The sequence below is a fragment of the Rana temporaria genome, chromosome 6, assembly GCF_905171775.1.
Source record: "Rana temporaria chromosome 6, aRanTem1.1, whole genome shotgun sequence".
In the NCBI taxonomy this organism is placed as follows: domain Eukaryota; kingdom Metazoa; phylum Chordata; class Amphibia; order Anura; family Ranidae; genus Rana; species Rana temporaria.
The window spans coordinates 15,411,577-15,483,665 of record NC_053494.1 but is presented as its reverse complement, the minus strand read 5'-3'; positions in this window follow the sequence as shown (position 1 = coordinate 15,483,665).

Below are 72,089 nucleotides of genomic sequence, written 5' to 3'. Positions count from 1 at the left end.
CAAAGAGGTAAGACCATGACATAGGTATAGTGGGAAATAGTAGATTCATTGTATTGAGGAAGGCTAAAGATGTCTAAGCACGGTGTTCAAGAAAATGCAGTAAAGTATTCCCAGTGTAGAAATGTGTAAAGTGTCTTACTGTCAAAGAATGGATAGAGGTCAAGTGTTTTGCCCTCTCACCAATGACCAGACTGCTTCGATGTCTTCCAGACAGGAACTCGTGTAGCGACACTCGTGCAGCGGATCCTCAACAGAACTCTCAATGTGAAGTTTGACACACACCGCCAGGCAGGCGACCGGAGTGGTGCTGGGAGGATGTCCTACAGCAAACGGCAGAGCTAGGCCTTTGAGGTTATGGGTTGGAAGGTGGTACTCTGCGTGGTAGGCCGTGACGTCTCTCTCCCTGTTACACAGAGAGGTTTGTCTTGTGTCAGGCCTAGGAGGAAGAGAGCCCCGCATAGGCTTTTGTGTCTTTTATAGCTACTCCCAGCAATCTCCCAATGGCAAAAAATAAAATGGATCCTGTTACTTTAAAGCATGTTACACAACACAATGCTTGTGCTGTGTAATTTTGCCTTTTCTTTCACCTGAAATACCTGGCTGATCCTGCCTGGTTCTGCCCTCCCCCTTGTTAACTGACTACAGTGTATCATGGCTGCTGAGCCCTGACACTGTGGTCAGTTTACATGCCTCCGTCATCCGCAGCCCTGCTTTGTCCTCTCTCCCTTCCCTCCCTCCCTGCCAGTCAGCTCTTGCCAGTGCCTGCCCTTCCTCCTGCTGATGAAATAACTGTAAAAATTACACACATTCCCCTTTGTTAGAAAGCGTCCCATGCTGCATGTTCTTTGTACAAAATATGCCCAATACTACCTGATTTTGGAGCACAGCTTGGCGCTCATGCAACTTCTCACTGCTCCCCTCCTCCCCGGCTGGCGTCTTGGCTCTCTCCCCCTCTCCTCCCCTTCTCCCAACTAACATCAGCGGGGCGTTTCTCTGCCCCTCCCGCTCTACCTGTCATATCGGAAGAGGGAACAGCGAGGAGTCACATGAGCACCGAGCTGTGCTCTGAATTCAGGTAGAAATAGGCATCTTTTTTACAAAGAACATGTTTTGTTTACAGATTAACAACCACTTTGAAAACAAATATACCATTTGTTAGTGCTACAGTATCTCACAAAAGTGAGTACACTCCTCACATTTTTGTAAATATTTTATTCTATCTTTTCACGTGACAACACTGAAGAAATGACACTTTGCTACAATGTAAAGTAGTGAGTGTACAGCTTGTATAACAGTGTAAATTTGATGTCCCCTCAAAATAACACACAGCCATTAATGTCTAAACCGCTGGCAACAAAAGTGAGTACACCCCTAAGTGAAAATGTTCAAATTGGGCCCACAGTGTCAACATTTTGTGTGGCCGCCATTATTTTCCAGCACTGCCTTAACCGTCTTGGGCATGGAGTTCACCAGAGCTTCACAGGTTGGCACTGGAGTCCTCTTCCACTCCTCCATGACGACATCACAGAGCTGGTGGATGTTAGAGACCTTGTGCTCCTCCACCCTCCGTTTGAGGATGTCCCACAGATGCTCAGTAGAGTTTAGGTCTGGAGACATGCTTGGCCAGTCCATCACCTTTACCCTCAGCTTATTTAGCAAGGCAGTGGTCATCTTGGAGGTGTGTTTGGGGCCGTTATCATGTTGAAATACTGCCCTTGCGGCCCAGTCAGCTGATGTGCATAAAAATCTAAAGTAAACCCATTGCGCCTTAAATGTGTTAAGACAATATAATGTGAAAACTTGCAATGGGGTGAATACATTAATAGGCTCTCTATTCTTATTGTCAGTAAATGTAAAAGGTAGACATGGCCTGATACTTTCTGCTTCCTGTTTAATTAGGATCTTATGGTGGAATTCAGTGATAGAATAAATGTAAAGGTTAAAAATATAGTAATTCAGTATTGAAAACATATAATGTTGTAGTGAGACCCACAGGACACAATGAATTAGCTGTGTGGTTTAGTCTGTTAATCTGTCCCTTAGGTGGATTTTTTTAGTGTGCTAATTTCACAAGCATCAAATCAGCACATTATAAATATTCCAATAATTCGAACACATCAGGAGGCTTTCAGTGTAACACACTGCATGCCCAACCTGTTTTAAGTGTCCTTACTATGCAAAATACTGGACAAAAATGCTAACGACATCCCATGCTATAGAGACCACAGCTGCTTCCTTCCTAATCTGATCATGACCCAAAACACACCTCCAGGACGACCACTGCCTTGCTAAAGAAGCTGAGGGTAAAGGTGATGGACTGGCCAAGCATGTCTCAGACCTAAACCCTATTGAACCTCTGTGGGTCATCCTCAAATGGAAGGTGGAGGAGCGCAAGGTCTCCAACATCCACCAGCTCTGTGATGTCATCATGGAGGAGGGGAAGAGGACTCCAGTGGCAACCTGTGAAGCTCTGGTGAACTCCATGCCCAAGAGGGTTAAGACAGTGCTGGAAAATAATGGTGACCACACAAAATCTTGACACTTTGGGCCCAATTTGCAAATTTCCACTTAGGGGGGTACTCACTTTTGTTTCTAGTGGTTTAGACATTAATGGCTGTGTGTTGAGTTATTTTGAGGGGACAGCAAATTTACACTGTTATACAAGCTGTACACTCTCTACACAACATTGTAGCAAAGTGTCATTTCTTCAGTGTTGTCACATGAAAAGATAGAATAAAATATTTACAAAAATCTGAGGGGTGTACTTACTTTTGCGAGATTATATATATATATATATATATATATATATATATATATATATATATATATATATATATACAGTACAGACCAAAAGTTTGGATACACCTTCTCATTCAAAGAGTTTTCTTTATTTTCATGACTATGAAAATTGTAGATTCACACTGAAGGCATCAAAACTATGAATGAACACATGTGGAATTATACATAACAAAAAAGTGTGAAACAACTGAAAATATATTTCATATTCTAGGTTCTTCAAAGTAGCCACCTTTTGCTTTGATTACTGCTTGGCACACTCTTGGCATTCTCTTGATGAGCTTCAAGAGGTAGTCACCTGGCGCAGCACCCCATCACTCTCCTTCTTGGTCAAATATCCCTTACACAGCCTGGAGGTGTGTTTGGGGTTATTGTCCTGTTGAAAAATAAATGATGGTCCAACTAAACGCAAACCGGATGGAATAGCATGCCGCTGCAAGATGCTGTGGTATCCATGCTGGTTCAGTATGCCTTTAATTTTGAATAAATCCCCAACAGTGTCACCAGCAAAGCACCCCCACACCATCACACCTCCTCCTCCATGCTTCACGGTGGGAACCAGGCATGTAGAGTCCATCCGTTCACCTTTTCTGCGTCGCACAAAGACACGGGGGTTGGAACCAAAGATCTCAAGTTTGGACTCATCAGACCAAAGCAGAGATTTCCACTGGTCTAATGTCCATTCCTTGTGTTCTTTAGCCCAAACAAGTCTCTTCTGCTTGTTGCCTTTCTTTAGCAGTGGTTTCCTAGCAGATATTCTACCATGAAGGCCTGATTCACACAGTCTCCTCTTAACAGTTCTAGAGATGTGTCTGCTGCAAAAGGTGGCTACTTTGAAGAACCTAGAATATGAAATATATTTTCACTTGTTTCACACTTTTTTGTTATGTATAATTCCACATGTGTTAATTCATAGTTTTGATGCCTTCAGTGTGAATCTACAATTTTTATAGTCATGAAAATAAAGAAAACTCTTTGAATGAGAAGGTGTGTCCAAACTTTTGGTCTGTACTATATATAAATATATATATATATATATATATATATATATATATATATATATATATATATATATATATATATATATATATATATGTATATAGAGAGAGAGATATCTCTATCTATCTATCTATCTATCTATCTATAGATAGATAGATAGATATCTCTCTCTCTCTATATATATATGTAGAGAGAGAGAGAGCGAGGGAGAGAGAGAGAGAGAGAGAGAGCGAGGGAGAGAGAGAGAGAGAGAGAGAGAGAGAGAGAGAGAGAGAGAGATCTATATAGATATATATCTCTAAATATATATATAGATAGTATGGCTGATATCGCATCGCATTCGGACCAAACTCGCACAGGAGCCTTTTTTTGGTCCTCACCAGAATCGGATTGCATAGGTGCGAACACCCATGCGATACGATTCATGTCCGAACTGTCAGTTCGCAGTGCGATATGCAAGCTGAAATGGGGGTGTCATTAACATTGTATTGACACTCCCGGCACTTTGCATATGGCAGTGTGAACTGCTGGGCGAGTCAGGTGCCATGTGGGAACTCGCAGTGGATTTGCAGAGTTCCCACATCGCACTAAATACTGTCATTCATTCTTTGATAAAAAAAATATATTTTATCAACACTATTCATATATATATATGGTAAATTTACTATGGCTTTCATAATACTTTGTAATATTTTGTATATCTACAATTTTAATATAAAAAATTTGGAAAAAAATCCATAATCTGATACTTGCTTTAATAATAATTCTACAACTATTTTTATCATAAGGTGTTTATTTACAGTGGTAAGTAAACTTTTGTTTTTATATGTGCATTTAAATGTTCCACACCATGTTAGCATGAAAACTGAATATTTATTCATCTAAATTTGCAGTGTTTTAAAAATATTAATTAAAAAAATGGCATCAACTTTGATCATATTTCATTGATTCTTACAAAGGAGGAGCGGTTTTGATGAAGAATTGTACAGTATTTAAAGGGTTTCAGCTCATGCTAAAATAAAGTAAATCTTCAACAATTTTTTATTTAAAATACCAAAAATTATAAACTTTGTCATAATAATTTTATATAATTAAAATGTGCCACAGCATGTCAGCGTGATAAGAGAACACCGAATTACCTGAACCTGCAGTCCTCTACCAAATAAATTGTGGCATTTTTGATCATAATCATATTTTACTTTTTCTTACAACAGAAGAGAAGTTTGGATGGACAACTATACAGCATCTAAAGTGTTTCAGATTGTGCCATTTTTCTTTAAATCAGAGAGTAAACTCTACATTTTTGGTATTTTTCTTACAATATATTTCACATGCCTGTTAATAAATATAATTATCATCACAGTGATATATAATGATGACCATTTACACACCCCCATGTATCTGTTCCTCTGTAATTTGTCCATTGTAGATATTTGTTTTACAACAGTCACCATTCCCAAACTTCTACACATGTTACTAACTGACAATAATACAATATCATTTACTCAATGCTTTACTCAGTTCTGCTTTTACTTTTTATTTAGCACCAGTGAAGATATTACTTTATTCCTCATGGCCTATGACCGATATGTTGCTATCTGTAAGCCATTACACTATAACCTAATTTTGGGGAGAAAAAACTGTTTGATGCTCATTGTAGGCACCTGGGTCTCCGCTTGTATTAATTCTTTATTGACAACAAAGGCAGCGTCAGCTATGTCGTTTTGCAGTTCAAAAATAATTCATCAACTTTTCTGTGATGTGAAAGCTCTGATCAAGATTTCATGTGCCGGGACTGAAATGTTCTTCATGTTGCTTTACCTGGAGATTTTGTTGTTTGGCTTTGTTCCACTTTTGTGCACTGTGATGTCTTATGTAAAAATAATTTCCATCATCTTAAATATTAATTCTAGAGATGGAAGGAGAAAACTCTTCTCCACCTGCTCATCCCACCTCATCGTAATCCTCCTCTACTATGCAAACGCAACATCAGTGGTACTAATTCCACAATCTCAGTACTCAGAGGTTCTGGAGCAAATCTGCACTGTGCTATACACAGCAGTGACACCCATGTTAAACCCTCTGATTTACACCATACGTAATAAAGAAGTCATGATAGCCCTGATGAGATTGGGGAAAGGCAAATGAACTCTGAAGCCTTAAAAATATTTAAAATATAGTATTAAAAAAAAATAATAATAGGAAAATAAATAAATTATTATTCGTAGTATTACTATAGAGCTTTTACCTTTTATTATTAAATAGTTACATCTAGTTAGTCTGGGTGAAAATAGACACAAGTCCATCTAGTTCAACCAATAAAAGAACAAAAACTAAATAAAAAAACAATATGTATGTATATATATGATACTGTATGTATATATGAATAGTCCTATATACACAGTACAATCCTATACCTATAGGTGATCCAGAGGAAGGCAAAAAAAAATATATATATTAGAGCACCAACCTATTTTTCATTGTTTTACATTTTTGAGAAAATTGCTAAAAATGTTATCTTTATTTTATCTTTGTTTATTTAATGTTATGATTTGTGTTTTACAAATAAACATTGAATACATTTAATACACAACAAAGGATTTCCAGAGCACCATGGGTTATGCAACACAGCTAAACCCAACCCGGACCCAGATAAAAGGGAAGTCACTGTTTGATCACGGATTGGACATACCAATGGGCTTCTGTCAGCACTGAAAAGTAATGTTAAAATGTTACTAAACCCAGGACTCTGCATTCACTATATCAGGTCTCCCACAGTACACAGAACATGGAAATAGTTTTAGTAAATATATACTGCTAAATACCCTTTTTCATCAGCATATAGAGCAGTCGTGTGACTTCTATCAGCGTCTGGTTAAAGCTTGTAGGAGGAGTTTTCATTCTCCTCTGACTGTCCTATGAGGCTGTAGGACCCCTGACCATCTCTCTGGACTGTGCTGATTGGCCCTGTGCTGCTGATCACATGCACTCTCCCACGAAAAAAAAAAAACTATCCAGCAATACACACCAAACTGAGCATGTGCAGCTTGCCCCCAAGGCTCTGTACTATCAGAGGATGGTTTTGGGACTTTGGAGGAAGGGGAGGATCAGAAAAGACAAGATCAAGCAGCCTTTTTACACAATGCAGAGTATTAACTCCTTAGGTTCCACAGTGAATATAACAAGCATGCTTTACTGCATATACAGACTGATTTTACTATTGTGGGGTAGTAACACTTTGATGACCTAAAAAGACAACTAGATCTCCACCTGCTGGCTGGATAGAAGATTACATACAACTAAAATTCCCTATTTCAAATGTAACTGTAACACTCCTTACATTTTTGGAAATATTTTATTCTATCTTTTCAGTGTACGGCTTGTATAAAGTGTCCTCTCAAAATAACTCAACAAACGGCCATTAATTTCTAAACCACTGGCAACAAAAGTGAGTACACCCCTAAGTAAAAATATGTCCAAAATGAGCCCAAAGTGTCAATATTTTGTGTGGCAACCATTATTTTCCAGCACTGCCTTAACCCTCTTGGGCATGGAGTTCACCAGAGCTTCACAGGTTGACACTGTAGTCCTCTTCCACTCCTCCATGACGACATCACTGAGCTGGTGGATGTTAGAGACCTTGCGCTCCTCCACCTTCCTTTTGAGGATGTCCCACAGATAATCAATAGGGTTTAGGTCTGGAGACAAGCTTGGCCAGTCCATCACCTTTACCCTCAGCTTCTTTAGCAAGGCAGTGTGTGGTGTTTGGGGTCGTTATCATGTTGGAATACTGCCCTGCTGCCCAGTCTCTGAAGGGAGGTGATCATGCTCTGCTTCAGTATGTCACAGTACATGTTGGCATTCATGGTTCCCTCAATGATCTGTAGCTCCCCAGTGCCATGAGTACTCATGCAGCCCCAGACCATGACACTCCCACCACCATGCTGGACTGTAGACAAGACACACTTGTCTTTGTCCTCCTCACCTGGTTGCCGCCACACACGCCTGACACCATCTGAACCAAATACGTTTATCTTGGTCTCATCAGACCACAGGACATGGTTCCAGTAATCCATGTCCTTAGTCTGCTTGGCTTCAGCAAACTGTTTGTGGGCAATGCTGGCAGCACTCATACGTCTATTTCCCAAAGACAACCTCTGGATATGACGCTGAGCACGTGACCTCAACTTCTTTGGCCGACCATGGTGAGGCCTGTTCTGAGCGGAACCTGTCCTGTTATACCGCTGTATGATCTTGGCCACCGTGCTGCAGCTCAGTTTCAGGGTCTTGGCAATCTTCTTATAGCCTAGGCCATCTTTATGTGGAGCAATAATTCTTTTTTTCAGATCCTCAGAGAGTTATTTTCCATGAGGTGCCATGTTGAACTTCCAGTGACCAGTATGAGAGAGTGAGAGCGATAACACCAAATTTAACACACCTGCTCCCCATTCACACCAGAGACTTTGTAACACTAACGAGTCACATGACACTGGGGAGGGAACATGGCTAATTGGGCCCAATTTGGACATTTTTATTTAGGGGGTGTACTCACTTTTGTTGCCAGCGGTTTAGACATTAATGGTTGTGTGTTGAGTTATTTTAAGGGGACAGCAAATTTACACTGTTATACAAGCTGTACACTCACTACACAACATTGTAGCAAAGTGTAATTTCTTCAGTGTTGTCACATGAAAAGATAGAAGAAAATATTTACAAAAATGTGACGTGTGTACTCACTTTTGTGAGATACAGTATATATATATATATATATATATATATATATATATATATATATATACACACACATACAGTTTTGACCTTCTGGGTGCACACACCTAATGCAATAGGCTGCACACATCTATGACTGTTACCAGAATAAAATATTTACAAAAATGTGAGGAGTGTACTCACTTTTGTGAGATACTGTGTGTATATATATTTATATAAGTTATATTCTTAATATCTAATGTAGCGCTCACTCCCGAAGGAGCCGCTGGTTGATTTTGGGATCGGCCTTCTAAGTTACCCTGGCGGTGTCTAGGGGTGTAGTTGTGAGAACAGCGATAGAGAGCGAAGGTCCAGACAGTCAATAAAAGGGTTTTCAATGCTTTATTGTCCAGGCCAAACACGGCCAACATCAACATGAATTGGGAAGGTCAAGGTTGATGAAGGAAAGAGAAGAGAACATTGCGGTATCAGGCCTGGATATCAAATGGAGCAGTCAATACTGCTCTGTATAGTACCAATCTTGTATCTCGTCGCCACTCTGCTTGGAGTGGGTAAAGTGCCCCTGGACAGACCCCTTTTGATGTTCTTTTTTTAAATCAGCTCATTGTAAATCCTGTACAACGAATTCCTTAAAAACTGAAATGTCGGGAGCAGAGTTCCTCGGAGGATACTGGCATCCTGACAAGTTGGCAACTTGGCATCTTCTTCTCTGGCAGCTTGTTGGTACTGTCTCTATCTCTCTATCTTCAGCTATGGCTCCTGGCTACCGGTCTCTGTGTCTTTTTATAAAGATGCAAGACAAGTGAGTGGGACCCAAAAAGCCCACGAAAGTAGACCGGGAATGGCGGCAAAAGCACTTTAAATCCTTCCCACGGGCTCGGGCAGCCAGGTTAACAAGCTCACAGTAGGTAACCTGCCTATAAGTTGGAAGAATGTCCTTTACATTGGTGATCATTTAGAAGTAGAATGCCCCTTACATTGGTGATCAGTGGGAAGAATGTTCCTTACATTGGTGATCAGTGGGAAGAATGTTCCTTACATTGGGGATCAGTGAGGAGAATGCACCTTACATTGGTGATCAGTGAGAAGAATGTCCCTTACATTGGTGATCAGTGGGAAGAATGCTCCTTACATTTGTGATCAGTGGGAAGAATGTTCCTTACATTGGTGATCAGTGGGAAGAATGTCCCTTACATTGGTCATCAGTGAGAAGAATGCCCCTTACATTGGTGGTCAGTGGGAAGAATGCTCCTTACATTGGTGATCAGTGGGAAGAATGTTCCTTACATTGGTGATCAGTGGGAAGAATGTTCCTTATATTGGTGATCAGTGGGAAGAATGCCCCTTACGTTGGTGATCAGTGAGAAGAATGTCCCTTACATTGGTGATCAGTGGGAAGAATGTTCCTTACATTGGTGATCAGTGAGAAGAATGTTCCTTACATTGGTGGTCAGTGGGAAGAATGTCCCTTACATTGGTCATCAGTTAGAAGAATGCCCCTTACATTGGTGGTCAGTGGGAAGAATGCCCCTTACAATGGTGATCATTGAGAAAAATGCACCTTACATTGGTGATCAGTGGGAAGAATGCATCTTACATTGGTGATCAGTGGGAAGAATGCATCTTACATTGGTGATCAGTGGGAAGAATGTCCCTTACATTGGTGGTCAGTGGGAAGAATGTCCCTTACATTGGTGATCAGTGGGAAGAATGCATCTTACATTGGTGATCAGTGGGAAGAACGTTCCTTACATTGGTGATCAGTGAGAAGAATGCCCCTTACATTGGCTCTATACAGTGCAGGCGCCGTATAGAGCCGAAATCACATCTCTGCATTTTCGGCTTTTTTTGGAAACCCTGTAACTCGTGGGCGCCTACGCAATACGAGGGGTGGGGCCTTATCTGCCGGGGCGAACAGACGTCAATCATCTGGGCAACCTCCCAGATGACAATCCCCCTAGGCATAGAAACGCCTACTCCTGCGGGGAGAAGTAGATTGAAAAAATGGATTACAAGGTACATACAGCAGAAAAAGAAAAACTAATTGCGGACAGTACTTGTTATGAATATAAGGGAGTTGGTCAGATATACATGCTAATAGGGTGAACCTCCGCTTTAATCTCCTCTTCTCAAGAGTGAATAAATTCAGTTGCTCCAATCTCTCCCCATAGCTGAGCTCCTCCATGTCTCTTATCAGTTTGGTTGCCCTTCTCTGTACTTTCTCCAGATCCCCGATATCCTTTTTGAGAACTGGTGCCCAAAACTGAACAGCATATTCCAGATGAGGTCTTACTAATGATTTGTACAGGGGCAAAATTATATCTCTGTCCATACCTCTCTTATACAAGAAAGGACTTTGCTCACTTTGGAAACTGCATCTTAGCATTGCATGTTATTATTGAGCTTATGATCAACTAAAACCCCCAGATCCTTCTACACTACGGATCCCCCCAGTTGTACTCCCCCAAGTATGTATGATGCATGACTATTCTTAGCCCCCAAGTGCATAACTTTACATTTATCAACATTAAACCTCATCTGCCACTTATGCCGCATACACATGATCGGAATTTCCGACCGTGTGTAGGCCCCATCCAACTTTTTACTGTCGGAATTTCCGAGAGCAAAAATTTGAGAGCTGGTTCTCAAATTTTTCCGATGGGAAAAGTTCTTGTCGGAAATTTTGATTGTCTGTATGCAATTTCGATGTGCAAAAAAACACACATGCTCGGAATCAATTTGAAGCATGCTCGAAATCCTTGGACTTTATTTTTCTCGGCTTGTCGTAGTGTTGTACGTCACCGCGTTCTTGATGGTTGGATATTTGTGTGACCGGGTGTATGCAACACAAGTTTGAGCCAACATTCCGTCGGAAAGAAATCCACGGTGTTCTTGTCGGAATTTCCGATCGCGTGTGTACGCGACATTAGTCGCCCAATTAGACAGAGCATTGAGGTCGGCTTGTAAATTGGAGACATCCCGTAAAGGTGTTATTCCACTGCATAGCTTGGTGTCATCTGCAAAGACAGAAATGTTACTTTTAATCCCAGACCCGATATCATTTATAAAGTTATTAAAAAGCAAGGGTCCCAACACTGAAAGTTGGGGTTCAAACAAAAAAACTAACTCAAACAACTTCTAAACGGTTTACAACAAATAATAATAATAAAAAAAAATACTGAGAAGAAGAGAAAGAGGAAGTTATTACAAACAATGTACCATTCACTAAGGGTAATCAATGGCCTGGACAGCTCAATCCTGCAGATTACATAAGGAGGAAGCAGCTCCCCCTGTTGCTGGGTTCTCAATGGAGGGTTCAGGCGCACCAGACCAAACGATAAAAGAGTCCATATTGCTTGAATTGTCCATCATATGATCATATAGAACAACCAATACATTTTGGGGGCCAACACTCCCTTTATCAGTGCTCAATGAACTTCATCTAGGCCAGTGTTTCTCAATTCCAGTCCTCAGGCCCCCCCAACAGGTCAGGTTTTCAGGATTTCCCTCAGATGAAAAGGCTGTGGTGATTACTAAGGCAGTGAAACTGATCAAATCACCTGTGCAAAATAATGGAAATCCTGAAAACCTGACCTGTTGGGGGGGCCTGAGGACTAGAATTGAGAAACACTGATCTAGGCCAAGATGGACCATCTAAACCTTAAAAGTTCCAGAACTTTATGCAACTTGGAGTAGAAATGTGAACCATCTCCATAGAGAATAATTGATTTTTTCTCCTCCAGCGTTTTGGAGCTTCGAGCTTCTAGCTACAAAACGCTGAGGTGTGAATGGGGTATTAAAGTGAACTTCTGGGAGCTCTGATGAAGGTGGGGTGTTGTTGGCCTCTGAAGCCTATTGGTTGTTTTATGTAGTCAGATGATAAGCGATTAAAGCAATTTGGACTCCTTTACCATTCGGTCTGGTGCTCCTGTTGTATGTTTTTCCACATTCCATCTAAAACTTAAAAACAAAAAAAGTTTTGCTTGCATTTATCCGGCCCTTGGGGGCCTCGACATTAACAATGGGGCAAAATTCCTCCCACTGACACCAATGATGAGGCACTATTCCTTCCTCTGACACCAAAGATGGATCACTTTTCCTCCCACTGACACCAATTATGGATCAATATTCCTCCCACTGACATCAATGATGGGACACTATTTCTCCCACTGACATCAATGATGGATCAATATTCCTCCCACTGACACCAATGATGGATCAATATTCCTCCCACTGACATCAATGATGGGACACTATTCCTCCCACTGACACCAATGATGGGACACTATTCTTTCCACTGACATCAATGATGGGACACTTTTCCTCCCACTGACACCAATGATGGGACACTATTCTTTCCACTGACATCAATGATGGGACACTATTCCTCCCACTGACATCAATGATGGGACACTATTCCTCCCACTGACACCAAAGATGGATCACCTTTCCTCCCACTGACACCAATGATGGATCATTTTTCCTCCCACTGACACCAATGATGGATCACTATTCCTCCCACTGACATCAATGATGGGGCACTATTTCTCCCACTGACAACAATGATGGATCACTATTCCTCCCACTGACGCCAATGATGGGGCACTATTCCTCCCACTGACGCCAATGATGGGGCACTATTCTTCCCACTAACACCAATGATGGGACATTGCTACACCAGGACATTTTCCCCTCCCACTGGCCACAGTCCGGCCCCTCTAAAGTCTGAAGGATAATAACTGGCCCTTTGTTTAGAAAGTTTGGAGACCCCTGAAACAAATGAAAGGATTACACCATGTATTCATATTACATCTTGGTCTGAGTGAGTCTGTCTGTGCAATCTAGTCAATCAGATTGCAAACTTTGCTATCCAATTGCTTTAAACTTTAATGAATTAAACTTTAATTAGGTTTAATTCGACCTTAGCGCCTGTTTGGTCAATGGGATTTTTTTTCTTCCATTTATTGACCATAGATTTTTATTGTACCTATTTAATATTCACAACAATATGATTACATTGACTTCTTTAGTTGCTGTAATTCTGACTCAAAGCCAGGTAAACGGCTAATTAGCTTCATTCTTTTTTTAGAGAGAGATTGCTTCATTGAAATATTCTCTTGGTGTAAATGGTAATCTCTAATTAATCACTCGGGGAATTTTAACAACTGGATTTGTTTTGCTTTTCTTCTTTCCCAAATGAAATGATCTCACTAAGGACGTTCCTTTGTTAAGAGTACAACATTTTGATGCTTTGCAGGGCTGGGCTCAAGGGAGCGTTTTAATGAAGTAAAATACTGTCCCTGGTGATCGGAAATTGTCATTTGTTTTCAGAAACTTTTTCTCTTACTGATTGAAAATAGAAGGACAATGGTGTATGTATCAGGACAACTGTCAATGCAATAACTTTGTAAAAGAAACTACAAACAATAAATGACCAGATCATAGTAGGAGATAGGAAAAGAAATAGTACATGTAAAAAAGAAAGTAAGAAAAAATAAAATAATATAAATAAATATTATATGTAGCACTACCCCCGAAGGAGCTGCTGGTTTGATTTGGGTGGCACACTACTTCTGTCCTCTCGCTGTCTAGGGTACTGGATGAGAGCTGCAATACAGTCAAAGGCCAGGATTCACGTAGCACTTACGCCGACGTATCTCGAGATACGCCGCGCAAGTGTCAATGTGCGCCGTCGTATCTGTGCTCCGTACCCATAGAACTAGATACGCCTGAAATTAGGCTTCATCCGACCGACGTAAGTTTCCTACGCCGTTGTATCGTGGGTGCATATTTATGCTGGCCGCAAGGGGCGCTTCCATTGAGTTACGATTCGAATATGCAAATGAGGGAGATACGCCGATTCACGAACGTACTTGCGTCCGGCGCATTAAGATACGCGGTTTATGTAAGGCTTACGTCCGGCGTATAGTTATTCCTCATCTATGAGGCGTAGCTCATGCAAAGGTATGGACCAGGGAACAGCCATCGTATTTTACGTTGTTTACGTAGTAGTACGTGAATAGGGATGGGCGTAGGTTACGTTCACGTCGTAGGCAGTGATTCAACGTATTTTAGGGAGTTTTTCGGGATTCTGAGCATGCGCACTGGGCTGCGTCCATGGGACGGCGCATGCACCGTTCGGCCCTTCATTTGCATGGGGTCACGCTTCATTTAAATGGATCACGCCCACTTCCACCTACTTTGAATTAGGCCGGCTTACGCCTACGAATTTACGTTACGCCGGCGCAACGTTGGGAGCAAGTGCTTTGTGAATACTGTGCTCGCTGCTCTGCGCTACGTCAGCGTAGCATATATTCGATACGCTACGCCGGCATAACTATGCGCCGCTCTCTCTGAATCCGAGCCAATGTCTTTTCTGTGCTTTTATTACCCAGCCGGGTAAAAACGATAGAAACAGGAGTAGGTGAAGGGATAGAAGAAATGGAAATGGTGGATTCAGGGTTAATTGGTGCTGAAACAGTCCTGCTTCCAATGATAAACTTCTTCACCACTCTAGCCAGAGTGGATACAGTGCACCCGGATAGGCCTCTCTCACCAGCCTAGCAGCCAGAGTATCACTCGGAAACTTCAGGTTAACGTCTCTGCCACAGACCCTCCTAAAGGTGGAGACATTCTCGGTCCAAAATCCTTCTCAGCAGGATTCAGCACCTGGATCTCCTTCAAACAGCTTCAGTTGCAACAGGTACTGACAGGCGACTATCGTCCAGCCTCTCAGATTTGAAGTGACCTTCGATGAGCAGATAGGCCTCTCCTGCGACACCAGCCTCGTGCTCGGTGTCCCTCAGACAGGTTTTCCATCGACCAGCTTCCTCCACTTTGGACAGACAGCACAGGACCACTTGCAAATTTGTAGACCCAGTCTGCTTACTGAGCCTACGGGATAGATTAATGCTCCAGACCAATATAGTCCCGGAGCCAGGAACACAGCAACACACACACACACCCCGGCCAGGAGGGCCACATATGGGGGTGGTGGGATGACTGCCCAGGTGGAAGGCGCAGGGTGGCGACGACCACAACCAATGGCATCTGGACCTTAAATACCGATCAACCCTCCTGATTGGCTGCTAAGGGGAAGAATCCACACGACCCTGATTCTACTGCCGCCACCTACCGTCTGGGGGTGACTGACATTCCCAGCAGCAGCTTTGGCGCCCAGTACAGCCAGGGCTGGAACAGAGGCCTTAAATTTAGCCAAATAAACATTGTCAGAGTCAATTAACCCTCTGACCCGCTTCTAAATTTACAACAGCACCTGCTATAAAAGTAGTCAGGCGCTACATATATATATATATATATATATATATATATATATATATATATATATTTCCCCATCAATAAGAGCTTGCAATCTAATAGGGTGGAACAAGTGGTACAAAAGGTTGTACCTGTAAATGTGGGGGATCCCCTAAAGGCAACCAGAATAGGAGATTGAGGTAAAAAGTCCTGAAGACGAGCATGGGAGAAGGAGACAAGGACGCTTGCGAGTAGGAGGTCTTGAGAAAAGCGGAGAGGAGAGGAAGGTTTGGGTGATATTTGGAGACAAGATTGGTGATGTATCTTGGGACAAAGTTGTGAATGGCTTTGTATGTTGTAGTTAGTACCCTGAATTTCATTTACTGGGTGATCAGAAGCCAGTGTAGGAATTGGCAGAGAGGGATGGCAGACACTGAGCAGTTGATAAGGTAGATGAGTCTGGCAGCAGCATTCATGATAGACTAAAGGGGGGATAGCCTATGGAGAGGTAGGCCTATGAGGAGGGAGTATCAATAGTCAAGGCGAGAGTTAACAAGGAAGTGAATGAGGGGCTTGGTGGTTTCATTAGTTAAAAAGGGGAGAATTCTGATTAGTCACAGCACAAGCTGATCAGCAGGTGCTGGCTAATGGATGACCGATTGGGCTTGCTGATTAGTGAGGAGGAAGACAGAGAAGAGCTCTGTGAGTGTACAGTAAACAATACAGAGATTTCTGTCCTGTCAGTGGGGATGTAGAGGTTTTTGTTTCCCTGCAAAGGGAATAAAATCCATGACATCATCCTGCCCCCCACAACACCCAAAAGACATGAAACCAGACTGGTTGGTTAGCAAGCACCAACAAAAAAACCTCAAGTGTGTTGCTTTATTGCTAGTGTAGCACGGCCCCCTAGAGGATTGCTTAGAATTACCTGCTCATCTGCACGGCCATGACCTAGTGAACATTCTAACCCACTTGACACTCTGGGTTCAGACATCCTTGTATCACTGTAGAGTAATAATCAGACAACTCTGTGTATTTAGGTTCTATGAATATTTTACTTGAACCAATAATGGGAAACGTTGTCACAAAGAGGAGGTAGCAGATCTGCTGAGTTCTATGCAACAGCGCCAACTCAGCAAAATAATTCCTCCGAAAGGCACAAGACAAATATTAACAATAACAGTACTATATATATACACATACACACACTTTCTTGAGAGACAATGTTACCCCCAGACGGATATTTCATCTAACTAATTATACTGCCACTCTGTAGAGGATGGAACCTAGCCAGCCTATAATGCTATCCTAAGAAGAGGAGAGCAGATCAAGAAATTATAATTTAGGGGCCTTTCTATCAGTAATTGCAATAAAGTCCATGTTGCAGATCTGATGTTCTTCACTGGCATGGAGGAGCTCGATAACTGTAATCCAATTAGGTTGCCATGGAAGCATGGATCAGACGTACAAACCAAAAAAATGAATAAGAAGATTTATTTGATAAAACGAACAGCAAGGTCAAAGTCCACACAGATGATCGAAACAGCCAGGAGAGTCGTCCTACGGTGCCAGGGTCGATAGCCAGGGAAGAGAGTCAGCCAAGCCGGAGTCTGTAGCCAGAGATGGGTGAAACAAAGCCAGGAATCAGGAACCAGGAGGAACGTCCAAGACAGGGTCGGAAACCAGGAGCAGGCAGCACGAGCACAGAAGGGATGTCAGACGAAGAGGCCCAAGCGAGGAAATGCTGCAACTGCCGTCCTATATATATGCTGAGCAGCCAGTTCCTCCTGAAGGAAAGGAGGAGCCACAGGGTGTGGCAGGTTACAAGAACCCCATGAAGCAAGATGGCTGCCAGAACATGTCAGTGATGAGGAGCCTGCAAAGAGGTAAGACCATGACAGTACCTCCCCCTCAAGGGCCCCTCCTCCGCGGCGCAAAATACGGCTTCTAAAAAAAGCGCGCGTGAAAGGCTCGGAGGAGGACAGGAGCATGGACATCTGCGGAGGGAACCCAGGAACGTTCCTCTGGACCATAACCACGCCAGTTGACCAAGAACTGCAACCGGCCACGGACCAAGCGTGAGTCCAGGATATTGCTCACCTCGTATTCTTCATGATCACCCACCTGGACAGGGTGAGGCCGAGGAACCGAGGAGGTGAAACGATTGCAAACTAGTGGTTTCAACAGGGAAACGTGAAACACATTGGAAACCCGCATACCAGGTGGGAGCGTGAGGGCATAGGCAACCGGGATCACCCTGCGGAGCACACAGAAGGGACCAACAAAGCGAGGAGCCAGCTTAGGAGTGGGTGCTCGGAGGTTGAGATTGCGAGTGGACAACCATACACTATCTCCGACCTGGTAGGAAGGAGCAGGCAACCGTCTGCGATCAGCCTGGAGCTTCTGCCGCTGCGCAGAGACCCTAAGGGGCCTCTGAATCTGTACCCATGAAGCACGTAGGGCAGAAAGATGGCTCTCCACAGCTGGAACATCTTGGAGAGAGAATGACTCCGGTAATACAGCAGGTTGAAACCCATAATTGGCCATGAAGGGAGACCTCCCAGAGGAAGAGTTGACCGCCGTGTTCCTGGAAAGCTCAGCCCATGGCAGAAGGTCAACCCAATTGTCCTGATGATTGGAGACATAGCAGCGAAGAAATTGCTCCATGGCTTGATTGGATCGTTCTGCGGCCCCATTGGACTGAGGGTGGTAAGCCGAAGAGAAGGATAGTCGAATACCCAACTGAGAGCAAAAAGAGCGCCAGAACCTGGACACAAACTGACTCCCTCAATCCGAAACTATCTCTTTGGGCAAACCGTGCAACCGGAAGACCTCCCTGGCGAAAACCGTGGCCAACTCCTGTGCAGTGGGTAACTTCTTGAGTGGAACACATTGGCACATTTTGGAGAACCGATCCACAATCATGAGAATGACCGTATGGCTTCGGGACATAGGGAGGTCCACAATGAAGTCCATCCCCAGGTGTGACCATGGGCGCTCCCCATTGGGAATGGGTTGTAGAAGTCCCAACGGAAGATGCCAAGGGGATTTATTCTGGGCACAAACAGAGCATGCCGCTACATATGCGGCAATGTCGGACCGTAGAGAAATCCACCAGAATAAGCGTGAGACGGCCCAGGACAGCTGATTCTTTCCAGGATGCCCCGCGGTCTTGGAGTTATGGTAGGTTCGCAACAGCCGGGTGCGCAACTCCTCAGGCATGAAGCACCTACCATCCGGTCTCCCAGAGGGAGCACCAGATTGGGCCGCCAGAATCTGCTCTCCAAGGGGAGAGGTCAAACTGGTACGGATGGCGGCCAAGATCTGATTTGGAGGTATGACCGAAGTCGGTATCGAATCCTCCCTAGACAGCTCGGAGAATTGACGTGATAAGGCATCCGCCCTGTTGTTCTTGGAACCGGGTAAGTAGGAGACCACGTAATTAAAACGTGACAGGAACAGAGCCCATCTGGCCTGACGAGGTGTCAATCTCTTGGCCTCTGAAAGGTACGTCAGATTCTTCTGGTCCGTCAGGATGAGAACCGGGACCACAGAACCCTCGAGCAAGTGCCTCCATTCTTTGAGAGCCTGCACGATAGCTAACAGCTCTCTGTCACCAATCTGGTAGTTGCATTCCGTGGGAGACAGTTTCCTGGAGTAGAACCCACAGGGAAGCAGGGGTCCCTCTGGTGTCTGACGCTGAGACAGAAGGGCACCTACTCCCGTCTCAGACGCATCCACCTCAAGGACGAAGGGCAACCTAGGATTGGGATGAGACAGTATTGGAGCCGAAGCAAAGGCTGATTTTAGAGCCTCAAAAGCCAGGATGGCCTCGGCCGGCCAATCATGGGAATTACTGCCCTTCCTGGTCAGATCCGTGAGAGGCTTGGCCAGCATGGAGAAATCCCTGATGAACTTCCGATAATAATTGGCAAAGCCCAAAAAGCGCTGCAGGGAACGAAGACCAGTGGGCTGCGGCCACTGTAGGACATTACCGAAACCTTCTCAGGGTCCATGGAGAACCCCTCCACGGAACCTAAGAAGGTTACCTGGGACCGGCGAAATTCACATTTCTCAAGCTTACAGAAAAGCTCATTCTCTCGTAACCGTTGCAACACTCGCTTGCTGTCCAGAATGTGGACCTCCATGGATTCAGAATATACCAAGATGTCATCCAAGTAGACCACTACACACTGCTGCAAGAGGTCACGAAAAACATCATTGATAAATTCCTGAAAGACTGCGGGCGCATTGCACAACCCAAAGGGCATAACCAGGGATTCATAATGACCGGTCCTAATGTTGAACGCGGTCATCCATTCATCACCCTCCCTGATCCTTACAAGGTTGTATGCAGCCCTCAGGTCGAGTTTGGTAAAGACCGTTGCCCCCTTGAGACGGTCGAACAAGTCGGAAATCAACGGAATTGGGTATGCATTCTTAATCGTGATGCGATTTAGGCCCCTAGAGTCGATGCAAGGCCTCAACTCTCCGCCCGACAGTAAACGTAGGTGCCAATCTGTTGGAAGGCCTCCGCAGGCTCTCCTTAAAGGAAGGTCTCTCCCTGAGTCTGGTGTCAATCAATATCAGGAAAGAAATTAGAGCCTCGAGCTCCACGGGTAGGTCTTTAGCCGCAGTCTCATCTTTCAAGGTGTCAGAGAGACCATGGGAGAAGGCAGCCACCAGGGCCTCATTATTCCAGCCCACCTCTGCTGCCAGGGTACGAAACTCAATGGTGTATTCGGCTAACGATCGTGAACCCTGTCTGATGGACACGAGGAGCTTCGCAGCAGAGGCAGAGCGAGCCGGCACATCGAAAGACCTCCGAAGAGAAGCAACAAAACCGGAAAACTCGGTCACCACCGGATTCTTGTTCTCCCATAAAGGACTCACCCAGGCCAAGGCCTTGTCCGAGAGCAGCGAGATCAGGAAGCCCACCTTCGATCTCTCAGTAGGAAACGCATGTGGCAGCAACTCAAAATAAATGCCCACTTGGTTAAGGAAGCCTTGGCACTGAGTTGGTTCGCCCCCAAAGCGCTGTGGGAGGGGGGCAGAACCGGTCATGCCCCAAGACACCAGGCGCAAAAACGGGTGCCGGGGTAGACACAGGCGCAACAACTGGAGTGACAGAGGGAGCGGAAACAGGAGCGACAACCGACCTATCAGAAGCAAGATGAGCAGTGCGTGCAAGCAGGGTTTGCAACGCCTGAGCGAACTGACCCAGCAGGTGATCCTGCTGATCAAGTCTGGCGACCAGCATGGGTAGTGTGGATGGCCCTGTACCGTCAGGATTCATGGCTTGGGCCTAATGTCATGGAAGCATGAATCAGACGTACAAACCAGATAAATGAATAAGAAGATTTATTTGATAAAACGAACAGCAAGGTCAAAGTCCACACAGATGATCGAAACAGCCAGGAGAGTCGTCCTATGGTGCCAGGGTCGATAGCCAGGGAAGAGAGTCAGCCAAGCCGGAGTCTGTAGCCAGAGACGGGTGAAACGAAGCCAGAAACCAGGAACCAGGAGGAACGTCCAAGACAGGGTCGGACACCAGGAGCAGGCAGCACGAGCACAGAAGGGATGTCAGACGAAGAGGCCCAAGCGAGGAAATGCTGCAACTGCCGTCCTATATATATGCTGAGCAGCCAGCTCCTGCCAGAGGAAAGGAGGAGCCGCAGGGTGTGGCAGGTTACAAGAACCCCATGAAGCAAGATGGCTGCCAGCACATGTCAGTGATGAAGAGACTGCAAAGAGGTAAGACCATGACATAGGTATAGTGGGAAATAGTAGATTCATTGTATTGAGGAAGGCTAAAGATGTCTAAGCACGGTGTTCAAGAAAATGCAGTAAAGTATTCCCGGTGTAGAAATGTGTAAAGTGTCTTACTGTCAAAGAATGGATAGAGGTCAAGCGTTTTGCCCTCTCACCAATGACCAGACTGCATCGATGTCTTCCAGACAGGAACTCGTGTAGCGACACTCGTGCAGCGGATCCTCAACAGAACTCTCAATGTGAAGTTTGACACACGCCGCCAGGCAGGCGACCGGAGTGGTGCTGGGAGGATGTCCTACAGCAAACGGCAGAGCTAGGCCTTTGAGGTTATGGGTTTGAAGGTGGTACTCTGCGTGGTAGGCCGTGACGTCTCTCTCCCTGTTACACAGAGAGGTTTGTCTTGTGTCAGGCCTAGGAGGAAGAGAGCCCCGCGTAGGCTTTTGTGTCTTTTATAGCTACTCTCAGCAATCTCCCAATGGCAAAAAATAAAATGGATCCTGTTACTTTAAAGCATGTTACACAACACAGTGCTTGTGCTGTGTAATTTTGCCTTTTTTTTACCTGAAATACCTGGCTGATCCTGCCTGGTTCTGCCCTCCCCCTTGTTAACTGACTACAGTGTATCATGGCTGCTGAGCCCTGACACTGTGGTCAGTTTACGTGCCTCCGTCATCCGCAGCCATGCTTTGTCCTCTCTCCCTTCCCTCCCTCCCTGCCAGTCAGCTCTTACCAGTGCCTGCCCTTCCTCCTGCTGATGAAATAACTGTAAAAATGACACACATTCCCCTTTGTTAGAAAGCGTCCTATGCTGCATGTTCTTTGTACAAAATATGCCCAATACTACGTGATTTTGGAGCACAGCTTGGCGCTCATGCAACTCCTCACTGCTCCCCTCCTCCCCGGCTGGCGTCTTGGCTCTCTCCCCCTCTCCTCCCCTTCTCCCAACTAACATCAGCGGGGGGTTTCTCTGCCCCTCCCGCTCTACCTGTCATATCGGAAGAGGGAACAGCGAGGAGTCACATGAGCACCGAGCTGTGCTCTGAATTCAGGTAGAACTAGGCATTTTTTTTTTTTACAAAGAACATGTTTTGTTTACAGATTAACAACCACTTTGAAAACAAATATACCATTTGTTAGTGCTACAGTATCTCACAAAAGTGAGTACACTCCTCACATTTTTGTTAATATTTTATTCTATCTTTTCACGTGACAACACTGAAGAAATGACACTTTGCTACAATGTAAAGTAGTGAGTGTACAGCTTGTATAACAGTGTAAATTTGATGTCCCCTCAAAATAACTCAACACACAGCCATTGATGTCTAAACCGCTGGCAACAAAAGTGAGTACACCCCTAAGTGAAAATGTTCAAATTGGGCCCACAGTGTCAACATTTTGTGTGGCCGCCATTATTTTCCAGCTCTGCCTTAACCGTCTTGGGCATGGAGTTCACCAGAGCTTCACAGGTTGGCACTGGAGTCCTCTTCCACTCCTCCATGACGACATCACAGAGCTGGTGGATGTTAGAGACCTTGTGCTCCTCCACCTTCCGTTTGAGGATGTCCCACAGATGCTCAGTAGGGTTTAGGTCTGGAGACATGCTTGGCCAGTCCATCACCTTTACCCTCAGCTTCTTTAGCAAGGCAGTGGTCATCTTGGAGGTGTGTTTGGGGCCGTTATCATGTTGAAATACTGCCCTTGCGGCCCAGTCAGCTGATGTGCATAAAAATCTAAAGTAAACCCATTGCGCCTTAAATGTGTTTAGACAATATAATGTGAAAACTTGCAATGGGGTGAATACTTTAATAGGCTCTCTATTCTTATTGTCAGTAAATGTAAAAGGTAGACATGGCCTGATACTTTCTGCTTCCTGTTTAATTAGGATCTTATGGTGGAATTCAGTGATAGAATAAATGTAAAGGTTAAAAATATAGTAATTCAGTATTGAAAACATATAATGTTGTAGTGAGACCCACAGGACACAATGAATTAGCTGTGTGGTTTAGTCTGTTAATCTGTCCCTTAGGTGGATTTTTTTAGTGTGCTAATTTCACAAGCATCAAATCAGCACATTATAAATATTCCAATAATTCTAACACATCAGGAGGCTTTCAGTGTAACAGACTGCATGCCCTACCTGTTGTAAGTGTTCTTGCTATGCAAAATACTGGACAAAAATTCTAACAACATCCCATGCTATAGAGACCACAGCTGCTTCCTTCCTAATCTGATCATGACCCAAAACACACCTCCAGGACGACCACTGCCTTGCTAAAGAAGCTGAGGGTAAAGGTGATGGACTGGCCAAGCATGTCTCAGACCTAAATCCTATTGAACCTCTGTGGGTCATCCTCAAATGGAAGGTGGAGGAGCGCAAGGTCTCCAACATCCACCAGCTCTGTGATGTCATCATGGAGGAGGGGAAGAGGACTCCAGTGGCAACCTGTGAAGCTCTGGTGAACTCCATGCCCAAAAGGGTTAAGACAGTGCTGGAAAATAATGGTGACCACACAAAATATTGACACTTTGGGCCCAATTTGCAAATTTTCACTTAGGGGGTTACTCACTTTTGTTTCTAGTGGTTTAGACATTAATGGCTGTGTGTTGAGTTATTTTGAGGGGACAGCAAATTTACACTGTTATACAAGCTGTACACTCTCTACACAACATTGTAGCAAAGTGTCATTTCTTAAGTATTGTCACATGAAAAGATAGAATAAAATATTTACAAAAATCTGAGGGGTGTACTTACTTTTGCGAGATTATATATATATATATATATATATATATATATATATATATATATATATACAGTACAGACCAAAAGTTTGGACACACCTTCTCATTCAAAGAGTTTTCTTTATTTTCATGACTATGAAAATTGTAGATTCACACTGAAGGCATCAAAACTATGAATGAACACATGTGGAATTATACATAACAAAAAAGTGTGAAACAACTGAAAATATATTTCATATTCTAGGTTCTTCAAAGTAGCCACCTTTTGCTTTGATTACTGCTTGGCACACTCTTGGCATTCTCTTGATGAGCTTCAAGAGGTAGTCACCTGGCGCAGCACCCCATCACTCTCCTTCTTGGTCACATAGCCCTTACACAGCCTGGAGGTGTGTTTGGGGTCATTGTCCTGTTGAAAAATAAATGATGGTCCAACTAAACGCAAACCGGATGGAATAGCATGCAGCTGCAAGATGCTGTGGTAGCCATGCTGGTTCAGTATGCCTTTAATTTTGAATAAATCCCCAACAGTGTCACCAGCAAAGCACCCCCACACCATCACACCTCCTCCTCCATGCTTCACAGTGGGAACCAGGCATGTAGAGTCCATCCATTCACCTTTTCTGCGTCGCAGAAAGACACGGGGGTTGGAACCAAAGTTCTCAAGTTTGGACTCATCAGACCAAAGCACAGATTTCCACTGGTCTAATGTCCATTCCTTGTGTTCTTTAGCCCAAACAAGTCTCTTCTGCTTGTTTCCTTTCTTTAGCAGTGGTTTCCTAGCAGATATTCTACCATGAAGGCCTGATTCACACAGTCTCCTCTTACCAGTTCTAGAGACGTGTCTGCTGCAAAAGGTGGAAGAACCTAGAATATGAAATATATTTTCAGTTGTGTCACACTTTTTTGTTATGTATAATTCCACATGTGTTAATTCATAGTTTTGATGCCTTCAGTGTGAATCTACAATTTTCATAGTCATGAAAATAAAGAAAACTCTTTGAATGAGAAGGTGTCTCCAAACTTTTGGTCTGTACTATATATAAATATATATATATATATATATATATATATATATATAGAGAGAGATATCTCTATCTATCTATCTATCTATCTATAGATAGATAGATAGATAGATATCTCTCTCTCTATATATATATGTAGAGAGAGAGAGAGAGCGAGAGAGAGAGAGAGAGAGAGAGAGAGAGAGAGAGAGAGAGAGAGAGATCTATATAGATATATATCTCTAAATATATATATATATATATATATATATATATATATATATATATATATATATATATATATATATAGATAGTATGGCTGATATCGCATCGCATTCGGACCAAACTTGCACAGGAGCCTTTTTTTGGTCCTCACCAGAATCGGTGCGAACACCCATGCGATCCGATTCATGCCCGAACTGTCAGTTGGCAGTGCGATATGCAAGCTGAAATGGGGGTGTCATTAACATTGTATTGACACTCCCTGCACTTTGCATATGGCAGTGTGAACTGCTGGGCGAGTCAGGTGTCATGTGGGAACCCGCAGTGGATTTGCAGGGTTCCCGCATTGCACTAAATACTGTCATTCATTCTTTGATAAAAAAAAATATATTTTATCAACACTATTCATATATATATATGGTAAATTTACTATGGCTTTCATAATACAATTTTTTTGTATATCTACAATTTTAATATAAAAAATTTGGAAAAAAATCCATAATCTGATACTTGCTTTAATAATAATTCTACAACTATTTTTATCATAAGGTGTTTATTTACAGTGGTAAGTAAACTTTTGTTTTTATATGTGCATTTAAATGTTCCACAACATGTTAGCATGAAAACTGAATATTTATTCATCTAAATTTGCAGTGTTTTAAAAAAATAAATAAAAAAAATGGCATCAACTTTGATCATATTTCATTGATTCTTACAAAGGAGGAGCGGTTTTGATGAAGAATTGTACAGTATTTAAAGGGTTTCAGCTCATGCTAAAATAAAGTAAATCTTCAACATTTTTTTATTTAAAATACCAAAAATTATAAACTTTGTCATAATGATTTTATATAATTAAAATGTGCCACAGCATGTCAGCGTGATAAGAGAACACCGAATTACCTGAACCTGCAGTCCTCTAGCAAATAAATTGTGGCATTTTTGATCATAATCATATTTTACTTTTTCTTACAAAAGAAGAGAAGTTTGGATGGACAACTATACAGCATCTAAAGTGTTTCAGATTGTGCCATTTTTCTTTAAATCAGAGAGTAAACTATACATTTTTGGTATTTTTCTTACAATATATTTCACATGCCTGTTAATAAATATAATTATCATCACAGTGATATATAATGATGAACATTTACACTCCCCCATGTATCTGTTCCTCTGTAACTTATCCATTGTAGATATTTGTTTTACAACAGTCACTGTTCCCAAACTTCTACACATGTTACTTACTGACAATAATACAATATCATTTACTCAATGCTTTACTCAGTTCTGCTTTTACTTTTTATTTAGCACCAGTGAAGATATTACTTTATTTATGATGGCCTATGACCGATATGTTGCTATCTGTAAGCCTTTACACTATAACGTAATTTTGGGGAGAAAAAACTGTTTGATGCTCATTGTAGGCACCTGGGTCTCCGCTTGTACTAATTCTTTATTGATAACAAAGGCAGCGTCAGCTATGTCGTTTTGCAGTTCAAAAATAATTCATCAACTTTTCTGTGATATCAAAGCTCTGCTCAAGATCTCATGTGCCGGGACTGAAATGTTCTTCATGTTGATGTACCTGGAGATGTTGATGTTTGGCTTTGTTCCACTTTTGTGCATTGTAATGTCTTATGTAAAAATAATTTCCATCATCTTTAATATTAATTCTAGAGATGGAAGGAGAAAAGTCTTCTCCACCTGCTCATCCCACCTCATCGTAATCCTCCTCTACTATGCAAACGGAGCATCAGTGATACTAATTCCACAATCTCAGTACTCAGAGGTCCTGGAACAAATCTGCACTGCCCTATACACGGCAGTAACACCCATGTTAAACCCTCTGATTTACACCATACGTAATAAAGAAGTCATGAGAGCCCTGATGAGATTGGTTAAGGACAAGATAACTCTGAAGCCTTAAAAATATAGTATTAAAAAAATTAAGTAATAGGAAAATAAATAAATTATTATTCGTAGTATTACTATAGAGCACAGGTGTCAAACACAAGGCCCGCTGGCCGAATCCAGCCCTCCAGGCCATTTCATGTGGCCCTCCCACCTCTACTGCAGCTGCCGGAGAGCTCCAGCCCTCTGATCCTCCTCCAGACCTTTACTTTCTGCTTTCAAGCAATGCATCCAGCTTCTTCCCAGCAGCAGCATAAGGAAAGGGGGAGCACTGTGATGTAAGGGAGAGTGTGGGACTCAACTTTTGATGGTGGGGTGGCTCTTGACATCTAATGTAAAGGGGAGGGGATGTGCTGGACATCTAATCTTACAGATACAACCGGCCCTTTTGAGGGAAATCATAATGCTGATGCCGCCCGCGATGAAATTGAGTTTGACACCCCTGCTATAGAGCTTTTACCTTTTATTATTAAATAGTTACATCTAGTTAGTCTGGCTGAAAATAGACACAAGTCCATCTAGTTCAACCAATAAAAGACCAAAAACTAAATAAATAAAAAAATCTGTATGTATATACATGATACTGTATGTATATATGAATAGTCCTATATACGCAGTACAATCCTATACCTATAGGTGATCCAGAGGAAGGCAAAAAAAATAAACATTAAAGAAATATTAGAGCACCAACCTATTTTTCATTGCGTTAAATTTTTGGAAAATTGCTAAAAATTTTATCTTTATTTTATCTTTGTTTATTTAATGTTATGATTTGTGTTTTGCAACACAGCAGTGCCGCTTGGTTTACTATTTTGTGTGTCTAAACCCTGGACCCAGATAAAAGGGAAGTCACTGTTTGATCACTGATTGGACATAACAATTTCACTACTTTACATTGTAGCAAAGTGTACTTTCTTCAGTGTTGTCACGTAAAAAGATATAATAAAATATTTACAAAAAATGTGAGGGGTGTAATCACTTTAGTGAGATACTGTGTATATATATTTATATATCCACGCTTCTTTCTGTGAGGAGGACTTCTGGGTTGTGCAGCCCACATACAAGTGGTCACAAGGACTGCAAGACCAGGGCCTGATGGGAGATTGCCAGATCATGGACACTAGGGTGTACTGTCCCTGCCAACCTCTTTGCTAAATGCTACTTCGGAGAGGGGCCCCTTCACTCAGGAGCAAGACGGGATTATCCGGTTGTGCATGTATGTCTGTCTGTTGCTCTGCAGGAGGTTCCCCTAGAGCCCTCCTGGTGGAGTGACAGCAGGCGGGTAAATACATGCAAAAAATGTGGAATGATATTTCACCAAAGGGAGGATTATAACCCCCTCTCAGTGGTGAATTTTTTGTACAGCTAGATTGTAGAGATAGGATGTAATATTTTCTGTCTTCTCTTAGGGACATCAGAGATGGGACGGCTGTCCATCTCCATCGCCTAGGAGGATGAAGATCTATGGGAGTCAGAGTATTCCTCCTGCGGGGAGCAATGCTCTGGCTCTGAATTGTGTATGTGCCTAGCTGCAGGGACCTGTAGTTAGGATGTTATGCGAATGTGTACAGTGTAAATATGAACAGGAAAGTAGATGTCTATATTTTTGTAGGTAATTTATTTGTATCATAGCCCTGTCCCAGTTTTTCTACTTTTCCCCAGCCAACTTATATTATGGGATGCCCTTACTCCTGGGACCAGGAGTCATTTTTGTAAAAAAGTAATTTTTTCCCCACAGCTGGTGACCAGCTGTAAATTGGTTGGGGGTGAGTTTAGCACCTTCTACCATAGGTAGGTGCTAGAGGTGTAGTGTTTTTGTAGGTTCGTTCAGTGCAGGTAAATTTAAGCAGGCCTATGCTGTGAGATAGGCTTGTTTGTTTTTGATCTGGGGCAGGGAGTGGTTAGTGTAGCAGTGGGTATGACTGACATGTACTTCAGCTTTTGGGCGCCTCCCCTGCTTCCAGTGAGAATGTTCTGGAAGAGGGGCAGGGCTGAGAGTTGGAGTGGCATGGAGTACATGTGATGAGCCCTGGCCAATCCCCAATTAGGATTTTCAGGAGGCAGGGCTCCTACATATACTCATGGTCAGCCTGCTGGGTGGGAGTTATTGGCTGGGAGAACTGAAGGATGAAGTGCTAGACTGCGTGCAGGAGGAACACCCCCATCTGGGGGGGGGGGGCGACTCAGGCAGAGGAGCTCGGGAGCTGGGATGGAGCCTCTCCTAACATGGTCATGGAGAGGTGTCTTGGAACAGGAGCTGGAGAAGCAATTGGTCCACACCTGTCCGGGTAAATCCTTCAGGAAGGACTCAGGGCAGGAGTTGGTGAGTGAAGCACAGTGGAGAACTGGAAGAGGCATGCCAGGGGAGCTGGGTGCAGAGCCAGAGAGAGAGACTGTGGGGTTTTGTGCCAAATCGTTGCAGCTGGGGGAGTTACAAGCACTGATCTGTCTGTATAGATTTATAGATTTCAATAAAGTCTGACAGCTTCTCCCCGGACCCCCCCTTTCAGCTGCTTTAGTGAAATCTATACAGCGGTGATTGGTGCTTGCAACTCCCCCCAAAGCCACACCGATCACCGCTGACTGTCCCTGTATCCTCCTGAAGTCCCCCCGTGCTTCTGCTGTCCTCCTCCGCGCTCTGTGTCCCCCCTCCATTCTGCTGCTCTCCCCCTCTGCGCTCCGTGTCCCCCCTCCATTCTGCTGCTCTCCCCCTCCACGCTCTGTGTCCCATCTTCATTCTGCTGCTCTCCCCCTCTGCGCTCTGTGTCCCCCCGTTCTTCTGCTCTCCCCCTCCGTGCTCCATTTCCCCCCCCCCGTTCTGCTACTGTCCTCCTCTGTGCCCCGTGTCCCCCTCAGTTCTGCTGCTCTCCCCCTCTGCGCTCCGTGTCCCCCCTCCGTTCTGCTGCTGTCCTCCTCCGCGCTCCGTGTCCCCCTCCGTTCTGCTGCTCTCCCCCTCCGCGCTCCGTGTCCCCCCTCTGTTCTGCTGCTGTCCTCCTCCGTGCTCCGTGTCCCCCTCTGTTCTGCTGCTGTCCTCATCTGCGCTCTGTGCCCCCCTCCGTTCTGCTGCTCTCACCCTCCGCGCTCTGCGTCCCCCCTCCATTCTGCTGCTGTCCTCCTCCGTGTCCCTTTCATGTCCTCCTCCACCCCCTCTGTCCTCGATCTGTCAGGATGGAGAGCCGAGGTAGGAGCCGGCTCCCAAAAAATTACAATAAATAATAAAATAATTTTTTTTTGTAAAAATAATACAAATTAAAATAAAAAACAGACTGACACATCCACTCCCCCCCCCCCAAAAGAAAACATTGTAAAACATTGTAAAATAAGAGAAGGCCGTACTACAAGTCCCAGAAGAGGGGGAGGGGCAGAGGAGCCAACAAAGTATTAATTAGGCCCGACCACCTACTATGACTGACCTAGGTCCCTAGATAACATAACAAAAATAAAAACTACTGGCACTAGTGGCAGAACTGTCTGGGCAAGTAAGGTTAACCCTTGTGACTGGGCCCTGGCATTTTCCGACACCGCGGGGCGGCCCCAAGACAGCAGGAAGGGGGCCCACTGCAGAACATGTGAAAGGGTCCCGCTATGGGACTGCAATAAAGGGCCCATAGGAGTAAAGCCGAGGGTCAGGGGGGCCCTTCATGTTTTTTTGCAGTGGGGCCCTGAAGATTTTAGTTACGCCTCTGGGTTTATACCTATGCAATTAAATACAGTGTCATCATAATTTATTTAAATAATTCTGCAGAAATCTGTGTAAACTATATACCGTATATACTCGAGTATAAGCCAAGTTTTTCAGCCCTTTTTTTAGGGCTAAAAATAGCCCCCTTAGCTTATACTCGAGTCAGTGTACCTGGCGGGTCGCAGGCATCCATTTTTTAAAAGTCGCGGCTTCCTCCTGGTCTGTGATAGGCATTTGACACTATGTTCCGCTACTGCCTATCACGGAGGTCCTCTCATCCTCGGACTTTCCCAACAGACACTGTGTTGAGTGTTCCACCTATAATTGACGTCTTCTTGTCCGAGGATGAAAGAAGGTCCGTAGTTGGCCGAATACTGAACACAGTGTCTGCTGGGAAACTAAGTCCAAGGATGAGAGGACCTCCGTGATAGGCGGTAGCGGTACACAGTGTCAAATGCCTATCACGGAACGGGACCAGGTGGAAGTCGCAACTTTATAAAAATGGACGCCCGCGACCCGACAAGAATACAGGTACACTACAGGCATGCCCATGTGTTAAGTATGTAGGCAGCTGCTAGCGACAGGACAGCCTAGTTGCCGGTAAGCGCAAGTGGTTGAGTAATCATATGTGTTTATACTGCAGTTGAATTGTTATGTTTTTGTATGTATATATGTTTAACACTACACCTCCAACACCATTTTGGAGGAGCCCGGTGTCCTGATAGGACACACGAGATCTTGTGAGATCTGGGCGGCCATTTTTGAGGTGGTTTTCCTTATATAGGAAAACCCTGGCACGTGGGAGGGAGTTCCCGGGTGTTAGCAGAGTGAGACAGAGACCCTGCTGTGAGTGAGGCCCCATACACACGAGAGGATTTATCCGCAGATACGGTCCAGCGGACCGTATCCGCGGATAAATCCTCTCGAGGATTTCAGAAGATTTCTATGCGATGGCGTGTACACACCATCGCATTGAAATCCGCGCTGAAATCCTCTGCCGATGACGTGTCGCGCCGTCGCCGCTATTATGACGCGGCGACGGGCGCGACGCTGTCATATAAGGAATTCCACGCATGCGTCAAATCATTACGACGCGTGCGGGGAATCCCTTTGGACGGATGGATCCGGTAAGTCTGTACAGACGAGCGGATCCATCCGTTGGAATGGATTCCAGCAGATGGATTTGTTGAGCATGTCAGCAAATATCCATCTGCTGGAAATCCATCCCAGGGGAGATTTATCCGCGGATAAATATCCGACGGAGTGTACACACCATAGAATCTATCCGCAGAAACCCATTTGATGGGATTTATCTGCGGATAGATTCTATGGTGTGTATGGGGCCTGATAGTTCAGGGGTCCTACGGAGTCCTGTAGTGTTAACCCTGTTCGCCTGAAAGACGCTCAATTTCGACCGGACAATCCGGTGTCCCGCTGCGGTTGCGGGAATTGTGCAACAGTATCTGTACTGCATGTTTGTGTTTCCAGGCCTGAAGAGGAACTATCCACCGTACGATTGTGTTGACTGTTATTACTACCGCCCACGGTAATAAACGTTGCTTTGTTCAGAGAACTTTACGTGTGTATCCCTTAGTAAATCGCCACACCTGGACCCTGCTTACAAGTAGATGGTTGGAATCTGGTGATCCTGGGGAAGATTCTGCAGAAAAAGAAATTGCTAAGGAAGTTAAAAATGAACTACAGCAGCTGAAACAACAAATGGAGGAACGTGTACAGAAACTAAATGTGGAGAAGAATAAAGTCCACAATTATATTACCCGCATTGAGGAAATTACTGCACCCTTGAGGCATGCAAATGGGCACAGTGAAGCTGCAAATGGGCATTGTTGACCCTCTTTTCCGCTTACAGTAGCTGCTGCATTTCTCACCCTAGGCTTTCCCAGTTTTTTGTGGTAAAATTAGGGCCTCGGCTTATACTCGGGACGGCTTATACTCGAGTATATACGGTAATGCAAAAACTTGTAAAGGGGTGAATACTTTAATAGGCTCTGTATTCTTATTGTTAGCATAGGCGTGCACACAGGGTCTTGCCAGGCACACCCTAATCACCCCATGTGCATTAACATTATCCAGTAGCAGCACCAGGTGGGTGGTTGGGGGTGCCAGTGGCCAATGTAAATGCCCCCGTTATATTAAAGTCTAGGTTCAACTTCAGGAACACGTTACCCCTGTATTTAGGGTGTACCGTAATATGCTCCCAATCAACTGTCTCCCACCACCAGAGCCCCTTCCTGTGACAGTAGGTGGCATTCATGTGTTTGAGATTTGGGGTGCACACCTATGATTGTCAATAAATGTAAAAGGGGGACATGATACTGATGATACTTTCTGCTTCCTGTTTATTCAGGATCTTATGATGGTACTCAGAGATGGAGAAAACGTATAAGTTAAAAATATAATAATAATTTGGTATTGCAAACATTTAATGTTGTAATCAGACCCACAGGGAACAATGAATTAGCTGTGTGACTTTAACTGTAAATCTGTCCCTTAGGTGGATTTTTTTTAGTGTGCTAATATCATAAGCAGCACCAACACATTATAAATATCCAATAATTCTAACACATAAGATGTCTTTCAGTGTAACACACTGCATGTCCTACCTGATGTAAATGTCTTTACTATGCAAAATAATAGACAGAAATGATAAGAACATCCTATCCTGACAAAACCATGGCTGTAACCTTCCTGATCTGATCATTCTGGATGGGAGATTCCAGAATTGTTTTGTCTTCAAAGCCAAAAATGCTAAAGATTGGTTCATTCTATTGGGTGCATTTATGATGTGGTCAGTCTTTGGGACAGCATGGATACACATATACACACCTAAATTATTTTACTATTGCAGTACACTAATGGTGGTAGATGTGTGAACAATCCCTGAAAGAGGACCTGTCACATTTTAAATCACATTTTGGTCACCAGCCAGCTTAATAGCACTTTGTATTATATTTTAAATGGTTATTTTCATCACTTCTTTTTATTTTAGGTGAAGACAATTGGCTGAAAATACTATTTTGGATTTGGGTAGGTGTGTGTGATACTTACACCAGAACACAGCAACCACAAAAGACTTTACATGACACAAACACATTACAGCATTAGAGAATTAATCTGCACAGGATACATTAATTAAATCACAGCAATTACACATCCGGGGTCATCTATAAACAGAGGACAGTCTGTGTAATCCTGGATGTATCCAGAATGCACATATAGTACATACACCTACCTTATTCTAAAATAGAAGTATTCTCAGATAATGTTAACAACTTAATGACAATGATAATGACGTAATAAGGAAACTCTGAAAATAACCAACAAGTCCAGATGGTGTCACATCCAGTTAAGGTTAATAAATGGTAACAGTCATAGGTGTGTGCAGCCTATTACATTATGGCACAGGTGTGAAACACAAGGCTGCGGGCCGAATCCGGCTCATATGGTTCTCACACCTCTCCTGCACCTACAGGAAAGCTCCAGCCCTCCTCTGGTCCTCCTCCAGACCCTTACTTTCTGCTTTCAAGCAGTGCATCCAGCTTCTTCCCAGCAGCAGCATAAGAAAAGGGGGGTGCACTGTGATGTAAGGTTGTGTCAGGTACAGTGGGGGACTTAACTTCTGATGGTGGGGTGGCTCTTGACATCTAATGTAAGGGGAGGGGATGCGCTGGACATCTAATCTTACAGATACAACCAGCCCTTTTAAGGGCAATCATAATGCTGATGCGGCCCACGATAATATTGAGTTTGACACCCCTACAATAGGATGTGCACCCCAAAGCTCAAACCCATGTGTGTATATATACTGTATGTATATATATATATATATATAAATATATATATATATATATATATATATATATATATATACACACACACACACACGCAGTATCTCATAAAAGTAAGTACACCCCTCACATTTTTGTTAATATTTTATTATATCTTTTCATGTGACAACACTGAAGAAATGACACTTTGCTACAATGTTGTGTAATGAGTGTACAGTTTGTATAACAGTGTAAATTTGCTGTCCCCTCAAAATAACTCAACACACAGCCATTAATGTCTAAACCGCTGGCAACAAAAGTGAGTACACCCCTAAGTGAAAATGTCCAAATTGGGCCCAAAGTGTCAACATTTTGTGTGGCCGCCATTATTTTCCAGCACTGCCTTAACCGTCTTGGGCATGGAGTTCACCAGAGCTTCACAGGTTGGCACTGGAGTCCATTTCCACTCCTCCATGATGACATCACAGAGCTGGTGGATGTTAGAGACGTTGCGCTCCTCCACCTTCCGTTTGAGGATGTCCTACAGATGCTCAATAGGGTTTAGGTCTGGAGACATGCTTGGCCAGTCCATTACCTTTACCCTCAACTTCTTTATCAAGACAGTGGTCATCTTGGAGGTGTGTTTGGGGCCGTTATCATGTTAAAATACTGCCCTTGCGGCCCAGTTAGCTGATGTGCATAACAATTAAAAGTAAACCAATTGTGCATCAATGTGTTAAGACAATATAATGTGATAACTTGCAATGGGGTGAATATTTTAATAGGCTCTCTATTCGTATTGTCAGTAAATGTAAAAGGTAGACATGGCCTGATACTTTCTGCTTCCTGTTTAATTAGGATCTTATGGTGGAATGCAGTGATAGAATAAATGTAAAGGTTAAAAATATAGTAATTCAGTATTGAAAACATATAATGTTGTAGTGAGACCCACAGGACACCCTTAGGTGGATTTTTTTAGTGCGCTAATTTCACAAGCATTATCATCACATTATAAATATTCCAATAATTCTAATACATCAGGAGCCTTTCAGTGTAACACACTGCATGTCCTATCTGTTTTTAGTGTCCTTACTATGCAAAATAATGGACAAAAATGCTAACAACACCCCATGCTATAGAGACCACAGCTGCTTCCTTCCTAATCTGATCATGACCCAAAACACACCTCCAGGACGACCACTGCCTTGCTAAAGAAGCTGAGGGTAAAGGTGATGGACTGGCCAAGCATGTCTCCAGACCTAAACCCTATTGAACCTCCGTGGGTCATCCTCAAACGGAAGGTGGAGGAGCGCAAGGTCTCCAACATCCACCAGCTCTGTGATGTCATCATGGAGGAGGGGAAGAGGACTCCAGTGGCAACCTGTGAAGCTCTGGTGAACTCCATGCCCAAGACGGTTAAGGCAGTGCTGGAAAATAATGGTGACCACACAAAATATTGACACTTTGGGCCCAATTTGGACATTTTCACTTAGAGGGGGTACTCACTTTTGTTTCTAGTGGTTTAGACATTAATGGCTGTGTTCTGAGTTATTTTGAGGGGACAGAAAATGTACACTGTTATGCAAGCTGTACACTCACTACTTTACATTGTAGCAAAGTGTAATTTCTTCAGTGTTGTCACATGAAAAGATAGAAAAATGTGAGGGGTGTACTTACTTTTGTGAGATTCTATCTATCTATCTATCTATCTATCTATCTATCTATCTATCTATCTATCTATCTATCGATATCTCTCACTCTCTCTCTCTCTCTCTATATATGTAGAGAGAGAGAGAGAGAGAGAGAGAGAGAGAGAGAGAGAGAGAGATCTATATAGATATATATCTGTAAATATATATATAGATTGTATGGCTGATATCGCATTCGGACCAAACTCGCACAGGAGCATTTTTTTGGTCCTCACCAGAATCGGTGCGAACACCCATGCGATCCGATTCATGTCCGAACTGTCAGTTTGCAGTGCGATATGCGAGCTGAAATGGGGGTGTCATTAACATTGTATTGACACTCCCTGCACTTTGCATTTGGCAGTGTGAACTGCTGGGCGAGTCAGGTGCCATGTGGGAACCCGCAGTGGATTTGCAGGGTTCCCGCATCGCACTAAATACTGTCATTCATTCTTTGATAAAAAAAATATTTTATCAACACTATTCATATATATATGGTAAATTTACTATGGCTTTCATAATACAATTTTTTTGTATATCTACAATTTTAATATAAAAAATTAGGAAGAAAATCCATAATCTGATACTTGCTTTAATAATAATTCTACAACTATTTTTATCATAAGGTGTTTATTTATAGTGGTAAGTAAACGTTTGTTTTTATATGTGCATATAAATGTTCCACAACATGTTAGCATGAAAACTGAATATTTATTCATCTAAATTTGCAGTGTTTTAAAAATATTAATTAAAAAAATGGCATCAACTTTGATCATATTTCATTGATTCTTACAAAGGAGGAGCGGTTTTGATGAAGAATTGTACAGTATTTAAAGGGTTTCTGCTCATGCTAAAATAAAGTAAATCTTCAACAATTTTTTACCAGTGAGGCGTTTATTTAAAATACCAAAAATTATAAACTTTGTCATAATAATTTTATATAATTAAAATGTGCCACAGCATGTCAGCGTGATAAGAGAACACTGAATCATCTGAACCTGCAGTCCTCTACCAAATAAATTGTGGCATTTTTGATCATAATCATATTTTACTTTTTCTTACAAAAGAAGAGAAGTTTGGATGGACAACTATACAGCATCTAAAGTGTTTCAGATTGTGCCATTTTTCTTTAAATCAGAGAGTAAACTATACATTTTTGGTATTTTACTCACAATATATTTCACATGCCTGTTAATAAATATAATTATCATCACAGTGATATATAATGATGACCATTTACACTCCCCCATGTATCTGTTCCTCTGTAATTTGTCCATTGTAGATATTTGTTTTACAACCGTCACTGTTCCCAAACTTCTACACATGTTACTTACTGACAATAATACAATATCATTTACTCAATGCTTTATTCAGTCCTGTTTTTACTTATTATTTGGCACCAGTGAAGATATTATATTATTTATGATGGCCTATGACCGATATGTTGCTATCTGTAAGCCTTTACACTATCACCAAATTTTGGGGAGAAAAAATAATTTGATGCTCATTGTAGGCACCTGGATCTCCGCTTGTACTAATTCTTTATTGCTAACAAAGGCAGCGTCAGCTATGTCGTTTTGCAGTTCAAAAATAATTCATCACCTTTTCTGTGATGTGAAAGCTCTGCTCAAGATCTCATGTACCGGGACTGAAATGTTCTTCATGTTGCTTTACCTGGAAATTTTGTTGTTTGGCTTTGTTCCACTTTTGTGCATTGTCATGTCTTATGTAAAAATAATTTCCATCATCTTAAATATTAATTCTAGAGATGGAAGGAGAAAAGTCTTCTCCACCTGCTCATCCCACCTCATCGTAATCCTCCTCTACTATGCAAACGCAACATCAGCGATACTAATTCCACAATCTCGGTACTCAGAGGTCCTGGAGCAAATCTGCACTGTGCTATACACAGCAGTGACACCCATGTTAAACCCTCTGATTTACACCATACGTAATAAAGAAGTCATGAGAGCCCTGATGAAATTGGTTAAGGACAAGATAACTCTGAAGCCTTAAAAATATTTAAAATATAGTATTAAAAAATAATAATAATAGGAAAATAAATAAATTATTATTTGTAGTATTACTATAGAGATTTTACCTTTTATTATAAAATAGTTACATCTAGTTAGTCTGGCTGAAAATAGACACAAGTCCATCTAGTTCAACCAATAAAAGAACAAAAACGAAATAAATAAATAAATATGTATGTACCGTATATACATGATACTGTATGTATATATGAATAGTCCTATATAAGCAGTACAATCCTATACCTATAGGTGATCCAGAGGAAGGCAAAAAAAAAAAACATTAAAGAAATATTAGAGCACCAACCTATTTTTTATTGCTTTAAATTTTGGGAAAATTGCTAAAAATGTTTTCTTTATTTTATCTTTGTTTATTTAATGTTATGATTTGTGTTTTACAAATAAACATTTAATACATTTAATACACAACAAAGGATTTCCAGAGCACCATGGGTTATGCAACACATCAGTGCCGCTTGGTTTACTATTTTGTTTGTCTAAACCCTGGACCCAGATAAAAGGGAAGTCACTGTTTGATCACTGATTGGACATAACAATTTCACTACTTTACATTGTAGCAAAGTGTCATTTCTTCAGTGTTGTCACGTAAAAAGATATAATAAAATATTTACAAAAAATGTGAGGGGTGTACTCACTTTAGTGAGATACTATTAGGTAGATTCACAAAGAGGTAGGCCGGCTTATCTCCAGATAGGCAGCGTAGGTGTAGATATGCGCCGGCGCGCATTTGTTCGGTCCCCACAGAACACGATAGGCCTGAAATTAGGCTTTTTTCGACCGATGTTTTTTTTTTAGGCCAGGCGCATATTTAGGCGCGATGCATCTTCCGCTTGCATTGATTTCCCATTTCAATATGCAAATTGCGGAGATAAGGCGATTCGCGAAGGAAAGTACGCCAGACTTAGGCTAAGCCCAGTGCAATCAAGTGTTACATCAGGCCTAAAGTTATTCCACCAAAAAGGTGGACTAACTTTGCACCAGGACACAGGTCAGCTGGAGAGCAGCTCCAGCAGCAGCGTTACAGACGAGCTGAGCAAGCCAAGCACCCACACTTGCAGGACAACACAGATCTGTGTGCCAACATGCCAGGGGCAGGCATGCTCCTAGCACTACTAATGGGTCCACGGACTGGTAGGAGGGAAGGGGAGCGGATCTACCGAACGTGCCTGAACGTCTTTGCCATGGGGGAAGCAGAGGTGTATTGCATCTACAGATTCAGCCGTGAAGCCATCATGGATTTAACAACAATCCTGCAGGATGACCTCACCAGCCCAACACAACGCTCACAAGCAGTGCAGCCACTGGTGAAGGTCCTGGCAACACTCCATTTCCTTGCCAGTGGATCTTTTCAGCGTACAAGTGGAGGTGTGGCTGGGATGTCACAAACCAGCATGAGCAGATGTGTGCACCAGGTTGTCCCCGCAATCCTCAGACGCATGTCCCACCACTTCATCAGACCCACCCAGCAGCATCTGCAGCAGAAGGCAATGGAGGATTTCTACAGAATTGCCAGATTCCCACGCACTGTGGGGGCCATTGATTGCACACATGTGGCACTACGGCCCCCCCGTCAGACAGAGCACATATACCGCAATAGGAAGCATTGGCATTCAATCAATGTACAGGTGATAGTGGATGCCCAATGCCTCATATGGCATGTCCGTGCCAAACACCCAGGATCCAGCCATGACAGCTTCATTTACCGTCAAAGCGACATCCCAACATATTTTGACCAGAACATGTATGGGGACAACTGGCTGGTTGGTGAGTGACATGGGTGTCAGGTATGACTGTCCCCCCCATGATGCAGACATCACGAGGGGCACATGCATGACTAACATCCTTCTGTCTTTTCCCTTACAGGTGACTCTGCATATGCACTTGGACCCCATCTCCTGACTCCATACCGCAACCCCCAAACCCCAGGAGAGGAAAGATACAATAAAGCACATGCACGTACCCGTGGAGTGGTGGAATGCACATTTGGCCTCCTGAAGTCCCGTTTCCGATGCCTGGATAAGTCTGGGGGGACCCTGTTGTATGCCCCAAACTTTGTGTGCCAGATCATCGGGGCATGTTGCATTCTGCACAACTACGCAGTGAGAAAGGGCCTGCAGATTGACATACATGATGACCTGACCCCTGAGCCACACAATCCCCCCCTAACTGAGGATACCCCGTCTGCTGTGGGAGCCGCAATCAGAAGACACCTCACAGAAGAGATATTTACATGTTAAAAATGCACATTGATCATGGCACAAGTAGAATGCACGCATGCACACCACTGGGGTCCCTAGCACAGACACATTTCATCCTCATCTAATTGGATTAGACCCAAGGACACCGGACGGGACTTGGGAGCAGCAACGCCACGCCAAGGCTCCAATTATGTCACTGTACATTCATACCCCTTTCACACGGCAGAGGGTGACACCCCTTTGCCAGCAGGAGTGACACCCCCCCCCATTCACACACCAGTCACACTGAAGCAGCACTCCTCACCATGTGCTGGAAGAAATAAATAAAAAAAATCATCACCTGAGTAACTAAAAATAAAAGACACTCATCACCTGAGCACAAAATAAATAATAATCCAGCTCATGTCCTGAGCACCAAAAAAAAAAAAAAAAGGCTTTCATTTAGCCTTTCTTTGGCTTCGCCTAGTGGCAGCAGATTGGCTCCTCAGCTGCCTGGGCGGAGCCTGGTTTGTTGGGGGGATGGTGGGAGATCGGGAGGTGGGGGGGGTGTTATATGGGGTGGGTGGGGTGGGAGATCGGGAGGTGGCACACTCATGCCAGGTGACGGCTGCCTGGCCTCCAAGGCAGCGGCAATCCTGGTGAGGACCACATTAGTTTGGGCCTGCATCCGCAGGTGGCGGGTGAGGTTGGCCCTCTCACTCCGCAGCCTCCGTCTCCCCTCCTCCTGCACCGCGGCGGTGTTGGCCTTAACTGCCTCACAAAGGCTATCCACCTTGGTGCCAAGGTCCACCATACAGGTGGCCACTGCAGAGCTGTTACAGCTTAAATCCTCCACAGCCTCCCTCAGATGGCCAGCATCCTGGGCAATTTTTTTAATCTCCCCAGCTAGATCCCCCATATGCCGGGTCTGGAGGGTTTGGTCCAGGGCGATCTGCTCCTACACGTTGGCCACAACACCCCTGGTCTTCTTAGTCGCCTTCCTGGGGCCAGAGGAGGCAACAGAGCGGGTGTAGGGTGAGCCCCTGGTGGTGGTGGCCCTGCTGATGGGTGAGGGAGAGGGGCTTCTTATAATGGGGGTGGAGGTGGTGGAGTGCCCAACCATCACAAGACACTCCTCAATAATATGCCCTATCTGGCCTAGGTCCATCGAGTCGTCCAAGACCACCTCAATCGCCCTGGTGTGGACTGTCCCCTCCTCCACAACATCTTGGGGGGCATCATGTGGCACCTCAGAAGAGGTGGTGGGACGGCCAACAAGCCCAGATGGGCCCGCCTCATCCTGCACATCTGTGAATGACATAAAGTGTCCCACACACACACTTGTCACATGTTCCCTTCCCCCACCCACACATGTTACACACCAGATAGGAAATATGAAACACACTTACCTGTCCTCAAGACATCTTCCCGGGAATCAAAGCCCTCAATCCCCTCAACCTGCTCCCTGTGCAGACACCGGGCTATCCTCTCCTCCTCCGGGGTCAGCACGACAGGGCAGGGTGGTCCACCCCCAGTGCCAGTCCGGTGCTTTCGGATTGTGGCCAACTTCTCCCGCACCCGAAGCCGCATGTCATTGATCTTTTTTAAAATATGATGGCCAAGGCGGGGGACATTGCCAAGGGCATTGACCCTGGTGGCAATGGTGTCATAAATTTCTTGACGCCTGGCACGGGTCGTATTGCGGCTGGAAGGGCCATGGAGGGACTCCTGAAACTCCTCCATCCCATTAATGATAATGGACTTCTCCTGGGGGGTAAAGTTTTTTTTTCTGGGGGTCACAGGAGCTGTCACAGGAGCTGTCACAGGAGCAGACATAGTCAAACTTAACGTAAGGGGCAAAATTACCAAGCTCAGGGGGGGGGGGGGGGGAAAGCAGGATGTAATTTTGCAAAGACAGGATGCATGTCTGGCCGTACTTGTACACTTGAGCCTAGCCAATAGGCCGGCCTACAACAGGAAGTTCGGCCGACCAAGAAAGCGCTCCGGGTAAAACATCACTGCGCATGCTCCGTTGAAGTTAGGCCGGGCCTAAGCCACTGCACCACGCTCAGACAATCATTTACATAAGTTGCCACCCACTTCCACTTGCACCGGCTTAAGCCTCCAACTTAAGTTTTGGCCGGCGCACATCGGCGCGCAAATGCTTGGTGAATCATCAACTTAGCCCTACAGATTAGGCCGGTGTAGCCTAAACAGGCTAGGCTAGGCCAACCTAAAGTTAATCCAATCTACGTGAATCTACCTATGTGTATATATATTTATATATCCACGCTTCTTTCTGTGAGGAGGACTTCTGGGTTGTGCAGCCCACATACAAGTGGTCACAAGGACTGCAAGACCAGGGCCTGATGGGAGATTGCCAGATCATGGACACTAGGGTGTACTGTCCCTGCCAACCTCTTTGCTAAATGCTACTTCGGAGAGGGGTCCCTTTACTCAGGAGCAAGGCGGGATTATCCGGTTGTGCATGTATGTCTGTCTGTTGCTCTGCAGGAGATTCCCCTCGATCCCTCCTGGTGGAGTGACAGCAGGCGGGTAAATACATGCAAGAAATGTGGAATGATATTTCACCAAAGGGAGGATTATAACCCCCTCTCAGTGGTGAATTTTTTGTACAGCTAGATTGTAGAGATAAGATGTAATGTTTTCTGTCTTCTCTTAGGAACATTAGAGATGGGACGGCTGTCCATCTCCATTGCCTAGGAGGATGAAGATCTGTGGGAGTCAGAGTATTCCTCCTGCGGGGAGCAATGCTCTGGCTCCGAATTGTGTATGTGCCTAGCTGCAGGGACCTGTAGTTAGGATGTTATGTGAATATGTACAGTGTAAATATGAACAGGAATGTCTATATTCTTGTACGTAATTTATTTGTATCATAGCCCTGTCCCAGTTTTTCTTCTTTCCCCCACCCAACTTATATTATAGGATGCCCTTACTCTTGGGCCCAGGAGTCATTTTTGTAAAAAGTTAATTTTTTCCCTACAGCTGGGGATCAGCTGTAAATTGGTGGGGGTGAGTGTAACACCCTCTATAATGGGTAGGCGCTAGAGGTGTAGTGTTTTGGTAGGTTCTGTCGGTGCAGGTAAATTTAAGAAGGCCTATGATGTGAGCTAGGCCTGTTTGTTTTTGATCTGGGGGCAGGGAGTGGTTAGTGTAGCAGTGGGTGTGACTGACATGTACTTCAGCTTTTGGGCGCCTCCCCTGCTTCCAGTGAGAATGTTCTGGAAGAGGGGCAGGGCTGAGAGTTGGAGTGGCATGGAGTACATGTGATGAGCCCTGACCAATCCCCAACTAGGATTGGCAGGGGGCAGGCCTCCTACATATACTCATGGTCAGCCTGTTGGGGTGGAGTTGTTGGCTGGGTGAACCTGAAGAATGGAGTGCTAGACTGCGTGCGGAAGGGACCTCCATCTGGGGGGGGGGGGGTGCGACTCAGGCGGAGGAGCTCGGGAGCGGGGAGGGAGCCTCTCCTTACACGGTCATGGAGAGGTGTCCTGGAACAGGAGCTGGAGAAGCAGTTGGTCCACACGGTCCAGGTAAATCCTTCAGGAAGGACTCAGGGCAGGAGTTGGAAGAGGCATGTCAGGGGAGCTGGGTGCAGAGGCAGAGAGAGAGAGAGAGACTGTGGGGTTTTGTGCCAAATCGTTGCAGGGTTTGCAAGTCAGGCTTGCGGGAAGCCGTAGTCCATCATCAAATATCTTTTCAGACTAATGTTCAGGGCCATCAAGGAGCGGTACTGCAGGCCCCCGGCCTACTAAGGATCATCAGTTGAAACTACTTCTAGGGCTTATTCAGAGTGAGGCCTAGTCAGCTCTGGAAGGTGGGACAGGATTTCTAATGCTGTGACAGGAAAGTGATATTACAGGAGGAGAAGTGTCCTGGAGGTAGAAGTCTGCAGGGAGAGTGCAGAAGAGGAGAATGGTCTGAAGTAATGCTGTGAAGATTAGAGTCCACCATTTTTTGTTCTATCCAAAGAAATGTAAAGCATAACCGCAATAACATTTTCAAAGTAATGAGTAAGTAATGAGTAAACCACTATGACATTTTCAATGTAAAGACGGAGTCACTATAACATTGCAAATACCAATTTATTCTATGGGCATCCCATATCCCTTCCCCCAACCAAGTTCAATCCCCCAAATAAAACAACAAAACAAAGCAAAAGACTTTTCATTGTCTACAAAGTGTGATGTATGGATGTCTGGCAACAGGGTGAATGTGTGTGGATGCTAGTAACAAGTAGAAACCAACCGCTACATATATATATATTTGTACACTTTTTAAATCCTGACAATAATATTTTTTTATAAATAAAGAAGCATGCTGTTACTGGGGAAGTTAAAAATAAACTTAGATGGTTTAGCCTTTAAAAGTTGCCCCATAAAGCCACCTACAAGTCTTCTATTATTAGTGGAAGAAAGTTCCCTGGAGGAGGAAATTGCATTGCACTGAAATTTTATTTTTGTGCAATTGCTGTATGTCGTGGCTAATCACAAAACACTTTGAACCCCCCCCCCCCCCCCCCAGGCATGAGCCAGACTGGTATATTAATTTTAACTAGGGTTGTCCCGATGCCGATACTAGTATTGGTATCGGTACCGATACCGAGCATTTCCCTAAGTACTTGTACTCGGGGAAATGCTCCGATGCTTCACCCAGAACCTGGGCAGTCAGGGATGATTGGTGCGGCTGGGGGAGATACAAGCACCGATCTGCCTGTATAGATTTCAATAAAGCCTGACAGGTTCTCCCCGGACCCCCCTTTTCAGCTGCTTTAGTGAAATCTATACAGAGGTGATCAGTGCTTGTAACTCCCCCCAAAGCCACACCGATCACCGCTAACTGTCGCTGTATCCTCCTCCAGTCCCCCCGTGCTTCTGCTGTCCTCCTCAGCGCTCCGTGTCCCCCCTCCATTCTGCTGCTCCCCCCCGCCCTCTGTGTCCCCCCTTCTTTCTGCTGCTCTCCCCTCAGTGTTCCGTGTCCCCCCTCCGTTCTGCTGCTCTCCCCCTCCACGCTCCATTTCCCCCTGTGTCCTGCTGTCCTCCTCCGTGCCCCGTGCCCCCCTCCATTCTGCTGCTCTCCCCGTCCATGCTCCATTTCCCCCTCTGTTCTGCTGCTGTCCTCCTCCACACTCCTTGCCCTCCTCCATTCTGCTGCTCTCCCCCTCCGTGTTCTGTGCCCCCCTTCGTTCTACTGCTCTCCCCTCCGCGCTTCGTGTCCCCCCTCCGTTCTGGTGCTCTCCCCCTCCGCCCTCTGTGTCCCCCCTTCTTTCTGCTGCTCTCCCCTCAGTGCTCCGTGTCCCCCCTCCGTTCTGCTGCTCTCCCCCTCCACGCTCCATTTCCCCCCTCCGTTCTGCTGTCCTCCTCTGTGCCCTGTGCCCCCCTCCATTCTGCTGCTCTCCCCGTCCATGCTCCATTTCCCCCTCTGTTCTGCTGCTGTCCTCCTCCACACTCCTTGCCCTCCTCCATTCTGCTGCTCTCCCCCTCTGTGTTCTGTGCACCCCTTCGTTCTACTGCTCTCCCCTCCGCGCTCCGTGTCTCCCCTCCGTTCTGCTGCTCTCCGTGCTCCGTGTCCCCTCTCCGTTCTGCTGCTCTCCCCCTGCATGCTCTGTGTCCCCTCTCCGTTCTGCTGCTCTCCCCCTTCTGGCTCCATTTCTCCTTCCGTTCTGCTGCTGTCCTCCTCTGTGCTCCGTGTCCCCCTCCGTTCTGCTGCTCTCACCCTCCCCGCTCCGTTTCCCCCCTCTGTTCTGTTGCTATCCTCCTCTGCTCTCTGTGTCCCCCTCCATATCCTCCTCCACCCCCTCTGTCCTCGATCTGTCAGGATGGAGAGCGGAGGTAGGAGCCGATAAACCCGGCTCCTTCCTTTTCCGAATGAACAGAGTCCATTCATATAACTGAAACATTGTAACCTGTGTTTAGGATGCTTCAGTTTATGAATGGAGAGGAGCCTCTGTCTCCTCTCCATTCATTTTCAGTGCAGCTGAGGCTGATGAGAAAGGGACTGGGGAATCTGTGTCCTTAGTCCCTTTCTCTGTCTCAAAGGGGAGATGTCAGAGGTCTGTTAAGACCCCTGATATCTCACCAAAGCCCCCCAACAGGGCTAAAAAAAGAAAAAAATGCAATAAATAATAATAATAAAAAAATTAATTGTAAAAAATAATAAAAATTTAAAAACACACTGACACCATCCACTCCCCCCCCAAAAAAAAGAAAACATTGTAAAATAACATAGCAAAAAATAGTAAAAAAGTGAACAAAATTGAGTACACCCCCCACATTTTTGTAAATATTTTATTCTAACTTTTCATGTGACAACACTGAAGAAATGTCACTTCGCTACAATGTAAAATAGTTAGTGTACAGCTTGTATAACAGTGTAAATTTGCTGCCCCCTCAAAATAACTCAACACACAGCCATTAATGTCTATACCGCTGGCAACAAAAGTGAGTACACCCCTAAGTGAAAATGTCCAAATTGGGCCCAAGGTGTCAAAATTTTTTGTGGCCACCATTATTTTTCAGCATTGCCTTAACCCTCTTGGGCATGGAGGTCACCAGAGCTTCACAGGTTGATGGAGGAGCACAAGGTCTTCCACTCCTCCATGACGACATCCCAGAGCTGGTGGATGTTAGAGACCTTGCGCTCCTCCACCTTCTGTTTGAGGATGCCCCACAGATGCTCAATAGGGTTTAGGTCTTGAGACAATCTTGGCCAGTTCATCACTTTTACCCTCAGCTTCTTTAGCAAGGCAGTGGTCGTCTTGGAGGTGCGCTTGGGGTCGTTATCATGTTGAAATACTGCCCTTGCGGCCCAGTCAGCTGATGTGCATAAAAATTAAAAGTAAACCAATTGCGCCTTAAATGTGTTAAGACAATATAATGTGAAAACTTGCAATGAGGTGAATACTTTAATAAGCTCTGTATTCTTATTGTCATTAAATGTAAAAGGGGGAGATAGCCTGATACTTTCTGCCTCCTGTTTAATTAGGATCTTATGGAGGAATTCAGTGATAGAAAAAAGTTGACATAAAGGTTAAAAATATAGAAATTCAGTATTGCAAACATATAATGTTGTAGTGAGACCCACAGGACACAATGAATTAGCTGTGTGGTTTAGTCTGTTAATCTGTCCCTTAGGTGGATTTTTTTAGTGCGCTAATTTCACAAGCATCATCAGCACATTATAAATAGTCCAATAATTCTAACACATCAGGAGGCTTTCAGTGTAACACACTGCATATCCTACCTGTTTTAAGTGTCCTTACTATGCAAAATACTGGACAAAAATGCTAACAACATCCCATGCTATAGAGACCACAGCTGCTTCCTTCCTAATCTGATCATGACCCAAAACACACCTCCAGGACGACCACTGCCTTGCTAAAGAAGCTGAGGGTAAAGGTGATGGACTGGCCAAGCATGTCTCCAGACCTAAACCCTATTGAACCTCTGTGGGTCATCCTCAAAAGGAAGGTGGAGGAGCGCAAGGTCTCCAACATCCACCAGCTCTGTGATGTCATCATGGAGGAGGGGAAGAGGACTCCAGTGGCAACCTGTGAAGCTCTGGTGAACTCCATGCCCAAGAGGGTTAAGGCAGTGCTGGAATAATAATGGTGACCACACAAAATATTGACACTTTGGGCCCAATTTGCAAATTTTCACTTAGGGGGGGGGGGGGGGTACTCACTTTTGTTTCTAGTGGTTTAGACATTAATGGCTGTGTGTTGAGTTATTTTGAGGGGAAGCAAATTTACACTGTTATACAAGCTGTACACTCACTACACAACATTGTAGCAAAGTGTCATTTCTTCAGTGTTGTCACATGAAAAGATAGAAGAAAATATTTACAGAAATGTAAGGGGTGTACTTACTGTGAGATTATATATATATAGATAAGAGAGAGAGAGAGAGAGAGAGAGAGATATCTATATCTATCTATCTATCTATCTATCTATCTATCTATCTATCTATCTATCTATCTATAGATAGATATCTCTCTCTCTCTATATGTAGAGAGAGAGAGAGAGAGAGAGATCTATATAGATATATATCTCTAAATATATATATATAGATAGTATGGCTGATATCGCATCGCATTCGGACCAAACTCGCACAGGAGCCTTTTTTTGGTCCTCACCAGAATCGGATCGCATGGGAGCGAACACCCATTCGATCCGATTCATGCCCGAACTGTCAGTTTGCAGTGCGATATGCAAGCTGAAATGGGGGTGTCATTAACATTGTATTGACACTCCCGGCACTTTGCATGTGGCAGTGTGAACTGCTGGGCGAGTCAGGTGCCATGTGGGAACCCGCAGTGGATTTGCAGGGTTCCCGCATCGCACTAAATACTGTCATTCATTCTTTGATAAAATAAATATTTTATCAACACTATTCATATATATATGGTAAATTTACTATGGCTTTCATAATACAAATTTCTTGTATATCTGCAATTTTAATATAAAAAATTTAGAAATAAAAATCCATAATCTGATACTTGCTATAATAATAATTCTACAACTATTTTTATCATAAGGTGTTTATTTACAGTGGTAAGTAAACTTTTGTTTTTATATGTGCATATAAATGTTCCACAACATGTTAGCATGAAAACTGAATATTTATTCATCTAAATTTGCAGTGTTTTAAAAATATTAATTAAAAAAATGGCATCAACTTTGATCATAATTCATTGATTCTTACAAAGGAGGAGCGGTTTTGATGAAGAATTGTACAGTATTTAAAGGGTTTCCGCTCATGCTAAAATAAAGTAAATCTTCAACAATTTTTTACCAGTGAGGCGTTTATTTAAAATACCAAAAATTATAAACTTTGTCATAATAATTTTATATAATTAAAATGTGCCACAGCATGTCAGCCTGATAAGAGAACACTGAATCACCTGAACCTGCAGTCCTCTACCAAATAAATTGTGGCATTTTTGATCAAGAGAAGTTTGGATGGACAACTATACAGCATCTAAAGTGTTTCAGATTGTGCCATTTTTCTTTAAATCAGAGAGTAAACTATACATTTTTGGTATTTTTCTTACAATATATTTCACATGCCTGTTAATAAATATAATTATCATCACAGTGATATATAATGATGACCATTTACACACCCCCATGTATCTGTTCCTCTGTAATTTGTCCATTGTAGATATTTGTTTTACGACAGTCACCATTCCCAAACTTCTACACATGTTACTAACTGACAATAATACAATATCATTTACTCAATGCTTTACTCAGTTCTGCTTTTACTTTTTATTTAGCACCAGTGAAGACATTATTTTATTCATGATGGCCTATGACCGATATGTTGCTATCTGTAAGCCTTTACACTATCACCAAATTTTGGGGAGAAAAAACTGTTTGATGCTCATTGTAGGCACCTGGATCTCCGCTTGTACAAATTCTTTATTGATGGGGCGTGGCCGGGATGTAGAGAGAGACGGACGTGTTCAGCCTGTGCTCCTGCCATCCGTGCTCTCCATCCGAAGGAATCCTCGACTAACAGAGCCATCCTGCTCAGCAAACACCTTCCTCCTGTCCGGGGGGCTGCCCTGGTCCTCCCGATGCCTGGGAAGCGAGGTTCAGCTAGGAAGGCAGACAGCTACTCAGCCCGGATCCAGCCGCCGGCCACACGTGCGGCGGCCATCTTGCCTTCCCTGTCATCTTCCCCGGCCTCGGTGGCGGTGCAGACAGAATCCTGGATGGCAGACTTGGGGGCTCTGGACCTGGAGGACTCGTCGGTGGAGATGAAGGAGCCGCCGGGGCTGCTGGGGAGCCAGTCCACCGCCGCGATCCTGGCGGCCATCGCTGACAGTAAGTCCTCGGTGGAGGGGAAGATTGACACTCTGGCTATAGAGTGCGGGCTCATTAGACAGGATATGGACAAGTTCCGGGGCCGCCTGTCTGAAGCTGAACACCGCATATCTGCGGTGGAGGACGCGGTGGCATCTAATACGCATGATGTGGGGGAGTTGCAGCGGCAGGTTAAGGTCCTTATGGCCCGTTCTGAAGATGCGGAAAATCGCCTTCGTCGCAATAATGTGCGGGTAGTCGGGCTCCCTGAGGGGGCTGAAGGGGCCAACCCGGTGCTGTTTGCGGAAGCCTTTTTTAAGGAGCTCCTGGGCCTGCAGAATCTGTCCCCTGTCTATGTGGTGGAACGTGCCCACAGGGTGCCCGCGGGGAGGAGGCCTGCGGGTGCATGGCCTCGGGCCTTCCTTGTCCGCCTGCTGAATTTCAGAGACAGGGATATGATCCTGGCTGAGGCTCGTAAACACCCAGAGCTGAAGCATGATAATGCTGTGATTCATCTCTATCCCGATTTCTCTCAGGATCTGCAGAAGAAGAGGCGCTCCTTCACAGACATCCGTCGCCGATTGAGGGAAAAGGGCTTGGTGTACAGTATGCTCTATCCTAGCCGTCTGAAAGTGATTCATCGTGGGTCTGCAAAGTTCTTTGATTCCCCATCGGAGGCGGTGGACTGGCTGGATTCGCTGGCCTAGTGTTCTGCTCCGATCCGGGGCTCCATGGTGGTGATGCCGGTGGCCTGAGGATGGGAGAAACTCACCTACCTAAGATGTTGTTGCTGCGATTCTCTCCTTCACTCCTGATACCTCCTGATGTTGGCTCTTGTGAAAGCAGGCGTGCTGCAGAGGACTACAAGAGCAGTTATCCGTTCTTGACAGGAGCACCAGGTACTGAACTATTCAGGTTGGGGTTTTTGTGTGTCTCTCTGGACTCCCTTTCCCCCCTTCTTTCGAGTGGATGAACTCTACAGATATTCCACATCTGTTCAACATGTTTTTGGGTCTGAAGTTTCTCCAGCGGTGTTTCCGTTTTTTAGTTTGGTTCGCCTGGAGCAAACAGGGAGTTGGGATTTTTTGGTTGTCATTTTTTTTGTCTTTTTTTCTATTTTTTTCACATTTTTTGGTTTGTTTTTTTGCCTTTTTTTTCTTTTTGCTCGGGACAGCAACATCTGGTTCCCCCCCTCTCAATACATGTGATCTCTGCTTCCTGTACGCAAGTGAAGAGGACTATTTTCTGCCCAGTGTGGGATTTGCTCATGGGATGCTGTATGGTGTTGTAGTGTTGCTCTCTGTGTCCGGTCTCCTCCCTCCTAGTCGTCCTATCTTACAGGCTTCTCCTGTCTCTCTATTGTACCCTGCCCGCATTAATGAATGACATTAAAGTTGTCTCGTGGAATGTCCGCGGTCTAAATTCTAAGTATAAGCGTTCCCTAGTTCTTCAGTATCTTAAATCCCTGAACCCCCATGTCATTCTCTTACAAGAGACCCACTTAATGGGCAGTAAAACCCTATCACTGAACAGGAGCTGGATACAGAGAGCGATACACTCCACTTATTCCTCCTATGCCAGGGGAGTGGCTATCTTGCTACACAAGAAATTTCAATGTGTTATTGAACATGTAGTAACTGACCCCTATGGGAAATATGCAATTGTGGTTCTAAATGTTGACTCTCAGCTATGGGCTATAGCGAATGTCTATGTCCCCCCCCCCTTTAGCAAAGAGGTACTATACCAAGTATTGGAGAAAATAACTGCATTTGGCCCGATAAAAGTGCTGGTGGCTGGGGATTTAAACAACATTCTTGATTATACACTGGACGCCTCTAACCCGAATCGGGTGCGGAACCTTGACCTCCGGCAGTGGGCGGACACGGCGGCCTTGGAGGAGGTTTGGCGGTGGAAACATCCTGGTGAGAGAGGTTACTCCTATCTTTCCCACGTCGGCTCCTCCTCCTCCCGTATTGATCTGGCCTTCGCGAACTCGGCCTTGCTGCCTCAGGTGGCAGAGGCCAGTTATCTGGCTGGTGGACTCTCGGACCACACTCCCCTGCAGGTGACGCTGAGCCGCCCGGGGGATGGAGGTCGGAGGGTCTGGAGGTTGCACCCGGGGTGGGTGGATGAGTTATCTGTGGAGCCATTGATCTCCGCACATGTCTCAGAATATTGGAATGTGAATGAGGGCTCCGCGAATGGTCACATGGTATGGGATGCGTTTAAGGCGTCCACCAGGGGGGCATACATAGCGGCCATTAAAGCCGCTAGAATTGAGAAAAACTCTGAGTCAGAGGCACTCCAGGCTCATGAATTGCAGTGCTCGAAGAAACATGCGGAGGCGCCCTCTCAATCGACGCTTGTGGAGTTGCAGATGGCAAGGAGGGCATTCTTGGTCCATTTTCAAACTCTCACGCAATGTACATTTAAGTGCAGGGCGGAGGAGCTATTTGAGAAGGGAGATAAGAATGGGAAATTGTTAGCCTACTTGGCGGCGGATGCTCGACCCCATGCGGCCATCCCTTGCGTTTATTCAGCAGGGGGTGCCTTAGTGAGGGATAGAGAGAGTATCATGCAGGCTTTTGTATCCTACTATTCTGATCTCTATGCGGCTATCCCGCAATATGACAGTCAGGTGCTGACGGATTTGCTGGACTCCTTTCAGATCCCGGAGCTGCCCGGGGAGGCGGCGGCAGACTTGGAGGCCCCTTTTACCTCCAAGGAGCTGGCCGTGGCAATTGCCTCCTTCCCGAATGGTAAGGCGCCGGGACCTGACGGGTTTCCGGCTGAATGGTATAAGACCTATTCAGAAGTGCTGTCCCACAAGCTTTTAAACCTGTATACAGAATGTCTTGAGATTGGGAGCTTGCCCCCTACGTGGTATGAGGCACATGTGGTTCTGCTCCCCAAGCCAGAAAAGGACCCACTGCACTGTTCCTCTTACAGACCCATTGCACTGTTGAACATGGATCTTAAAATCCTTACCAAAATGGTGGCCAATCGATTAATGCAATGCCTAGACCACTTGATATCACCTGACCAGACGGGGTTTATGCCCAAAAAAGCTACCGACATTAATATCCGCAGGGTGTACGCGCATACGCAAATTGATGGTGAGCTGTCTCATGGGGGGGCCCTGGTGTTTTTTGACCTGGAAAAGGCGTTTGACTCCATTGATTGGGGATACATGGTCCAGGTGCTAGAACGCATGGGTTTCGGCCCTGTGTTCCTCCAATGGATAAAAATGCTCTACGACCGCCCAGTAGCGGCAATCCGCCTGAACGGTGGGGTGTCTGACACTTTTCCAGTATCCAGGGGCACCAGGCAGGGATGCCCCTTGTCCCCGGGTTTGTTTTCTCTGGTTATGGAACCCCTGGCGATTGCATTGCGCTCTTCGTCGCAGATCCAGGGGATTAGGGTGGGCACCCTGACTGAGACTGTGGCCCTCTATGCCGATGACCTGGTTCTATTTCTTGGGGATACGGGCCCTTCTCTACATGCTGCTCTCGCATTGATGGGTAGGTTCACTGAGGTCTCCGGTCTCAAGGTCAATTGGACTAAGTCAAAGATCCTTCCGCTACGCTCCCATGGGATGCCCGGGCGGGTTGACCCTTCCAATCCCTTACAGTGGGTGACTCAGATTAGATACCTGGGGCTACGTATCACAAATTCTGTGACGGATTTCATTAGCCTAAATGTGTCTCCACTGCTGGCTACTGTATCTAAAAAACTCCACTCCTGGAAAAATCTTCCCCTGTCCCTCATTGGGAAAGTTAGTCTGATTAAAATGAAGATTCTTCCCCTCCTGCTTTATACTCTCAGGAACTCTCCGGTGTGGATACCAAGGTCAATTTTCAGGTCCATAGACAGTATGATCTCCTCCTTCCTGTGGCAAGGGAAGCTCCCTCGCCTCAAACTGGCTATTCTTCAACAACCATGGGGGGAGGGAGGATTGGCGGTACCCAATTTCCACAAATACTTTTTAGCCGGCCAGCTGGCGGTGGCTAACCGTTGGTTGATCACTGCTCCGGACGACGCTGCGGTCTCTTTGGAGGCTGCTTGTGTGGGCTCCTATGAGGCGCTTTCGCTTCTGATCTATAGAGGGCCGAGGGCCCCCTACCCCTTGACGTCCTCTATGCGGTCGGTACTCAGAGCTTGGGCTGTGGCCCAGGAGATGAGACCCCAGGATAGTGTCACTTTCTCTCCTGAGACCCCCTTGTGGAGGAATCCCAAGCTGTCACACTTTCTTGATTATCCAGACCCAGTGGTGTGGACTGCCTTTGGAGTCAAGCTCCTGCGCCATATAGTGGTCAATGGCACTCTTATGCCGTTTGACGACCTAAAAACTTGTTATGGTCTACCAAACACACATTTCTTCAGGTACCTGCAACTAAGACATACATTTCAGGCCCAATTCAGAGGGGGTCCCCTTGTCCTTAAACTTAGTGATTTGGAATTATTGGCTCGTGGTGAATCGCTGTCCAAAGCGGTTTCTGTTCTATATAGGGACCTTTTTCCGGAAACTACTAAACTGCTAGCGCCATGTAGACGGGCCTGGGAGACAGTGACTTCGGGACTGGACAGAGATGACTGGGATGATGTTTGGGGGGCAGCTTTTCAGGCCCTGGTTTCTACCAGGGATAGACTAATTCACTACAAATTTTTGCACAGGATTTACCTGACCCCTGCTAGACTAGCTAAAATATTTGGAAATCAGAGATCAGTATGCTGGCGGTGTTCCATGCCCTCCGCAGACTTTATGCATGTCTTCTGGGACTGTCCCCGGGTTCAACCATACTGGCAAGGTGTGGTGGACTGTATACGGTCGGTCACTTCTATTTCAATTCCCATCACTGTGGAGGTGTGTCTACTGCATCTGGTGGAGCCCCTGGCTACGACCAGGGCGATTAGGACACTACTTATTCTTCTTTTTTTTTATGCTAAAAAGCGGATCATCCTTTCTTGGAAGAGCTCCTTGGCCCCAACGGTGGAGTCCTGGAAGGTACTGGTAAACAAGGTCATTCCATTTTACAGGGCTACTTACCTGAGCAGGGGGGCCCTGACAAAATTTGATAAGGTGTGGGGAGGTTGGTTGGCCTCGGTGGATACAGTGTCGGATTAGGCCGGGTTCAGTACAGTCATGGAGTGTATGTGTGATGGTGTCTGGGGGGGGTGGAGTGTGGACCTATTTATTTTGGAGCAACGGTGTATTCTGTAAGGGAATGTATCCCATCTCTTTTCTTTCCTGGGCAGAGATTTGCATGTTATACTCTATCAGCATAGAGATCAAGATTGCGCAAAAGGTTGTACTTGTCATGGGGGGGGGGGGGGGGCACGCGTTACGATATACTTATGATTTGATTTAATCGGATTTCATTGATTTTGATTAGGTTTGTAAACATTTAATGTGTACCAGTGCTGTCCCCCCTTTTTTTTTTTTCCCTTTTTTTTTTTTTTTTTCTTTTCTTCCCAGCCGGTTTCTGTGTTCTGACCGGTAATTGTCGGTCGCATGTTGCGGCCTAGTATTGTATCTGTGTTGCAAAAATTGAATAAAAATAATTTTCTAAAAAAAAATTCTTTATTGATAACAAAGGCAGCGTCAGCTATGTCGTTTTGCAGTTCAAAAATAATTCGTCAATTTTTCTGTGATGTGAAAGCTCTGATCAAGATCTCATGTGCCGGGACTGAAATGTTCTTCATGTTGATGTACCTGGAGATGTTGTTGTTTGGCTTTGTTCCACTTTTGTGCACTGTGATGTCTTATGTAAAAATAATTTCCATCATCTTAAATATTAATTCTAGAGATGGAAAGAGAAAACTCTTCTCCACCTGCTCATCCCACCTCATCGTAATCCTCCTCTACTATGCAAACGGAGTATCAGTGGTACTAATTCCACAATCTCGGTACTCAGAACTCCTGGAACAAATCTGCACTTTGCTATACACAGCAGTGACACCCATGTTAAACCCTCTGATTTACACCATACGTAATAAAGAAGTCATGAGAGCCCTGATGAGATTGGTTAAGGACAAGATAACTCTGAAGCCTTAAAAATATTTTAAATATAGTATTAAAAAAATAATAATAGGAAAATAAATACATTATTATACGTAGTATTACTATAGAGCTTTTACCTTTTATTGTTAAATAGTTACATCTAGTTAGTCTGGCTGAAAATAGACACAAGTCCATCTAGTTCAACCAATAAAAGAACAAAAACAAAATAAAATAAAAAATATGTATGTATATATGAATAGTCCTATGTACACAGTACAATCCTATACCTATAGGTGATCCAGAGGAAGGCAAAAAAACAACAACAAAAAAAAACATTAAAGAAATATTAGAGCACCAATCTATTTTTCATTGCTTTAAATTTTTGGAAAATTGCTAAAAATGTTATCTTTATTTTATCTATTTAAAACATTTAATACATTTAATACACAACAACGGATTTCCAGAGCACCATGGGTTATGCAACACAGCAGTGCAGCTTGGTTTACTATTTTGTTTGTCTAAACCCTGGACCCAGATAAAAGGGAAGTCACTGTTTGATCACTGATTAGACATACCGTATTTTTCGCCGTATAAGACACAGTTTTACTACTCCAAAAAACGGAGTGAAATGTGCCTGCGTCTTATAGTGTGAATGCTGACCAGTCACTGATTCCCCCCCCTTTGCCGCCATGTCAGAATCCCTCTCTCATAGGAGAGAGGACAGGACATGTGATGCATTCCTAGCAGGGGCATACCAAGTGGGAGTGGGGGGAGACGTTTTTCACATGGGTGTCAAAACATGGGGGATGTCAGTAGCAGTGCTATGGGGGTGCGCTCCGCACCCAGATCAGGTGTCACCCGCCAGAGGTGACACCATCCCGAAGGCAGTGAGAGCCTTTGCTGTTTTTTTTTCTTCAGCCGAACCCCCCCCCCCCCTTTCAGCGCCGTGGTCTAGTCCTGTCTGACTTCCTGCTCCTTCCCCCACAGCTGCTGGTGTGAATGATGTCCCCACAACTAATTTCTAGCTGCTTCCTGGGTACATCTGAGAGCCAGCCAGCCAGCGGGGATTATAATGGCAGTGTCCTCCACTGCCTGAGGTGAGCTGTTGATAAGGGGGTGGGAGGTGTGAGCTGGCATGGTATCTATTGCTCATCACCTGAGCTAATGTGATAGAGGCTTAAGGTGTGTTTGTGTCTGCCCTGCCACCCTGAGCTGATCTGGGAAGGGGGGGGGGGGAGGTTGCTGTGTCCACCACCACCACCAGATATAGTGTAGCTGAGCTGATTTGATAGGTGGGATGGTATTGCTGTGTGTCCACCACCCACCTATAGTAGTAGTATAATATAAAATATTTTAGTACACCATTTGGTTAAGAATTTTTTTCTTCTTGTTTTTCTCCTCTAAAACCTACGGTAACAATGGGCTTCTGTCAGCACTGAAAAGTAATGTTAAAGTGTTACTAAACCCAGGACTCTGCATTCACTATATCAGGTCTCCCACAGTACAAAGAACATGGAAATAGTTTTAGTAAATATATACTGCTAAATACCCTTTTTCATCAGCATATAGAGCAGTCGTGTGACTTCTATCAGCGTCTGGTTAAAGCTTGTAGGAGGAGTTTTCATTCTCCCCTGACTGTCCTATGAGGCTGTAGGACCCCTGACCATCTCTCTGGAGAGTGCTGATTGGCCCTGTGCTGCTGATCACATGCACTCTCCCACGAAAAAAACAGACTCACATAGTGAAGTACCGCCAAGGTTTAATAAAAATAAAGTAAGTAGAACACTTACAATTAAGACTTGTTAAAAACAGCAAGGACAAATGTAGCCGGCCGAACTGTATATTTTTCATGTTACCTGGCTATCTGATCTCTGGATTGAAAGGACTAGTTTGAAAACGCCTCTCTGCTGTTGACCGTAACACACTGACATGCAATATTGATCCCTTGAGGGTCGCCTAGTTCTGGTAAGGGTCAGCGTGTTTTTATGGTGGTGGTGCTCCAGCTTTACTTCACAGTGTCTGTCAATACTAGCCACCGGGAGTTAGTCAGAGTGTTTGTTCACCATACGTTTTTGCACTATTTTTTTGTTTTTTTCTCTCTTTTTTTACTGGGCTGAGTCCACTGAAGTAAGAGCTTCTGCACCGTTCCATGTTGGATCTTCTATTGGCTACACCATGGATGGCTCATTTTGATCCTTGGGGATCTATACTTCTGGTAAGGGTCAGCCTGAACATTTTTACCCGGATATTGTTCCAGCACTAACCACAGAATTGGATTCATTTCTTATTTTTTGGACTATTGTAAAAAATATTTTTTTTTTATCAATTTTGTATGTGCACACTTATTGGGACTTTATACATTGTTGATCCTTTGGTCATCCCTACGAGGTGTCTCTAGTACAACTCCTTTTTATTTTTATTTTATATGGTCACGTATATATAATTTTTAGCACAACTCCTATCTTTTATCATTCGTTTTTATGTTGTATAACATTTTGAGTTTGCTGCTGTCTTAGAGTTTTTTTTTGGTATGCACATTTTTTCACCTCTTGAATTTACATTGATGTCTATGAGATGGTTCACATCTCACGCCGAACGGCGAAACGCCGTATGCCTGCCGCCTGAAAACAAGTCCCGGACCCTTTTTTTCAGGCGGCTTTCGGCGTTTGGCATAGACATCAATGTAAATGTTTTGTAAAAAAAAAAGTATACAAATCGCGGCAAAATACGCCGCATACGCCGTGTTATAGTGTGAATGCAGCCTAAAGGAACACCCGCAGGAAAAAAAGGGAGAAATTCAGAGGTATTTTCACCTTCTACAAGAAGTATCCCCTGGAGCCCGGGCTACAGCATCGAGAGGCCCACCACGTGGCGCAGCGCAGCAGCCCCATCCCCAGCAAGTGGACCCCCCCTCGTCCGGAGCTTCCGCACCATTCGCAGAAACTTCTCCTGCCCCACAAGACCAGCAGCGGAACACCACCATGGCCCTTCAGCTACCTCAGGAGGAGAGCCTGCCCAAACAAGACATCAGGGCGCTCCTACAGGCCCTCCCTACCCGCTCGGATATTGCGGCCCTCCCCACCCGCACAGACATTGAGTCCCTGATTCTACGACTAGAGGAGACTCACCGCCGGGATATTCAGGAGGTGCGTGGTGAGATCTCCAACATAGCGGAGCGGGTGTCCGTGGGAGAAACGGCGGTTACCTCACTGGAGGGCTGGGTACTTGCTTTGAAACAATCTGGCAAACAGCACCGAGACGCAGCGGTGGCACGTTAGCTCCACCTAGAGGACATCGAAGACCGGAGCCGCCGCAACAACCTGCCTCTCCGTGGCATCCCAGAGGACACAGGGACGGGGGACCTGGAGGGGATGATGAGAGGCATCTTCCGCACAATCCTTGAAGACCAGGAAGCAGACGTCCTGCTAGACAGAGCGCACAGAGCGTTACGCCCTAGATCTGAAGATCCGAGTAGGCCGCGAGATGTAGTCTGCCGTCTCCACAGGTACACGCAGAAAGAAACCATTCTACGGTGCGCGTGGGACTACGGAGACATGGAGATAGAGGGCTCCCTGATTAGGATCCTCCTGGACCTCTCGAGGGCAACTTTAAAAAGACAGGCCCTTCTACGCCCCCTCCTAGACCTGGCCAAACAAAACGGCTTTACTTACAGGTGAGGCTACCCCTTTGCGGTGATGTTCCGCAAGGACACAAGTTCACACTGCAGGCTGCCGCCGACCTTCCGGCGTTATTCAGATTCTTGGGGACAGAGCAGATCCCGGATTGGCTGCAGCTACTCCCGCGAGTGGCGGGCAGATCGGGTATTTCTGTGTTTCGTGGCCCGGTACTCCCTCGCCAGCAGAGAGGCGGACGCCGCCGGAGAGCGGTGTCGGGAGGTGCACGTGTGTAGGCCCTGGGCCGCCTTTTCCTGATCATTTCCCCCCTCCCCCCTGCTGTTGATGCCGAGAATCTGCCCCCCATTACATTTCATTGTGACGCCCTCCTTGCCCCGAGACCCTTTTGCCTCTGTAGTATGCCAGGAGACTAGCCCATGGAGACTGTCACGGGCCTATGCGGCCCCATCGGAGGATCCCCCCCCATGTGATTCCATGATTACACCATATCCCGGACTGCAATGTATGGAGATCTGGGGAAACAGAGACATGCTCCTGCCGAGCTTGGGGTGGGGGAGGAGAAGGGATTTGATCTGTTTTTGATCTGGATTTCCCAACCCTCGAGGCAAGAAGACCTGGTGATGTTGTGTATGACCCCCCGCTGAGGTGACCCTCGCACTCTAGTTTTGGATGAACTAGCCCTATTTTTTGGGACCCTTGGGGGGAAACTTGCACAGTATTTCTTTTTGTTTCCATGTTTCTACCGGGCACTTTACTGAGATACCACTGTTGGGGCCCTCCCACTCTCCCTCTTTGCCGAGTTGGGCGGGGGGGGGCTGGAATGGAGAGGTGACAGGTAGAGATCTGTGCGTTGGCGGGTAGGGGAGGGGTGCGGTACCGTGGTCATGGTGCGTGAGCTAAGCTCCACTTGGACCATGGAATGGATATGTTGTTCTATGGGATATGCACAGACCCCGATTTGATGTTAGCACGTATTACCTATGGGGAGGGAATAGCACTGTTTGCACTGTTTTCTTTTACGATAACATTTTTGATTGCACTTTTATTACTGCCTGCTCTTCCTGATGTTCATACTGTTCAAATTTTTCATAATATTTCCGTTTTGCTCTCGTTTTGCTGTATGTTTGTTTTATGCATGATAAAATACCATGCCTATGTTGGGACTGTTCTACCGTTGCTAGAGGAATATTTCTAGGTATGCCGGGGGTGGGGCGAGGGAGCCGGGAGCCTGCTCACTGGCTCTGTCTTCCCACCACCCCACATAGGACTACACTCGTTACCCAGGGCTTTCCTGGAGAGCGTTTTTAGCCAATTGGGCTTATTTAGTACCCCCTTACAGCTGTCCACCCTCGAGGCAGCTTCCTAATCTCACACTTTCCTCCCGAGTGAGACATCTTTTGTTCCGCTCTATATCCCCTTCTGTACCCCCACCCCCTCTTCCTTCCCCCCTCCCTCTAGACCCCATATCTTATTGGGACTACCCCCCCTTTTTTTTGTTTTCTTGACCCCACATCTTCTTGGGACCTCCCCTCCCCCGTCACCCACGGACATGGACGAACTCCATGTAATCTCTCTGAACGTTAAAGGCCTGAACACGCCTGAAAACCCCCGGATGCTCCTTCACGACATCCGCCGCTTAGGGGCTGATGTCGTTCTATTACAGGAAACACACTTTAGGGACGGCTCCCTTCCGGTGCTTAGGAATCGCTTTTACCCCCATGTCTACCACTCTGCGTATTCAGAGGCCAAATCTAGGGGGATGTCGATTCTCATATCGGCGAGGGTACCATGGACATGCACAGACACAAGGACGGACACGCAGGGACGGTTTCTGTTCCTGAGGGGCAGGGTTGGGGAGGTGAGGGTGACCCTTGGAAACCTGTACGCTCCGAACGACCATCAGGACGCTTTCATTAAACGCCACGTAGAGAGACTTACAAAACACAGGGAGGGACAGCTAATTGTGGGCGGTGATCTTAACATACCATTAACACCGTCGGAGGATACCTCCTTGGGTAACTCATACACTTTACGGGACTCGCGTAGGCGAATTGCCTCGATCCTACACTTGGCTCAATTGATTGGCACGTTACGCCATTTCAGACATTTACGCGAGGCAGAGGACACCTTGGAGACTGAATGAAGGTCTTCTACAGGATCCTGAGGTACTGGCGGACGTGGTGAGAGAGATCGGGCATTATTTTGACACCAACGGCACGCCCGAAAGTGACGCCGGGGTGGTCTGGGAGGCGCATAAGGCGGTAATTAGGGGCGTCCTTATCAAACACGGCGCCCGACTAAAGCGACAACGAACGGCCCAACTGAACCTACTGCTGGGAGAACTGCAGAGATTAGAGTCAAACCCCAAACTGACACCCACCAGACAACTGGGAGCCGATCTTGACGGCATCCGCGCCAAAATTACGGATTTGTTTGCCTTTAAAGCCAAAGCAGCGTTACAGATCTGCAGAAAAAAAATTATGAATACGGAGAAAAATGCGGTAAACTCCTGGCCCAGACGTTACGCTTTTTAAAAGCTGTTATCCTACATTCCGAACATTACATCAGCTGACAGACACAGAGCCTCCCTGCCCCAAAACATCACAAAATAATTTAGAGATTATTACAATTACCTCTACAACTTAGTCGCGACACCCCACACCCAAGATACGACAGCTAAATACATAGCCGATTTCCACATGCCGTCACTGCCAGTGGAGATCAGAGATTCACTAGAGGACCCCATTACACTTCCAGAGCTGCAGATGGCGCTCAAAGCTACCAGATCAGGTAGGGCACCGGGTCCAGACGGACTCACGATCACTTACTATAAAACCCTACTGCCTTCCCTAGGCCAACATATGGTGAAACTGTTCAATGACCTTAGTTCAGGGAAAATGTTGCCTGAGACACGTTAAAAGTGCACATATCGGTCATACATAAAGACGGAAAAGCCCTGGCGCATTGCGGAAGCTACCCCCCGATTTCCCTTTTAAATACCGACCTTAAACTTTTCACTAAGTAATTTGGCCAATAGACTACAGGGATATCTACCGCGCCTAATTCACTTCAGGGAATGCTAGGGACAATACAATCAAGGTTTTAAATCTCCTACATATAGTGAACACCACCAAGTCACCGTCCATATTCCTGGGTACAGACGCCGAGAAGGCATTTGACAGGGTTAGGTGGGAATTTATGTTTGCAACACTAAAACACATAGGGCTAGGGACCAAAATGACGAACTGGATAACAGCGACGTACTTAGGACCGACAGCCCGAGTTAGGGCGAATGTTGTCCTCTCCGACACCTTCCCAATAACGAATGAAACATGACAGGGATGCCCACTATCGCCCCTGCTGTTTGCACTGTCTCTTGAACCATTCCTCTGCCACATCAGACGGAACCCCGATATTACAGGGATAGAAGTTTAGGGCGTACAATACAAGGTATCAGCCTATGCAGATGACCTGATGTTCTCCCTGTCAAATCCAGCTTACTCCTTGCCCAACCTGATGAGAGAATTCGATGTTTACGGCCAGGTCTCCAATCTAAGGATCAATTTTAGCAAGTCGGAAGTGATGGGTCTGGGGATCCCCCAGCCCCTACTTGCAAACCTTAAGACGCACTTTCACCTTAAGTGGTCAGACACAGCGTTAAAATATTTGGGCACTCTCATCCCGACGACCATTTCACGCCTCTTTAAGCTCAACTTCCCCCCCCTCCTTAGGACGGTACAGTCACTACTAGATCAATGGACTGGCGGTCTCCATTCATGGTTTGGGCGCTGCAGCATCCTAAAGATGGCGATCCTACCCAAGTTCCTCTACCTCTTGCAGGCCCTCCCGATTCACATCCCGGTAAGCTATTTTAGACAAATACAGGCCATTTTCATTAAATTCCTATGGGCAGGGAAAAGACCCCACATACATAGAAAGATACTCTTAATGCCAAAAGCATCTGGAGGCTTAGCAATGCCCGACATCCAAAATTATTACCACGCAGTACACCTCAGTAGACTCCTGAACTGGTGTCGACATTCGGAAACCAAATTATGGCCACAGCTCAAACAGGCACAGAGCAAGGAGTCCCTTTGTAGGGCCCCATGCTGCCTAACAGCCCTACCACCTAGCCTCAAGGGCCAGCCGTTGATCGGCAACACGGTTAAGACATGTGCACGTCTATTTGAGCGCTTCTCTCTCTCGACTCACTGCTCGGCGCTGAGACCTATTTTGGGAGACCCTCGGTTTGGGCCGGGCCTGACTGACAAACCCTTTCAAGTACTGAGAGAAGCAAGCATACATCAGGCTTCACATCTTGGCGGCGGGGGAAAAGGTGGCGGACAATAGCGGAGCTCTCCAATTCGGAGGGCCTGTACCGTCTGGACTTTATGAGAGCGTCTCAGCTTAGTCATTTTCTTGCCAGCCTGCCTCCTCCTGGAGACGCGGACCTGTCCTTGACAGAGTTTGAAGGGCTTTGCACGGAGACAGGTGTGCTGCCGCACACGCTCTCTTTAACCTATACCATGCTTATTACTCCGCCCAGAAGTTACCAACCCCTGTGTCTTCTCAAGTGGGAAAGAGACCTGAATTACCACTTCTCCTCTACTCAAAAACAGAACATAATCAAGTTTACGCACAAGTCCTCCCTTTGCACCAAGACACAGGAAACAAACTACAAACTCCTTACGCGTTGGTATAGAAAACCAGACCTGCTACATACGTTTTTTCCAGCAACGTCAGATCTTTGCTGGCGCTGTCAGGAAGAGAGGGGCACCCTTTTACACATCTTTTGGTCCTGCCCCCGACTCCAGAGTTTCTGGGGGGAGGTCCACAGGATAACACAACAATTCACAGACCGCTCTGTTCCGTATGACCCGGCCTACTTCTTCCTACATGCTACAGACACACCAGCCCATGCCTACAAAACCTTGGTCGTATGCCACCTGCTGGATGCGGCGAAGGCCTGCATCCCTATTCTATGGAAGACCCCGCACCCGCCTACTGTTGCCTCATGGCTAAAAAGAGTAGATGAAGTGGGTAGATTAAAGGACTTGGTCCTCACCACCCAGGATAGACAAGAAACGTACAAAACGACCTGGCAGCATTGGAATCTTTTTAAGTACTCCGATGAGGGCCGGCTGCCGAGGGGTGAGTCGGATGGGACCTGTCCCCGGCTCGCGCCTGCCCCCCCTTTACTGAACCTTCACTAGACGCCTGTCGTCTCCCCGTGTCCTATGGGTGACCGAAGGGAGACCAGCCGTGAATCACCATAGATCTACACAGATGATGCCGCTTTCGGTCTGAGAGACCATGTCCGTGGGTCCCAATTCCCCCCCCCCTCCTGGCCACTTCTCCCCCCCCCTGTCTCCTCTCTATATATGGGCTATCTTGCCACTAACTTCTATTCTTCCTATCCTGGAACGCTAACACCTTTAGATGAAACAGGAAAAAGAGGGGGCTGGGCCCGATGGGCCGCAGTATAGTTCCACTACGCACCGGAGATGCTGACACTGTATCACTTCCGCAGGAGAACCCTACCCATGTTAATGTTTTGTTGTGATCATGTGATCTGTTTTACTGTTATACTGTAATTGCTGATTTCCCTGATATAAAAAATAAATAAAAATAAATAAATAAATAAACTTAGATGGTTTAGCCTTTAAAAGTTGCCCTATAAAGCCACCTACAAGTCTTCTATTATTAGTGGAAGAAAGTTCCCTGGAGGAGGAAATTGCATTGCACTGAAATTTATTTTTTGTGCAATTGCTGTATGTCGTGGACTCGTGGCTAATCACAAAACACTTTGAACCCCCCAGGCATGAGCCAGACTGGTATGTTAATTTTAACTAGGGTTGTCCCGATGCCGATACTAGTATTGGTACCAGTACCGATACCAAGCATTTCCCTAAGTACTTGTACTCTGGGAAATGCTCCGATGCTTCACCCGATACCTGGGCAGTCAGGGATGATCGGTGTGGCTGGGGGAGTTACAAGCATCGATCTGCCTGTATAGATTTCAATAAAGCCTGACAGGTTCTCCCTGGACCCCCCTTTTCAGCTGCTTTGATTGGTGCTTGTAACTCCCCCCAAAGCTGCACCGATCACCGCTGACTGTCCCTGTATCCACCTCCAGTCCCCCCATGCTTCTGCTGTCCTCCTCAGCGCTCCATGTCCCCCCTTCGTTCTGCTGCTCTCCCCTCTGCGCTCCGTGTCCCCCCTCCGTTCTGCTGCTCTCCCCCTCCACGCTCCATTTCCCCCTGTGTTCTGCTGTCCTCCTCAGTGCCCCTGTGCCCCCTCCATTCTGCTGCTCTCCCCGTCCATGCTCCATTTCCCCCTCTGTTCTGCTGCTGTCCTCCTCCACACTCCTTGCCCTCCTCCATTCTGCTGCTCTCCCCCTCCGTGTTCTGTGCCCCCCTTCGTTCTACTGCTCTCCCCCTCCGCGCTCTGTGTCCCCTCCCTGTTCTGCTGCTCTCCCCCTCTGCGCTCCGTGTCCCCTCTCCGTTCTGCTGCTCTCCCCCTCCCCGCTTCATTTCTCCTTCCGTTCTGCTGCTGTCCCCCTCTGCGCTCCGTGTCCCCCCTCCGTTTTGCTGCTCTCCCCCTCCACGCTCCATTTCCCCCTGTGTTCTGCTGTCCTCCTCCATGCCCCGTGCCCCCCCTCCATTCTGCTGCTCTCCCCGTCCATGCTCCATTTCCCCCTCTGTTTTGCTGCTGTCCTCCTCCACACTTCTTGCCCTCCTCCATTCTGCTGCTCTCCCCCTCCGTGTTCTGTGCCCCCCTTCGGTCTACTGCTCTCCCCTCTGCGCTCCGCGTCCCCCCTCCGTTCTGCTGCTCTCCCCCTCTGCGCTCCGTGTCCCCTCTCCGTTCTGCTGCTCTCCCCCTCCCCGCTCCATTTCTCCTTCCATTCTGCTGCTGTCCTCCTCTGCGCTCCGTGTCCCCCTCCGTTCTGCTGCTCTCACCCTCCCTGCTCCGTTTCCCCCCTCTGTTCTGTTGCTGTCCTCCTCTGCTCTCTGTGTCCCCCTCCATGTCCTCCTCCACCCCCTCTGTCCTCGATCTGTCAGGATGGAGAGCTGAGGTAGGAGCCGATAAACCCGGCTCCTTCCTTTTCCGAATGAATGGAGTCCATTCATATAACTGAAACATTGTAACCTGTGTTTACGAGCCTCTGTCTCCTCTCCATTAATTTTCATTGCAGCTGAGGCTGCTGAGAAAGGGACTGGGGAATCTGTGTCCTTAGTCCCTTTTCTCTGTTTCAAAGGGGAGATGTCAGAGGTCTGTTAAGACCCCTGATATCTCACCAAAGCCCCCCAACAGGGCTAAAAAAAAGAAAATAAAATGCAATAAATAATAATAAAAAAATGTATTGTAAAAAATAATACAAATTTTAAAACACACTGACACCATCCACTCCCCCCCCCCCAAAAAAGAAAACATTGTAAAATAACATAGCAAAAAATAGTAAAAAAGTGAACAAAAGTGAGAACACCCCTCACATTTTTGTAAATATTTTATTCTAACTTTTCATGTGACAACACTGAAGAAATGTCACTTTGCTAAAATGTAAAATAGTTAGTGCACAGCTTGTATAACAGTGTAAATTTGCTGCCCCCTCAAAATAACTCAACACACAGCCATTAATGTCTAAACCGCTGGCAACAAAAGTGAGTACACCCCTAAGTGAAAATGTCCAAATTGGGCCCAAGGTGTCAACATTTTTTGTGGCCACCGTTATTTTCCAGCATTGCCTTAACCCTCTTGGGCATGGAGGTCACCAGAGCTTCACAGGTTGCCACTGGAGTCCTCTTCCACTCCTCCATGACGACATCCCAGAGCTGGTGGATGTTGGAGACCTTGCGCTCCTCCATCTTCCATTTGAGGATGTCCTATAGATGCTCAATAGGGTTTAGGTCTGCAGACATGCTTGGCCAGTTCATCACTTTTACCCTCAGCTTCTTTAGCAAGGCAGTGGTCATCTTGGAGGTGCGCTTGGGGTCGTTAATGTGTTAAGACAATAGAATTTGAAAACTTGCAATGGGGTGAATACTTTAATAAGCTCTGTATTATTATTGTCAATAAATGTAAAAGGTAGACATGGCCTGATACTTTCTGCTTCCTGTTTAATTAGGATCTTATGGTGGAATTCAGTGATAGAAAATATGTAAAGGTTAAAAATATAGAAATTCAGTATTGCAAACATATAATGTTGTAGTAAGACCCACAGGACACAATGAATTAGCTGTGTGGTTTAGACTGTTAATCTGTCCCTTAGGTGGATTTTTTTAGTGCACTAATTTCACAAGCATCATCAGCACATTATAAATAGTCCAATAATTCTAACACATCAGGAGGCTTTCAGTGTAACACACTGCATGCCCTACCTGTTGTAAGTGTTCTTGCTATGCAAAATACTGGACAAAAATGCTAACAACATCCCATGCTATAGAGACCACAGCTGCTTCCTTCCTAATCTGACCACAGCTGCTTCCTTCCTAATATGACCCAAAACACACCTCCAGGACGACCACTGCCTTGCTAAAGAAGCTGAGGGTAAAGGTGATGGACTGGCCAAGCATGTCTCCAGACCTAAACCCTATTGAACCTCTGTGGGTCATCCTCAAAAGGAAGGTGGAGGAGCGCAAGGTCTCCAACATCCACCAGCTCTGTGATGTCATCATGGAGGAGGGGAAGAGGACTCCAGTGGCAACCTGTGAAGCTCTGGTGAACTCCATGCCCAAGAGGGTTAAGGCAGTGCTGGAAAATAATGGTGACCACACAAAATATTGACACTTTGGGCTCAATTTGCAAATTTTCACTTAGGGGGGGGGGGGTACTCACTTTTGTTTCTAGTGGTTTAGACATTAATGGCTGTGTGTTGAGTTATTTTGAGGGGAAGCAAATTTACACTGTTATACAAGCTGTACACTCACTACACAACATTGTAGCAAAGTGTCATTTCTTCAGTGTTGTCACATGAAAAGATAGAATAAAATATTTACAAAAATGTAAGGGGTGTACTTACTGTGAGATTATATATATATAGATAAGAGAGAGAGAGAGAGAGAGAGAGAGAGAGAGAGAGAGAGAGAGAGAGATCTATATCTATCTATCGATCTATCTATCTATCTATCTATCTATCTATCTATCTATCTATCTATCTATCTATCTATCTATCTATAGATAGATATCTCTCTCTCTCTATATGTAGAGAGAGAGAGAGAGAGATCTATATAGATATATATCTCTAAATATATATATATATATATATAGATAGTATGGCTGATATCGCATCGCATTCGGACCAAACTCACACAGGAGCCTTTTTTTGGTCCTCACCAGAATCGGATCGCATGGGAGCGAACACCCATGGGATCCGATTCATGCCCGAACTGTCAGTTTGCAGTGCGATATGCGAGCTGAAATGGGGGTGTCATTAACATTGTATTGACACTCCCGGCACTTTGCATGTGGCAGTGTGAACTGCTGGGCGAGTCAGGTGCCATGTGGGAACCCGCAGTGGATTTGCAGGGTTCCCGCATCGCACTAAATACTGTCATTCATTCTTTGATAAAAAAAATATTTTATCAACACTATTCATATGTATTTGGTAAATTCACTATGGCTTTCATAATACAATTTTTTTGTATGTCTGCAATTTTAATATAAAAAAAATGGAAAAAAATCCATAATCTGATACTTGCTATAATAATAATTCTACAACTATTTTTAAGGTGTTTATTTATAGTGGTAAGTAAACTTTTGTTTTTATATGTGCATATAAATGTTCCACAACATGTTAGCATGAAAACTGAATATTTATTCATCTAAATTTGCTGTGTTTTAAAAATATTAATTAAAAAAAATGGCATCAACTTTGATCATAATTCATTGATTCTTACAAAGGAGGAGCGGTTTTGATGAAGAATTGTACAGTATTTAAAGGGTTTCAGCTCATGCTAAAATAAAGTAAATCTTCAACAATTTTCTACCAGTGAGGCGTTTATTTAAAATACCAAAAATTACAAACTTTGTCATAATAATTTTATATAATTAAAATGTGCCACATGCATGTCAGCGTGATAAGAGAACACTGAATCACCTGAACCTGCAGTCCTCTACCAAATAAATTGTGGCATTTTTGATCAAGAGAAGTTTGGATGGACAACTATACAGCATCTAAAGTGTTTCAGATTGTGCCATTTTTCTTTAAATCAGAGAGTAAACTATACATTTTTGGTATTTTTCTTACAATATATTTCACATGCCTGTTAATAAATATAATTATCATCACAGTGATATATAATGATGACCATTTACACACCCCCATGTATCTGTTCCTCTGTAATTTGTCCATTGTAGATATTTGTTTTACGACAGTCACCATTCCCAAACTTCTACACATGTTACTAACTGACAATAATACAATATCATTTACTCAATGCTTTACTCAGTTCTGCTTTTACTTTTTATTTAGCACCAGTGAAGACATTATTTTATTCATGATGGCCTATGACCGATATGTTGCTATCTGTAAGCCTTTACACTATCACCAAATTTTGGGGAGAAAAAAATGTTTGATGCTCATTGTAGGCACCTGGATCTCCGCTTGTACAAATTCTTTATTGATAACAAAGGCAGCGTCAGCTATGTCGTTTTGCAGTTCAAAAATAATTCATCAGCTTTTCTGTGATGTGAAAGCTCTGATCAAGATCTCATGTGCCGGGACTGAAATGTTCTTCATGTTGATGTACCTGGAGATTTTGTTGTTTGGCTTTGTTCCACTTTTGTGCACTGTGATGTCTTATGTAAAAATAATTTCCATCATCTTAAATATTAATTCTAGAGATGGAAAGAGAAAACTCTTCTCCACCTGCTCATCCCACCTCATCGTAATCCTCCTCTACTATGCAAACGGAGTATCAGTGGTACTAATTCCACAATCTCGGTACTCAGAGGTCCTGGAACAAATCTGCACTTTGCTATACACAGCAGTGACACCCATGTTAAACCCTCTGATTTACACCATACGTAATAAAGAAGTCATGAGAGCCCTGATGAGATTGGTTAAGGACAAGATAACTCTGAAGCCTTAAAAATATTTTAAATATAGTATTAAAAAATAATAATAATAGGAAAATAAATAAATAATTATTCGTAGTATTACTATAGAGCTTTTACCTTTTATTATTAAATAGTTACATCTAGTTAGTCTGGCTGAAAATAGACACAAGTCCATCTAGTTCAACCAATAAAAGAACAAAAACTAAATAAAAAAACAATATGTATGTATATACATGATACTGTATGTATATATGAATAGTCCTATAAACACAGTACAATCCTATACCTATAGGTGATACAGAGGAAGGCAAAAAAAAAACAACAAAAAAAAACATTAAAGAAATATTAAAGCACCAATCTATTTTTCATTGCTTTAAATTTTTGGAAAATTGCTAAAAATGTTATCTTTATTTTATCTATTTAAAACATTTAATACATTTAATACACAACAAAGGATTTCCAGAGCACCATGGGTTATGCAACACAGCAGTGCAGCTTGGTTTACTATTTTGTTTGTCTAAACCCTATACCCAGATAAATTGGAAGTCACTGTTTGATCACTGATTAGACATACCGTATTTTTCGCCGTATAAGACACAGTTTTACTACTCCAAAAAACGGAGTGAAATGTGCCTGCGTCTTATAGTGTGAATGCTGACCAGTCACTGATTCCCCCCCCTTTGCCGCCATGTCAGAATCCCTCTCTCATAGGAGAGAGGACAGGACATGTGATGCATTCCTAGCAGGGGCATACC